We start from the raw sequence: 70,908 nt of genomic DNA on the forward strand, positions 1-70,908 counted from the left end.
TATGGATAAACCTAACAGAAGAAGGTATTAAGAAGAGAGGTGTCAAGAATACACAGAACTATACAAAAAAGATCTTCATGACCCAGATAACCACGATGATGTGATCACTAACCTAGACCCAGACACCCTGAAATGCAGAGTCAAGTGGGCCTTAGGAAACATCAAACAAAGCTAGTGGAGGTGATGCGCTATTTCAAATCCTAAAAGATGGTGCTGTGAAAGTGCTGCACTCAATATGCCAGCAAATTTGGAAAACTCAGCAATGGCCACAGGACTGGAAAAGGTCAGTTTTCATTCCAATCACAAAGAAAGGCAATACCAAAAAGTTAAAACTACCACATAATTGCACTCATCTCAATGCTAGCAAAGTAATGCTCAAAATTCTCCAGGCCAGGCTTTAACAGTACATGAGTCATGAACTTCCAGATGTTCAAGCTGGATTTAGAAAAGGCAGAGGAAACAGAGATTAAATTGCCAACATCTGCTGGATCATCGAAAAAGCAAGAGAGTTCCAGAAGTACTTCTACTTCTGCTTTATTGATTATACCAAAGTCTTTGTATAGATCACAACAAACTGTGGAAAATTCTTAAAGAGATGGGACTACAAGACCACCTTACCTGCCTTCTGAGAAATCTGTATGCAGGTCAAGAAGCAATAGTTACAGCTGGACATGGAACAACAGACAGGTTCCAAATAGGGAAAGGATTATGTCAAGGCTGTATTTTGTCACTTGCTTATTTAACTTCTATGCAGAGTACATCATGAGAAATGCAGGGCTGGATGAAGCACAAGCTGGAATCAAGACTGCCAGGAGAAATATTTCCCGGCATATTATAATCTCAGATGCACATATGACACCACCCTTATGGCAGAAAGCAAAGAAGAACTGAAGAGCCTCTCAATGAAAGTGAAAGAGGAGAGTGAAAAATTGGCTTAAAATTTAGTATTCAGAACACTAAGCTCATGGCATCTGGTCCCATCACTTCATGACAAATAGATGGGAAAACAGTGGAAACAGAGACTATTTTGGGGGGTTCCAAAATCATTGCAGATGGTGATTGCAGCCATGAAATTAAGACGCTTGCTCCTTGGAAAGAAAGTTATGACCAACTTAAACAGCATATTAGAAAGCAGAGACATTATTTTGCCAGCAAAGGTCCATCTAGACAAAGCTATGGTTTTTACAGTAGTCATGTATGGATGTGAGAGTTGGACCATAAAGAAAGCTGAGCACTGAAGAATTGATGCTTTTGAACTGTGGGGCTAGAGAAGACTCTTGAGAGTCCCTTGGACTGCAAGGAGATCCAACCAGTCCATCCTAAAGGAAATCAGTCCTGAATATTCATTGAAAGGACTGATGCTGAAGGTGAAACTCAAATACTTTGGCTACCTGATGCAATGAAATGACTCATTTGAAAAGACCCTGATGCTGGGAAAGATTGAAGGCAGGAGGAGAAAGGGATGACAGAAGATGAGATGGTTGTATGGCATCAACGACTTGATGGACATGAGTTTGAGCAAGCTTCGGGAGGTGGTGATGGACAGGAAAGCCTGGTGTGCTGCAGTCCATGGGGTCACGAAGAGTTGGACACGACTGAGCAACTGAACTGTACTGAACTGAAAAATGCTATGACCTTGAGATTGCCCTTGGTACAACATATGAAGTCATTACATCTTAAATGTTATCCTAAACTTTAGCCTTAAACTATTTGCTCCTTAAACTTTATCTTAAACTTTATGTTCACTTTATACAGGGTGTGCAGGCATGAAGATCTTTGTTTTATTTTCTCTTAAATCACCCAGTGCAGAGTTGTACCCAAAATTTGTATTTAACTATTGTTACTGACATACATATTGGCCTTCATATTGATCATCATTGTGACTGGCCTGGGAAGCCTTTTCTTGATGAGCGTAGACTGGCATGCTGCAGTCCATGGGGGTCACAAAGAGTTGGACATGACTGAGCGATGGAACTGAACTGAACAGAAAATAAAGGACTTAATTGCATATTAGCTTTAGTACAGCCAGCCTTGGCGGCCATTGCCTAGAGGACCTTGTTAAAAAAAGAGGACAATTATGATGCTAAGAGTCCACTCTGACTACATGCACACCTGAACCTGTTGGAGTATAGCTGAGTACTATTCCACTGTGTGTATGTGTTACATCTTCTTTATCCATTACTCTTTTGATGGATATTTATGTTACTGCCATGTGCTGGCTACTGTAAACAGTGATGCAATGAACATTTGGGTTGCATGCATTTTTTTGAATTCTGATTTTCTCTGCATAAATGTGGTAGTTTTAGTTTTTTAAGGAACCTCCAGACTATTCTCCACAGTAGCTGTATCCCAACAGTATAAGAGGGTTCCCTTCTCTCTACAGTCTCTCCAGCATTTATTGTTTATAGATTTTTTTTGATTATGTGATTCTCACCACGTGAGTTGATACCTTATGTTGTTGTTGTTCAATCACTAAGTCGTGTCTGTCCCTTTACAAGGGTATGGAGAGCAGCATGCCACGCTTCCCTGTCCTTCACTATCTCCTGGAGTTTACTCAAATTCATTTCAATTGAATCAGTGATGCTATCCAACCATCTCATCCTCTGCCACCCTCTTCTCCTTTTGCCTTCAGTCTTTCACAGCATCGGGGTCTTTTCTAATGAGTCAGCTCTTCAGTCAGGTGGCCACAGTATTGGAGCTTCAGCATCAGGCCTTCCAGTGAATATTCAGGATTGCTTTCCTTTAGGATTGACTGGTTTCATCTTCTTGCAGTCTAAGGGACTCAAGAGTCTTCTCCAGGACCAAGATTTGAAAGCATCGATTCTTCAGCCCTTAGCCTGCCTTGTGGTCCAGCTCTCATGTCCATGCATGACTGCTAGTACAACCACAGCTTTGACTATACAGACTTTGTCAGCAAAGTGATGTCTCTGCTTTCTAACACACTGTCTAGGCTTGTCATGGCTTTCCTTCCAAGGAGCAAGGGTCTTTTTAATTTCATGGCTGCAGTCACCATTTGTGATTTTGGAGCCCAAGAAAAGAAAGTCTGTCAATGTTTGCAATTTTTCCCCTTCTGTTTTCCACAGAAGTGATGGGACAAGATGCTATGATCTTTGTTTTTGAATGCTGAGGTTTAAGCCAGCTGTTTCACTCTCTTCTTTCACTCTCATCAAGAGGTTCTTTAGTTCTTCTTCACTTTCTGCCATCAGAATGGTCTCATCTGCATATCTGAGGTGGTTGATATTTCTCCCAGCAATGCTGATTCCAGCTTGTGATTCATCTAGGACAGCATTTTGCAAAATGTACTCTGCATATAAGTTAAATAAGCAGGGTGACAATATACAGCCTTATTATACTCCTTTCCCAATTTTGAACCAGTCAGTTGTTCCGTGTCCAGTTTTAACTGCTGCTTCTTTGCCTACATACAGGCTTCTCAAGAAGTAAGACAAGTAAGATGGTCTGGTATTCCCATCTCATTAAGAATTTTTCAGTTTTTTTTTTTTTTTTTTTTTTTTTTTGTGATCTACACAGTGAAAGGATTTAGCATAGTCAATGAATGAGAAGTAGATGATTTTCTGGAACTCCATTGCTTTCTCTATGATCCAATAAATATTGGCAGTTTTATCTCTGGTTCCTCTCCCTCTTCAAAACCCAGCTTGCATGTCTGGAACTTCTTGGCTCAAGTATTGCTGAACCTTAGCTTAAAGGATTTTGAGCATAACCTTGCTAGCATGTGAAATGAGCACAATTTCATGGTAGTTTGAACATTCTTTGGTGTTGCCCATCTTTGGGATTGGAATGAAAACTAACCTTTTCCAGTCCTGTGGCCACTGCTGAGTTTTCAAAATTTGCTGACATATTGTGTGTAGCAGTTTAACAGCATCTATCTTTTAGGATTTTAAATAGCTTAGCTGGAATTCCATCACCTTCACTAGCTTTGTTCATAGTAATTCTTCCTAAGGCCCACTTGACTTCGCATTCCAGGATGTCTGGCTCTACATGAGTGACCCCACCATCGTGGTTATTAAGACTTTTTATGTATAGCTCTATGTATTCTCACCACCTCTTGATATTTTCTGCTTCTGTTAGGTCCTTAAAATTACTGTCCTTTATTATGTTTATCCTTGCTTGAAATATTCCCTTAATATCTCCAATTTTCTTGAAGAGATTTCTGGTCTTTCCCATTCTATTGTTTTTCTCTATTTCTTTGCATTGTTTACTTAAGAAGGCTTTCTTGACTTTCCTTGCTATTCTCTGGAATTCTGTATCCAATGGGGTCTATCTTTCCCTTTCTCCTTTGTCTTTCACTTTTCTTCTTAGTTATTTGTAAAGCCTTCTGAGACAAGCATTTCACCTTCTTTTTTGGGGGGATAGTTTTGGTCAATGCCTACTGTACAGTGTTATGAACCTCCATCCATATTTCTTCAGGCACTCTACAAGATATAATCCCTTGAATCTATTTATCACTTCTACTGTATAATCATAATGGATTTTATTTAGGTCAGAACTGAATGGCCTAGTAGTTCCCCTACTTTCTTCAATTTAAGCCTCATCTTTACAATAAGGAGCTCATGATGTGAGCCACAGTAATCTCCCGGTCTTGTTTTTGCCAACTGTATAGAGCTTCTCCATCATCAGCTGCAAAGAAGATAATCAACCTGATTTTGGTATCGCTTCCTCAAGTAATTTTTTTATAAATTTGTTTATTTATTTTGGCTGCATTGGTTCTTCATGGCTGCACAGGCTTTTCTCTAATTTGTGGCCAGAGGGGGCTATTCTCTAGTTGCTTCTCATTTCATTTTTCTGTTGCTGCAGAGCACGGGCTTAAGGGCACGTGGGCTTCAGTAGTTGCAGCTCCCAGGATGTAGAGCACAGGCTCAACAGTGTGGTGCAGAGGCTTAGTTGCATGTGGGATCCTCCTGGAACAGGGATCGAACTCACGCCTCATGCATTGGCAGGCAGATTCTTTGCCACTGAGCCACCAGGGAAGCCCCTCATAGTTTTGATTTGCATTTCTCTAATAATGAGAGATGTTGAGCATCTTTTCACATGTTTGTTAATCCATCTACGTCTTCTTTGGAGAAATGTTTGTTTAGTTCTTCCTCCCCATTTTTAAATTCTTCCCCCCCCCCATACTGAAATGCATGAGCTGCTTGTATGTTTTGGAGATTTATCCTTTGTCAGTTGCTTCATTTGCAATTTTTTCTCCCGTTTGAGAGTTGTCTTCTCATCTTTTTCATGGTTTCCTTTGCTATGTAAAAGCTTACGTTAACTAGATCACAATTGCTTATTTTCATTACTCTAGGAAGTGTGTCAAAAAAGATATTGCTGTAATTTATGTCAAAGAAAGTCCTGTGTTTTCCTCTAAAAGTTTTAGAGTGTCTGGCCTTATATTTACGTCTTTAATCCATTTTGAGTTTATTTTCATGTATGGTAGAAGGAAGTGTTCTAATTTCATTTACATGTGGCTGTCTAGTTTCCCCAGCACCACTTATTGAAGAGGCTGTCTTTTCTCCATTGTATATTCTTGTCTAACAATCATAGGTCTAACTAGGTGACAACAGTGCATAGAAGCATAGATTAGATGACACAGGTGTGTGGGTTTACCTCCAGGCTTTCTATCCTGTTCCATTGATTTATATTTTTATTTTTGTGCCCATATCCTATTGTCTTGATTACTGTAGTTTTGTTTTATAGTCTGAAGTCTGGGAGCCTGATTCCTCTAGCCCAATTTTTCTTTCTCAAGATTGCTTTCTTTATTCAGGGTCTTTTGTGTTTCCATATAAGTTGTACAGGTTTTTTTTTTTTTTTTTTGGTTCTAATTATCTGGAAAATGCCATTGACAAGTTGATAGAGATTGCACTGACTATGTAGATTGCTTTGGGTAGTATAGTCATTTTCACAATATTGATTCTTTCATCCCAGAGAACATGGAATATATTTCCATGTGTTTGTGTCATCTCTGATGTGTTTCATCAGTATTTTATAGTTTTCTGAGTACAGACCTTTTGCCTCTTTTGGTAGGTTTATTCCCAGGAATTTTATTCATTTGGTTGCAATGGTAATTGGAATTTTTTCCTTGATGTTTCCTTCTGGTCTTTCATTGTTAGTGTAAGAATGGCATCCCCAATGGCTCAGTAGATAAAGAATCTGTCTCCCAATGCAGGAGATGCAGGTTTGAACCCTGGGTCAGGAAGATTCTCTGGAAGAGGAAATGGTAACCCACTCTAGTATGAAGTTGTTGTTCAGTTGTTCAGTAGTGTCCAACTCTTTGCCACCCCATGGACTGCAGACGCCAGGCTTCCCTATCTTTCACTATCTCAAACTCATGTCCATTGAGTTGATGATGCCATCCAACCATCTCATCCTCTATCTTCCCCCTTCTCCTCCTGCCCTCAATCTTTCCCAGCATCTGGGTCTTTTCCAGTGAGTCACCTCTTTGTATCAGCTGGCCAAAAGGACTGAAGCTTCGGCATCAGTCTTTCCAATGAATATTCAGTGTTGATTTCCTTTAAGATTGACTGGTTTGATCTCCCTGGTGTCCAAGGGACTCTCAAGAGTCTTTAGCACAACAGTTAGAAAGCATCAATTCTAAAGTGCTCAGCCTTCTTTATGGTTCAACTATTACATCCATACATGACTACTGGAAAAAACATAGATTTGACTAGACAGATTTTGTTGGCAAAGTGATGATTCTGCTTTTTAGTATGCTGTCTAGGTTAGTCATAGCTTTTCTTCCAAAGAGCAAGTGTATTTTAATTTTGTGGCTGCAGTCACCATTCACAGTGATTTTGGAGCCCAAGAAAGTAAAATCTGTCATTGTTTCCATTTTTCCCCATCTATTTGCCCTGAAGTGGTAGGACCGGATACCATGACCTTAGTTTTCTGAATGTTGAATTTTAAGTCAGTTTTTTCACTCTCGTCTTTCAGTTTCATCAAGGGGCTCTTGGTTACCCTTTGTTCTCTGCCATAAGGGTGGTATCATCTGTATGTTTGAGGTTATTGATATTTCTCCTGGCTATCTTGATTCCAGCTTGTGCTTCATCCAGCCTGGCATTTTGCATGATGTACTCTGCATAGAAGTTAAATAAGCAGTGTGAAAATATACAGTCTTGATGTACTCCTTTCCCAATTTGGAACCAGTTTGTTGTTCCATGTCCAGTTCTAACTGTTGCTTCTTGACCTGCATACGGATTTCTCAGGAGGCAGGTAAGGTGGTCTGGTATTCCCATCTCTGTAAGAATTTTCCATAGTTTGTTGTCATCCAGTCAAAGGCTTTAGCATCGTCAATGAAGCAGAAGTAGATGTCTTTCTGGAATTCCCTTGCTTTTTCTATGATCCAACAGATATTGCTAATCTGATCTCTGGCTCCTCTGCCTTTTCTAAATCAAACTTGTACATCTGGAATTTATCGGCTCAAGTACTGTTGAAATCTAACTTGAAGGATTTTGAGCATTATCTTGTTAGCATGTAAAATGAGTGCAATTGTGCAGTAATTTGAACATTCTTTGTCATTGCCGTTTTTTGGGATTGGAATGAAAACTAACCTTTTCCAGTCCTGTGACCACTGCTGAGTTTTCCATATTTGCTGGTATATTGAGTGCAGCACTTTAATAGAATCATCTTTTAGGATTTGAAATAGCTCAGCTGGGATTCCATCACCTCCACTCGGTTTGTTTGTAGTAGTGCTTCCTAAGGCCCACCTGACTTCACACTCCAGGATGTCTGGCTGTAGGTGAGTGCCTAAACCATTGTGCTTGTCTGGGTCATTAAGACCTTTTTTGTATAGCTCTTCTGTATAGTCTTGCCACCTCTACTTAATCCCTTCTGTACTTAATCCCTTCTGTTTCTGTTAGGTCCCTACCATTTATTTCTTTTGTTGTGCCCATCTTTGCATTAAATATTCCCTTGGTATCTCTAATTTTCTTGAAGTGATCTCTGGTCTTTCCCATTCTAATGTTTTTCTCTGTTTATTTGCATTGTTTACTTAAGGCTTTCTTCTCTTTCCTTGCTATTCTTTGGAACTCTGTATTCAGATGAGTATATCTTTCCTTTTCTCATTTGCTTTGCACTTCTTTTCTCGGCTATTTGTAAGGCCTTCTCAGACAACCATTTTGACTTTTTGCATTTCTACTTCGTGGGGATTGTTTTGATCACCACCTCCTGCACAATGTTACAAACTTCTGTCCATTGTTCTTCAGGTGCTCTGTCTACCAGGTCTAATCCCTTGACTCTATCTGTCACTTCCACTGTATATATATACATATACATACATATGTATACATACATATACATATACGTATATATATAAGGAATTTTATGTAGGTCATACCTGAACGGCCTAGTGGTTTTTCCCTACTTTTTTCCATTTAAATCTGAATTTTGCAATAAGGAGTTCCAAAAAAAACACCCTATGTCCAAGGACAAAGGAGAAGCTGCAACAAGACAGTAGGAGGGGCACAATCACATTTAAAATCAAACCTCATACCTACCAGAGATTTTTGGAGGGCACAAACAAAACCTTGTGGGCACCAGGACCCAGTGAAAGGAGCAGTGGCCCCACAAGAGACTGAGCCAGACCCGCCTCTGAGTGTCTGATGATGTCCTATGGAGCAGTGGCCTGCTGTGGGGACCGGGCAGCAGCAGCCTGGGAGGCCTGGCGTGAGGTGTAAGTCCTCTTAAAGGGGAGTGCATTAGCCTCACTCTAGAGCTACCAGGTGGGTGACCTACAAACTGGAGAGCGATTATACCAAAGAGGTTCTCACACTGTTGCAAAACTTCTAGGCCCCACAACAGACTTCTGGTTTAACTTGGGGATCTGGCAAAGGGACTAAGAATCCCAAGGGAATCTGACTTTGAAAGTTAGTGGGATTTGATTACAGAACTTCCACAAGACTGGGGAGAGAAAGAGACTCTTCTGGGGCACAACAAAACCTTGTGCACATCAGGGCTCAGGAGAAAGGAGCAGTGACCCCACAAGAGACTGAGCCAGACTTGCCTGTGAGTGTTTGGGAGTCTCTGGTGGAGGCATGAGTCAAAAGTGGCCTGCCACAGGGTGAGGGCACTGATGGCGGCAGTCCTGGGGGTGCAGCATGCTGGCATAAATCCTTTTGTTCGAGGTCAAAATTACCACCATACCCGTACCAAAGTTTGGCCTCAGGCCCCACCCCCCATCAGCAGAAAATTGGATTAAAAATTTAATGAGCACGGCCCTACCTACCAGAGCAAGACCCAGTTTTCCTCACAGCCAGTCCCTCCCATCAGGAAGCTTCCACAAGCCTCTCATCCTCAAGATAAGTTTATCCTTCATCAGAGAGCAGAGAGAATGAAAACCACAATCACAGAAAACTAACCAAAATGATCACATGGATCACAGATTTCTGTAACCCAATGAAACTATGAGCCATGCCATGTAGGGCCACCCAAGATGGATGGATCATGGTGGAGAGTTCTGACAAAACGTGGTCCACTGGAGAAGGAAATGGCAAACCACTTCAGCATTCTTGTCTTGAGAACCCCATGAACAGCATGAAAAGGCAAAAAGATAGGACACTGAAAGATGAACCAACCCCCTAGGTTGGTAGATGTCTTCTACTGGAGAAGAGCAGAGAAAGTTCCAGAAGGAATGAAGAGGCCGAACCAAAGTGGAAATGATGCCCAGCTGTAGACGTGTCTTGTGGTGAAAGTAAAGTCCAGTACTGTAAAGAACAATATTACATAGGAACCTGGAATTAAGGTCTATGAATCAAGGTTAATTGGAAGCAGTCAAACAGATGGCAAGAGTGAACATCAACATTTTAGGAATCAGTGAACTAAAATGGACCGGAATGGGCAAATTTAATTCAGATGACCATTATATCTACTACTGGGGGCAAGAATCCCTTAGAAGAAATGGAGTAGCCCTCATAGTCAACAAAAGAGTCTGAAATGCAGTACAATCTCAAAAATGACAGAATGGTCTTGATTCACTTCCAAGGCAAACCATTCAATATCATAGTAATCCAAGTCTATGCCCCAACCACTAATGCTGAAGTTGAACATTTCTATGAAGACCTACAAGACCTTCTAGAACTAACACCTAAAAAGATGTCCTTTTTTTTTGCATAGGAATGTAAAAGTAGGAAGTCAAGAAATACCTGGAGTAACAGGCAAGTTTGACCTTGGAGTACAAGTGAAGCAGGGCAAAGGGTAACAGAGTTTTGCTAAGAGAAGGCACTGGTCATAGCAAACACTACAGTATTCTAGTCTAAAATCTCATAGAGGAGCTTGGTGGGCTATAGTCCAAAGTGTCATGAAGAATGCAAGAGACTTCTGTGCATTAATTCCAAACAAACAAAAGTCCAGGACCAGATTTGCATTAATTCTGTATCCTGTAATTTTACAAATCCATTGATTAGCTCTAGTAGTTTTCGTAGGGCTTCCATGGTGGCTCAGATGGTAAAGAATCCACCTGCAGTGAGGTAGACCTGTGTTCAGTCCCTGGATTGGGAAGATCCTCTAGAGGAGGGCATGGCAACCCACTCCAGTATGCTGGCCTGGAGAATCCCCATGGGCAGAGGAACCTGGCAGGCTGCAGTCCATGGGGTCACAAAGAGATGGATACAACTGATTGACCAAGCACAGTAGTTTTCTGGTGGCATCTTTAGGATTTTCTATGTATAGTATCATGTCATCTGCAGACAGTGACAATTTTACTTCTTTTTCATTTTAGATTCCTTTTATTTCTTTTTCTTATTGCCATGGCTAGGACTTCCAAAACTGCTAGTATGTTGGATAATAGTGGTGGGAATGGACATCTTTGTCTTTTTCCTGATGTAGGAGGAAATGCTTTCAGTTTTTCACCATTCAGAATGATGTTTGCTGTGGGTTTATCAAATATGGCCTTTACTATGTTGAGATATAGATTCCCTCTATGCCTATTTCCTAGAGAGTTTTCATCACAAATGGGTATTGAATTTTGTCAAAAAATTTTTCTGCATCTATTACTCTTCGATTTGTTAATTTGGTATATCATGTTGATTGATTTGCATATATTGAAGAATTCTTGCATCCCTGAGAAAAATCTCACTTGGTTGTGGTATATGATCCTTCTAATGTATTGTTAGATTTTATTTGCTTGTATTTTGTTGAGAACTTTTATGTTTGTGTTCATCAGTGATATTGATCTATAATTTGCTTTTTTTCTTTTTTGATATATTTGTCTGGTTTTGGCATTAGGATGATGGCAACCTCATAGAATGAATTTGGGAGTGTTCCTGCCTCTGCATTTTTGGAGGAAGTGTTTGAGAAGGATAGATTAAGTTACCTCTTCTCTAAATGTTTGATATAATTCACTTGTGAAGCTATCTGGTCCTGGACTTTTATTTGTTTGAAAGTTTTAAAATCACAGTTTCAATTTTATTACTTGTGATTGGTCTGTTCATGATTTCCATTTCTTTCTGGTTCAGTCTTGGAATGTTGTACTTTTCTAAGAATTTGTCCATTCCTTCCATGTTGTCCATTTTATTGGCATATCGTTGCTTGTAAGAAATCTCATTCTTTTACAGAGCTGAGTAGATGCAACCCATTCAATACTTTAGATACATTTTGCAAGGGATAGTTAGGCTCATTTTCTCCAAGGAAGTTGGGAAATGGGCATTATATTCATTGATGATTATTAAGAGAGTCCAAATATGCCACCTCAAGCTATGCCACTTTGGCATATGGATTATTTTGAGCTGATGCCAACTGAGAATCAATAGATGTAGAAAGACACCTTCTCAGTGCTTCCCTTATCTAACTAAAAGCAGAAACTTCTAAGAAATTAGGACTGCCAGAAAGCCCCTCCCTGAGGGAATTTTATGGGCATGGAGATGAAAAGTTAGTGCCCTGATGAGTAACAAACAAACCTTATTAAACGACATTTACCTGCCATACATTTGTTACTCACCTTCCCACAACTTAACACCTTTTGGTAAAATGATATGTAAGCTTCTGAGTCTAACCATTTCTTGGATTTTCACTTCTTGCTGTGAGTCTCCAGAAGCATGTAAAAATATTAACATCAATACAATTTGTATGCCTTTTTCCCTGTTAATCTGTCTTTTGTCATGTTAATTTGCAGTCCTCAGATACTGAATCTAAGAGGGGAGAGGAAAAGTTTTTTCCTTCTTTACAATTACATTTCAGAGGTGAGTTCCAGGTGCTTGGGAAACATTCCTGAGATATGAGACTAGAAAGTTTAGCCACTAAAAAGATTTACATAGATGTAAAAAGGGCAGAGGAAGAAATTATGAAAGAAAAAGAAGGGCGGACATATCCTCTTAATTTACATAGAGAGAATTAAGTTGTTTATTTTTAATTTGTGTTTTCTTTTGTACATCAGGTCTCTGCCTGTTGCCCCCATACCAGCATGATGTGGGATATGTAAGAAGTATTTGTAAAAATGTTGCATCAGCCGAAACATTCATTATTAATGTCCTATTTGTTTGCCTCAGGTTACCGGGAAGAGAAATAAATCACCTTCATGATAAAATAATTGGAAACAATCTCAAAGCTTCAGAGGGGAAAATGTGAAGTCATTAAGAAGAATCGGAAAGTTCTTACATGTCCTGGTAACTTGGTAGGTTTAACTAAAGGCAAGTTGTAGAACAGTATGCATAATACGCCATCATTTAGATAAAAATAATAGACGCTTGAATATGTACCTTTTAAAGAATATACAAGAAATTCAATCTCAAAAATGGAAACTTGGAACTGAGAAAACCTTCAGCTGAGAGAGACTCAAAATTTCATTATCAACCTTTTGGAATTAAGTTTTATACCATTTCCATGGTTTCTGAAAATAAAATTTAAAAAAATATTTAAGTAACATCAGCAACATAAATTCTGAAACATGTCTTAGGTCTACTATTATAAGGTAAGTATCACTGGAAATGACTGAACTCTTTCCCAGAGTAAAACCGATCCAGGTACGTGTTTAAACAAAAGGTCAGTGTCTGCTTTTCCAGATGTTCTTTCTTTTCCTTATATTTATCAGACAACACCATGAATTTGCTTAAAATAAAAGTCAACTCTCCTTTTACTGTCACCACTGATCTCTCAGCCAGCAGGTCTTTCTGAGTTCTTGCGGATCATTTCTCCTCCATGGCACCTTTATAAGACCTGTGCCTCAAGAGGTCACAGAATAGCAGGCATGATTTGTACCATGAGGCCCTCCTTTAACCAAGGAGGGGCCAAAATCTGAGGTCCTCCTGCTCCCCACATGACATGCTGCCCAGGGTCAAGACCTGCGACTTCCTTTTTACTTCAAAGAGACTTCATAGAACCATCTTCTAAACTCCTATTGACATAAAATTGGCATAGTGAAGTGAGTGAAAATCGCTCAGTCATGTCCAACTCTTTGCAACCCCACGTACTATATGGTCCATGAAATTCTCCAGGCCAGAATACTGGAATGGGTAGCGTTTCCCTTCTTCAGGGGATCTTCCCAACACAGGGATAGAACCCAGGTCACCTGCATTGCAGGCGGATTCTTTACCAGCTGAGCTACCAGGGAAGCCCAAGAATACTGAAGTGGGTAGCCTATCCCCTCACGAGATCTTCCAGGGACTCAGGGACCGAATCAGGGTCTCTTGCATTGCAGGTGGATTCTTCACCAGCTGAGCTACCAGGGAAGCCCATAACTGGCAAATAACAATGCAGGAGTGTAGGGTATACAGTGTGTTGATTTGATACATTTATATGAAAGTGAAAGTGAAAGTCACTGTCATGTCTGACTCTTTGCAACCCCATGAACTCTACAGTTAATTGGCATATAACAATGCATGAATGTAGGGTGTATTTGTTGATTTGATACATTTATATATTGCAATATAACTAGCACCATAACATTAATTAACACCTCTTAATTAACACCACTTATCAACATCACATAATCAGCATTGCTTATTTGTAGAAGGAACAATTAAGATCTAATCTCTCAGCAACTTTAGGTTTATAATACAGAATTGGTGACCATAATCACTATACTGTGCAATAGATCTCTAGGACTTATTTATCTACTGGTTACAAGTTTATACCTTAAGCAACCGCTCCCCTCTTCCCTCTCCATAGGACCTGGATCCAGGAAACTGGTACCGCAATCTAGGCAGAACAGAGTTTTCCAATAGGTCACCACTTGTCTGTCCCCCTCCTTATGAGGACATATAGGTTTCTTGTCTGATGGACCCCCCAAGAACTCTTTCTGATGGCCCACATGCCCTGTCCTTGAGAGAGAATGCAGGTAGAAACTGAATAAAGCAGAGGAAGAAGCCCTGGCTTACATTCATCGCTTCCCAGATACAGAGAGTACAAACTGGACAGAGGGTCATAGCGGCTCTCATCTGGGAAGAAAGGTTTCCAGAAATGGGTAACCCCAGATACCTAAACAGAAAAATTTTCTGCATCTAATAAAATCAGCTCTGGGCCATCATGGACTGAAGGGTCGTGTATCAGCTTGCTGTCTTCTCCTTTGTCCCAGGAGACTCTGCACAGCTCCTCTGCTGGGAGCTGGCTGTTGTAGTGAGCCCACAAATCCAACAGAGGAGAGTCCAGACAAGCTCCGTGTTCTCAGGCTGCCTGGACTGGGATGTCCGCTGGGTTGCCATCACTTCCTAAGGTAGCTGAGTCCCAAACAGATGCTACTAGCCGTCATTAAAGAGGCCTGTGTCTTGGGTCCCAGTGGCTCAAAATAACTGAGGGCTTTTAAGCCAGAGGGTCACCCACTGGCACTTTCTGGAATAACTGGCTTTGAGAGCTGGTGACTCCCATCCTGGCAGTGGCAATGTTCCAGATGGTAGAGGCTATGAGCTGGCCTCCTGAAAGAGGATGCATATCATCCAGAGAGGCTAAAGGGGCTCAGAACATGCCACCCCAAAATAGGTTCCTTTGCTCTATTGATGATTTTGAGCTTCTCTCTCTGTTTACACAAGGGAAAGGCTGCCCACTCCAGTGTTCTGGCCTGGAAAGTTCCATGGACTGTATAGTCCATGGGGTCACAAAGAGTCGGGCACGACTGACTGACTTTCACTTCACTCTGCTTATAAGCAGGGCAGAAGTTTCCCATTTTTAAAGAAAACCTCCATTTGTAAAGGTACCCCCCCGCCCCAATATCAGGAAAAAAGGAGAGGGACTCATCAGCTGAGATGGGACTGAGCCAAGTCTGCATAAGAGCCCTTATCTATCATTGGTCACCCCCACACATTTCCTGTGGCTTCCCTGGCAGCTCAGTCGGTAAAGAGTCTGCCCACAATGTGGGCGACCTGGGTTCGATCCCTGCATCGGGAAGATCCCCTGGAGAAGGAAATGGCTACCCACTCCAGTACTCTTGCCTGGAGAATTCCATGGACAGAGGAGCCTGGTGGTCTATATTTCATGGGGTCACAAAGAGTCGGACATGACTAAATGACTAACTTCCTTTCACTTTCATACATTTCCTTAGTTACCTTCCCACAATCCCCTCCTCCAAACCTAGAAGTCCAGATCCCCTTTCCTCAGTCTAGTCACTTCTCCACAGTTTATTGTCCTTTTTTAAAAAATGGTAAATAATCCCAGGGTCTAACCACCAATTTGTGTTTTCAATTCTTTCTAGGAAGTGGCCATACACACAGACTTAGAAACATGTGATAAAAATCAGTCTCTTTTTTTCTATTAACACACTCCGGTATTCTTGGGCTTCCCTTGTGGCTCAGCTGGTAAAGAATCTGCCTGCAATGCAGGAGACCTGGGCTAGATCCCTGGGTTGGGAAGATCCCCTGGAGAAGGGAAAGGCTACCAGCTCCGTATTCTGGCCTGGAGAATTCCATGGACAGTCCATGGGGTCGCAAAGAGTCAGACACGACTGAGCAGCTTTCACTAGTCTGTCTGCTGTCAGTTTAATTCATAGACCTTGGGAAAGCATAAGAGGATGGGTGGAAAATGTTTTTCCCCTCCCCTACAAGGCCCATGATGCACATATAGTAGATGTGAGAAATTCCTTTGTATGGTGCATCTTCAGATGTGGGGCTGTTTGTTATTACAACAAACTCCTGACAGGTACAGCAGGCTGTCTATGGTAACTACAGAGAAAAACTATCGTGTTGGTGGAATGTCTGGAAACCAGACTAAATCAGAACAGTGGCAGCAGTGTTAAGGCTAAAGAATGGACGACCTGTTGGAGAGGGTCAGTGGGCAAGGTGTGGGGGGAAAAGCAAAATGGATATCTCCAGATATTTGAAGGGCTGCATGAGATAGAAGAAAGAGAGGATTACTCTGTTACTTTAAAAGGAAAGCCTGGAACCAAGCCTGGAAGTTGCAGGGCTGCAGATACTTGACCTAAGCCCATTCCCACCTTATTCCCCAAGGAGGACAGCCATACATCTTATTCACTAGGAGGTGGGTGCCTGTCTTGAGGATAACTGTATAAAGGACCCCACTTTGACAAGATGGGTAGAACATCAGGGTCCCATCTGACACCAAGACCCAACAGCTCCATGGAATGACACCCCCAAAGCAATACTGTATGCATTTCAATTTTCCCAATATTACATTCCATAAAATAGCAATTTCAAAGTTTCCAGGAATGCTGACAGTTCTCCCAGTCATTCTGGACATCACGGCAAAGCATACAAATGCCCATCAGCTCCCACAAACCAGAGGGCAACTTGCAGTGCCCCAAAGCCTTAATGCAAGTTCCAGCTGTAATCATGTCAAAGACTCTTCTTGACCAAATTCCAGCCAGGCTCCTCTGAACCCTCATCTCGACAAGGCCCAGACCATGGGCTTCTGTGTTCATCCTGGGCAGTGCCTTTAGCAAAGGGTCATGCTAGGTCAGTGTAGCAAGAGTTGCTTGATGTCTGCTTTTTTATCCCCCACCTTTAGTGTACATGTACATCCTTGACCTGCCTTGAGCAAAAATCCTGTTAGGCAGTGCTGTAGACCATTTGATGGCCTCCCAAAATTCATATATTAAATTTTAACCCCCAAGGTGCTGGTATGAGAAGGTGGGGCCTTTGTGGGAGGCGATTAGGTCAGGAAGGTAGCGCTCTTTTATACTAACTGTATAAAAGAAACCCCAGAGAGTTCCCTGATTCCATGTGGGGACACAGTAAGAAGGCAAGTCCGTGAACCATATCTGTCTCACCAAATCTGTCAGCACTTTTGTCTTACACTTCCAGCCTCCAAAACTATGAGAAATGTCTGTTGTTTATCTCAGTGACTCTGACTGAGAGAGTCAATTCTTAGGTAGGTTGATAAGAAGTCCAGGGTTGCCAAGGAGGAGAAAGGGGTCTGGGGCTCTTGAGGAGGAGAAAATGACAAACTTTTTTTCTATATTGCTTTGTCTTAGTCTATATAACAATGTATCTTGCTCAAGGACATGTTTCTCCTTAACAAGAATCTTCTGACTAATCTTGTTATCTTGTGTTTTAGGTCTGGTAAGTCCTTTCTGTTGTTAGTTCTAATCCTGTTAAGACTCTTTACTGTAATAAAGTATATAGCTCCCTTGATAAGACTAGTGGGGGGGGGCATTCTCTGTCCCCCTCCTGATGTCTATGTCAGGAGCTTTCTTTGTTCCTTTTTATACTTTAATAAAACACAAACGCTCTTGACTGATCAAGCCTGGTCCCTGGTCCCGCTATGGTATCCTATCCTATTCAGTTCAGTTCAGTCACTCAGTCATGTCCAACTCATTGTGACCCCATGGACTGCAGCACGCCAGGCCTCCTTGTCCATCACGAACTCCCAGAGTTTATTCAAACTCATGTCCATCAAGTCGGTGATGTCATACAACCATCTCATCCTCTGTCGTCCCCTTCTTCTCCCGCCTTCAATCTTTCCCAGCATCAGGGTCTTTTCAAATGAGTCAGTTCTTCGCAGCAAGTGATCAAAGTATTGGAGTTTCAGCTTCAGCATCAGTCCTACCAATGAACGCTCAGGATTGATCTCCTTTAGGATGGACTGGTTGGATCTCTTTGCAGTCCAAGGGACTCTCAAGAGTCTTCTCCAACACCACAGTTCAAAAGCATCAACTCTTCAGTGTTCAGGTTTCCTTATAGTCCAACTCTCACATCCATACATGACTATTGGAAAAACCATAGCTTTGACTAGACAGACCTTTGTTGGCAAAGTAATGTCTCTGCTTTCCCCTCAGTCAGTCTCTCCCATCAGGAGGCTTCCATAACCTTCTAATCCTTCTCCATCAGAGGGCAGACAGACTGAAAACTACAATCACAGAAAACTAACCAATCTGATCTCATGGACCACAGCCTTATCTAACTCAATGAAACTATGAGCCATGCCATGCAGGACTACCCAAGACAGATGGGTCACAGTGGAGAGTTCTGACAAAATGTCCACTGGAGAAGGGAATGGCAAACCACTTCAGTATTCTTGCCTTGAGAACCCCATGAACAGTATGGTATCCTATTACAGAGCACTAAACAAAGACAGCTCGTTAAGCAAGACTCCCCCTAGTGGATGGAATTTTCAAATATCGATGTATGGTAACCATCATTCTGGCTTACACATGATATAACTTGAATTTCATGCTGACTAAAATAGCTGGTTCGTGGTCTATCAAATATACCTTGTATATCTTCTTTAATCATTAAAGAAAAATTTGCATTGATAGGATGTAAAGAATGTCTGTTTTAAAGATAAAGATTATGGACATCCTTGGTGGTCCAGTGGTTAAAAATTTACCTTGCAATGCAGGGGACATGGATTTGACCCCATCCAACATGCCCCAGAGCAACTAAGCCTTCATGATGCAACTACTGAGCCCGTGAGCTCCAGAGCCCACATGCCACAGCGAAAGATTCCACATGGATCCCACTTGTCACAACCAAGACCTGATACAGTCAAATAAGTAAATATTTTTTCTAAAAAGATAAAGATTAAATGCCTTCTTTAGGCTGCAATTACTAGTACTCCTTTGATAATAAGACTCCCTTCCCAAGTACAAAGGCCATACTAACTCACCGTGCTGGTCTGGGTTTTGTGGGGGGTTTTTTTTTGCAAGCCTTGAATGAATGTACCTCCTATCTTTTTGATGTTCTTTCTTCTGATAAGATATAAAACTCTGGTGAAAAACATGCTTCTCCAGGGTGGTTCCTCAGAGCTACCTGTGAGACTGTCTCCCAGGCTATCATCCTCAGTTTGGCTGAAATAAAACTTTTCTATTCCTATTCTAGATTATTTCTGTCAACACCCTCTTCCCACTGATGTTCCCTCTTAGTAACTTTCCAACCACTGACCACCCCTCTCCACTCATAGGCCACAAATCCCAGTTGTCTTTGTTGTATTCGGAGTTGAGATCAGTTCAATACCAAGGTCTCTTTCCCATCCCCGTAATAGTACGGGATGAAATCTGTCTTCACCACCTTTAATAGTAATGCTATTGCCTAGAAACGCCTGGGGGTTAGGGAGCACTCCTCTGAGCCTGGCGAGTTTCCCACAGAACCCTGTGTAAATTAGTGTTACAAATGGACCAACCCTTGTGGGTTTTATTATGATTCTGCAAGATGTTCTTCAGCAATAGCTATTAGGAAATTTGAAGAAAAAATAATTTTTTACTTACAGTTCTTGGGACACAGAAGGCATGTCAGTGGTGAGTTAGGTAGTGCACATTCAAGTCCTGGTTGTTTATCTAGTCATGTAGCTGGCAGTGTATTTATTTGAGATAGCCTTCAGAGTGCCCCCTTGAATGGACACCTTAGCAACCAAAGTGTAAGGCAGGCACCTACCTTATAAAAAGAAACTGTTAGAGCTTACACACAATGCTACTTTGAAAGAAAGTGAAAGTCGCTCAGTTGCACCCGACTCTTTGTGACCCCATGGACTATATAGTCCATGGAATTCTCCAGGCCAGAATACTGGAGTGGGTAACCCTTCCCTTCTCCAGGGGATCATCCCAACTCAGGGATCGAACCCAAGTCTCCCCGCATTGCAGGCGGATTCTTTACCAGCTGAGCCACAAGGGAAGCCCTAGAATACTGGAGTGGGTAGCTATCCCTTCTCCAGTGGATCTTCCCAACCCAGGAATAGAACCAGGGTCTCCTGCATTGCAGGCAGATTCTTTACTAACTGAGCTATCAGGGACGCCCCAATTGCCATAAGCTTATTTTGAGCTGAAGTCAGTTGAGATAAAGCAGACACAGGATGAGCTCTCTGCCCTTCATCTATCTGTCTAAAAGCAGACCTAAGACCCTCTTGTGCAGGTATCCCCTGACCTCTGTACCAGAAAAGGGATCACCAAAGAGAGTCAACACTGAGATGAGTCTGCATAAGCAAAACTTGCTATATAACCCATGTGTTTGTGTGGTAGTCGCTCTGACATGTCTGACACTTTGCAACCCCACAGTCTGTCCATGGAATTCTCTAGGCAAGAATACTGGAGTAGGTTGCCATGCCCTTCTCAGGGGATCTTCCTGACCCAAGGATGGAACCAGGGTCTCCTGCATTGCAGGCAGATTCTTTATCATCTGAGCCACCAGGGAAACCCCTATCTATACCTATCATTAATTTCCCCACTTATTTAACCTGCCTACAATTCACCACTATAAGAAGCCCAAGCTCTTTTTTTTGAAAGTCACTCAGTTGTGTCTGACTCTTTGTGACCCCATGGACTGTAGCCTACCAGGTTCCTCTGTCCATGGAATTCTCCAGGCCAGAATACTGGAGTGGGTAGCTGTTCCCTTCACCAGGGGATCTTCCCAACCTAGGGACTGGACTGAGGTCTCCCACATTGCAGGTGGATTCTTCACCACCTGAACCACCACAGAAGCTCCCCCCCCCTTTTTTTTTTTTACTTCTCCACAATTTATCACCTTTGTTAAAATCAATCTTGCCAACTAAAAAATAGCATTTGCCATCTGCCTCTACAAAGATAAATTCACTTGCCAATATAGTCACTGATACACACACACCCCCAAAGGAGTTCAGTGCGGAGATCAGGAATGATGCACTCTGAGCTCTGGGAAAAATGGGCAGAACAGGCCTTTGTACAGTTCAATATTTTCAGCAGAAGATTATGAGCCCAATTCTTTCATCTTATATCTAGAAAAGCATTACAGTCATTAACAGAGACATCTGCTCCTCATGACTAGCAGCAACCTAATGCAAAAATGTGTGCTTGATTGCATGTATATCCTTTCACCAAAATCATATATACACAGACCACCCCCCACCTCTTCCAAGCAGTTCTTCAGAAGTGTCTGAAACACTGTGTCCCAGGCTATAGTCCTCATTTTGTCCCAATGAAACTTAATTCACAAAAGTCACATTGTATATTTTTTTCAGTTAACAAAATAGGCCCTTGAGGGAGGTGGGGGGGGGGGGGGGTTACAGTTCTTGTCTGTGAAGCCCTCAAGCACATAAATTTTTTAAAAATAAATAAAATGTTTATGCTTTTCTTGTTATTCTTTTATTGGTTTAGTTCACATGCCTCTAAAATTAGTAAATGATTTTCTTTCCCTATACTTCAGAAGAATAAATGCTACAAACACATCAAAATCATCATTTGAAAGCTTATATTTCCTTTATACTTAGCTTTGTACATTTCAAAGAAAAAGTCTAACTTTTAATTTTTTGCTTCTGTCCCTCTGACTAAAAGTGGCAAATATAAATGGAAACAAAAACTCTACGTGAAATGATTCAAACTTCACAAAACTAAGTAGAAAAAAGAGCCAGAAATGAAGTTGTCAGTCTGTGTCATTGGGCATGAAGTGAAGTGAGGCTCTGAAGGCCACAGAGCAGGCACACAAATGTTGCGGGAAGAGGGAATCCTTCCAAGGCCTAAAACGGTCTCTTGTCTGACAGTCAGAAACAAATTGTCCAAGGAGACACATGTGCTGACAAAAAAGACTTCATTGGAAAGGAGCACCCAGGGAGAGAATGGTGAGGTAAGAGAACCCAGGAGAACTGCTCTGCCAAGAGGCTCCCAGCCTCAGGTTTTATGGTGATGGGGTTAGCTTTCTGGGGTTTCTCTGGCCAGTCTTCCTGCTTGTGCCCCTATTTGGTCTGACTCAGAGTCCTTGGGAGTGTAAGCGTCTCAGCACAAAGGTTTCTGGAGGGTTGGCAGGACGTGTTACAGGCTGGTATGTACCCCCTCCTTTTGGCAGTAGTTCATTAGTTCTGTGTTCCTTATTTGGGCCTCCTGCTGTGTGATAACTCATGCAAGCAGTCATTGTGCTGCCTGGTCACAGCAGGCGGTTCCAGTCCATGGTTCCCTAACACATGTTCTCCTTAGTTTTAGATTATGTTTTTATGTTTCCCATCCTGCTTTCTCTCGGATCCACGTACTGCAGCCTGAGCTGATTCTCTGCGGCTAGGTTGAGCTCTCCAAACAGGCAGGGTGAGGGAGCCACCCAGCACAGCTTCAGGATGGGCAGGAAACCACTACACCACATGTAGTCCCGAAGAATTCCTCTAGAAACCATTAGGTGGGAAGAACGGCTCTCCCTGGGTCAGACAAGCCCTCATCTAACAGCAGCTTCATTCCAGTGGGACACTGAACATCCAAACAGTAGCCAGACCATATAAAAAGAGAACTCTGACCCACAATGTGCAGCAGTCTTGTCTTAATCTGCTCTGACTGCTATAACAAAATATCGTGACAGGGCCACTCATGAACCACAAACTTTCATTTCTCACAGTTCTGGAGGATGGAAGTCCAAGAGCAGGGTACCAACTGATTTGGTGTCTGGTGAGGGCCTGCTTCCTGGGTTACAGACATCCATCTTCTTGCTACGTCCTTACCTAATAGAAAGGATAAAGGAGCTCTCTGGGAGAAGCAGTCTCTTTTCTAAGTGTACTAATCCCATTCACGAGGGCTCCACCCTCCTGACCTAATCAACCTCCCAAAGGCCCCACCTCTCAGGGGCTACATTTCAACATATGGATTTTAGGGGCACACATTCAGTCTATAGTAAAACTGTCCAGGAAGCCAACAAACCCTCTACATTAATCAGCCCAGAAAGCCAACCTGCTGTCAGTCAGACTTGCCAGGACACTTTGCTTCTAGTCAGTTGCTCCAGTTTCCCAGACCCACAGCCTCTATCAGGGCACACCCAAAACCTTCTCTTTTTCCAAGAGGAAGCTCTTGCACACCACGGACTGACCCTGAATTGCTGCCAAGGGAAGGTGGTCATCTCCCTTGTTGCAGAGAGCTTATGAATAAATTCCCTCTGCTTGTTCTCATTTGGGCTGTTTCCATTTACTTCCTCATTGGAAAGAGAATAAGGAGTCTTGTGGGGCAGAAGCTGCTTCTTGAAGGATGCATGTTCTGTGCTGTTACCTGGATCATTTGAGTCCATGTGTCCTTCTGAGCAGGTGGCATGGTGCTGCAGCCAGTAGTAGAAGCTCATAAAGGACCAACAACCTGCCCCCAGGCTTCCAACAAGCTGTACAGGTGATGCTGGGTCATGGGTCTCACTCTCCCTGTCTCAGATTCGCAACAGTGACCCAAGGGTCTCCAGCTCTGTTGCAGGCTTAACAGTCTTGCTAGTTCTTTAAAAAAACTTTGGTTCTGTAGCACCTGCAACCGCACCTACACCTGTACACAATATTCTTGGTAAAGACATGTGAGCCTGAATCTGATCACTGTTAGTTCTCAACGTTAGTTCTCAACGATTAATTTCTGGCACATTAATGGGGAAATGTACAACAAAATCTGCTACCACAATATTCTTGGTAAAGACATGTGAGCCTGAATCTGATCACTGTTAGTTCTCAATGTTCGTTCTCAACAATTAATTTCTGGCACATTAATGGGGAAATGTACAACAAAATCTGCTACCAACCCAGAAAACCACTCACAGAGAAGAGAAAGAAAAAGAGAAAACATTTTGTTATTGAATTAGAACAAGAACATGATGCTGATTCCGAGCAATAGCTACAAGGATTGCAGAGATGGAAGGGAACCTCTTCTTTTCCCATGGCTAAGTAACTACAACCTATTACTTTCATGTCTTCATGATAATGTTGCTAATTTTCTCCTACAATTATGATCTAAGATGATTTGAAGTTCGATGACAAGGTAGGCCCATATCCTCCCAGGACTCTGGGAAATGATTACATTTCAGAAACGCTCCTAGGTCTGAATCGTTCTTGATATATGAGATGGGCCACAGGCTTATTTAGCCAGGAAAAAAGAGTTAAACACAGTTGAAAAGGTCAGAGAAAGGAATATTTTTACAATCCTGTGAGTCTATTTTCTGAGTTGAAAGAAACTGTAAGCGCAGACCCACCTTACCTGCAGAGCAGCCTCAGGGACTTCAGGGGGGTTCTAACTAACACCCGAGAGCCTGCGGGGCCACAGTCCCCGTGGTCGCGAAGAGTCGGACAGGACTGAGTGACTAACACACACGTCGCCCCATTCAACTAGGTTTCTGGCCCCCACCCCACTCACTGCCCTGAGCCTTGCCCCACCGGACCCTGTCCTGGAGATCTCAGCAGAAACACACACAGATCAGCCAGCCAGGCAGCGTGGGGGTGGGGAGCGGAGCCCCGGGAGACCTGGAGCCTCCGGTCGACCAGAGACCCCCTCCATCTCCGCCAAAGGTGTGCCGGACCCCCGCCGCCCCTTCTGTCTTCACGCCCCTCCCAATATGGGATCCTCTCCCTGCCGCCCCACACGTCTTCCCCTCCGCAGACAAGGCTCCCACCACCGTCTACCTCTCCCGTTCCCGCCTGCCTACCTAACCCCACACCCTGCCCCGCTGCCGCTCCTTCCCTCGCCTCCTCAGCTCCGGCCAGCTCTGTGAGGGCTCCTTACCCGGCAGGAGAATCCTGCCTCCATCGCTAGGCTGCTGACAACCTCTCGCCCACGAAACCTCCCCGCCCCCGACCTGATTCCGGCCCCGCCCCTCGACCTCGGGCTCCTGCTGACGCCACAAAGCCCCGAAGTCCGGCGCCCTCGGATCCCCGCCCGGGTGGTTTCCATCGCCCCAAGCAGGCTTTCCTGGGCCGCGTTTGGAGGCGTGGTTCTGGCGAGGTGCAGCGTGCACCGCTTTACCCCGTGAGTATCACCCCCTTGAGGGAGCAGGCGGGTGGTCACTTTGTGGGTGCTGAGGCTCAGGTCGGGACCCCGTGCACCCTCTGCCCTAGTGGAGTGGCTGACCCAGCTTTGAAGGTGGTTGTAAACTGGAACCAGAGGAGCCCGCTATTTTAGCCCTGCATTTACAGAGCAACGTTCAGGGGTCAAGGAAGGCCCGCCCACCATCACTGGCCCAGAGCCCTTGGGTGGCTTCCCCCAGACCGCCCCACTCTCACCCAGCTTCTGTTGGGTGGGCAGCAGTCCCAACGAAGGGCAGCTGAGAGCAGAGGGAGAGACTCATGCCAAAGCTCTTCCCAGAGGCAAAGTGAACCAATGTCAGGCATTCAGGAATCTGCAGAATCCAGCCGCCATAGTTTCAGACTGCATAGAAGTGAACCTGGACAGTGCTTGCATTAATAATTCAGAAATGATGTTCAAATCCACTCTAACTCAGCCCTAACCACCACCCTGTGAAGTGCATCCAGGAGGACTGGATCTCCACTGCATCAAGTCATTCCAACCCCAGAGTGTGTGTGTGTGTTGAGATGCTGGTGCACATGTGTAGGTGCCGCTGCATGTGCCTTTGTGTGTCTAAACACGCATGCACATGTACATGTGTGTTCCTGTGCATGTGAGCGTGTGTGCATGTGATGGCCCGCCTTTATCTTTTCTGCACCTCGTCAAGGAAAATCAGAGCTGGATGGCAGAGGGGTAAAAACAGGTTCTATTTGGGACTATTGAAATAAGAAGAAAGATATTAGCATAGAAACCGGGGTTCCATAGAAACTGGGGCTCTATAGAAACTGGAGTTCTATATAGAACTAGACCTTCTATATAGGATTGTGAAGTTCAGTTCTGAATACACATGGGCCAGTGGGGATTTTTAAGGAGTAGGGTAGAGTCAGTTACAAGAAGTTACTAAGAGGAAACATCTGAGTAGCAGGGAGTGGGGGCCGGGGTGGGGGGGGGGGGTCTGGTTAAACCCACCTAGCGGGATTTCTGCTAAACTTGAACAAAGGAGAGATAAACATGTAAGTCCAAGGCTTCGTTAGAAAATTCTGGAGCCTGAGCAAGAGTTGGTTAAAGAGAGAAAATTTGTCAACCCTGCTCCCTAATGAAATTTTTCCTCTTAAACTCCCTACTTCCTCTGTTCTGCGGGGTTCTGTTAAAGAGAAGCCTATGATGCTTGTTAAAAGAGTAAACTAGACTATTCAAGACTATTGCAATGTCATCTCTGAATGCAGCTGAGACAGGTGCAGATCTGTAGCTAAGGAGCAGAGTGATGGCGGTCAGTGATGGAAAATCTCCAAGAGGTGCCATGAGGAGGGGGCTTATTGCTAAACAGGCCTAACAGGATTCTTGCTCAAGGAGGGTCAAGGACATCAATTCATTAAAGGTGGGGGATGAGGAACTAGATCACATATCACAGCGGGAATACTGTGAAACTGGGTGGGGCCAGCCAAAGACAAGCCTACAGCTCAGAGGAAGCTGGCTGGGGTTTGCTGAAGGAGAGGGTCTTTGTCAGCTTCCAGACAGACATTTGTGCCCGTTACTGAAGGTGAGTCAGGGTACCCTAAAACCCCAGGTTCAGACTCCCATCTTCAAAAGGAGCCCAGGAGAGTGCTATTGAAGAGCTCAGGGCTCCAGGGAGAGGATGTGGCAGGACACTCCATTTCTTCCCCAGGCGCCATGGATGCTGTGGAACTTGCCAGAAAGCTGCAGGAGGAGGCCACGTGCTCCATCTGTCTTGACTACTTCACAGACCCCGTGATGACCACCTGTGGTCACAATTTCTGCCGAGAGTGCATCCAGCTGACCTGGGAGAAGGCCAAAGGCCAGAAAAAGAGGAGAAAGCGGAAGGGCACCTTCCCCTGCCCTGAGTGCCGCGAGCTGTCTCCCCAGAGGAACCTGCGGCCCAACCGTCTGCTGACCAAGGTGGCCGAGATGGTGCGGCAGCACCCCAGCCTGCAGAGCAGGGACCTGTGCCAGGCGCACCAAGAGCTGCTCAAACTCTTCTGTGAGGATGACCAGAGGCCCATCTGCATCATCTGCAGGGAGTCCCAGGAACACCGGCCCCACACGGTGGTCCCTATCGAGGAGGCCGTGCAAGAGTACAAGGTGGGTCCTGGCTGGGGGCCAGGACAGGCGACAAGGGTGCCCAAGTGTGTGCATGTGTCACGGAGCGTATGAAGCAGAGAGCGGCTGCTGGAACAAACAGCCCCATGTGCAGGACCTCACAGCGGGTGCTCCCTTACTCCACAACAAAGCAGGCTGCGGGCCATGCCGTCTCGTGGCTCCTCTGTGGTTATGCAGGAGTCCAGACTGACCAAGTCCCCAACCAGGCCCATCCACATTCCCTGGTCCTTGTGCAGCCATCTGGGGGGGCAAACCAGGCCACCCCCTGATAGGCAGGGGGAGGGGAGCCTTTTCCTTCCATCCACCTGAGGCTCTGTAGCTGGGGACCCATGAATTAGAATGAGCAAAGACAAACGGAAGAGAAAGGCAAACCATTTACTAACATATGCCTGCTATGCCAGTCACTTGGGAGAAACTGCAGCAACAGTACAAAAAAAAATAAAGTCAGTTAGAACTTGGGCTTATATAGCATCTTAACAAAGAACAGTACATTTGGAGAAAAGCAACAGGACAAAGGTAAAAGTTTCAGGCTCCCAAGGGTGGCAGACTGTGGGAAATCGTCTCAGTAACAGAATTCCACAGACTAGGTGGCTTATAAGCAGCAATTTATTGCTCACAGTGGGAGGCGGATGTCAGAGATGAGCACAGTCAGGTGAGTCCCTTTCTGGTCCACACATGGCCAGCGTCTTGCTGTCCTCTCTTTTGGGTCTCTTTTATAATGGCACTAATCCCATTCACATGGGTCCTACTGTCATGACCTCATCGGCTCCCAAAGGCCCCACCTCAGCCGTCACATTGGGAGTTAGGGCTTCCATATATGAATTTGGATGTCGGCGGGACACAAACATTCAGATCATAACAGAAATATATATATACAGGGAGAAAGTAAAGGAAGATGGGGGTTTTTTGTGTAGGTTCATCTTGACACCAACTTTCCATCTTCTTCATGGGCAACTGTCCCCAGTAAGATGCTTCTGGTCAGATAATGGGAGCCCCTGGAAGGCATCTTTCTGCATCTATTGATTCTTAATTGCCTCCAGCTCAAAACAATCCTTCTGCCAAAGGGACAGATTTGGGGGTAGCATATTTCCATCCCTTGCACCCCATTGGGATGGTTCAGGGTGGATGCAGCTTCAGAGGGCACTGTCTGGATGTGGGGCATGCAGGGGGCCCACTGACCCCAAATCCCATGGTTTGGGTGCACCACAGTTGAAGCTGGAGGAGGACATGGAGTACCTTCGAGAGGAGATGATGAAGACTGGAGAGCTGCAGGCCAAGGAGGAACAGACCTTGGCCGAGTGGCAGGTAGGTGCCGAGGCCACCACACCCGGCAGCCGAGCATGGTGGGGAAAGCCCAGCTGGGTCCTCACAGGCCTCCTGACCTGTGAAGCCCCTTGAGGGGGGAAATCACTGTCCTGTGTGGATGAGAACACAGGACCCCAGAAGGGCAATGATTTTCCCAGAATTCCTGCCAAATCAGGACTGAGAATGGTGCCCTCAGCACAGGCTGGTCGTTTCAAAGATGCAGGGAGCAAGGGCACACAGGCGCTTGGATGTTGCCATTTGGGGCTTAGAGTAAAATTATGCCCCAGTGACATTCAGGGGGGCCTCTGTGTGATCCCTGACTCCCAGCCCTGCCTGGTTGGCTGGTTTTCTGTGGGTCACTGGGATCCAGGGGAGATGTGCCACTGTTGCCAGAGCAGCCCTTCCAAGCTGGTGTGTGGGGTTGGTGGGTGGGTTCTGAAAGCAGGCACTAGGGGTGGTAGGTCCCTGGCTGGCCCCCACACAGGAGAAGGTGAAGGAGCGGAGGGAGCGCATCATGGCCGAGTTTGAGAAGATGGGCCTCCTCCTGATGGAGGAGAAGCAGCGCCTGCTCCAGGCCCTGAAGAAGGAGGAGGAGGAGACAGTGGCCGAGCTGCAGAAGAGCACAGCCTCTCTGAAGCAGCAGAGTCACTCCTTAGAGAGGCTGCTCCTGCAGCTGGAGGACAGGAATGAGCGCACTCCGCTCCAGATGCTGCAGGTGAGGCGGCATGCCTGTGTACCTGGCTGGGGGTGCTGGACAGGGGCTTGAGCTCCGGCTCAGGTGCAGTCAGGGTGGGCTGACCTGTGGCAACAGATTCAGGCCAACAGGGAAAGCTCTGTCTCAATCAGCTCAGGCTGTGTAACAAACACCACAGGCCGGGGGGGGGGTTAAACAACACACATTTCTTTCTCACACTCCTGAAGGCTGGAAGTCTGAGCTCAAGTTGTGGGCACAGTTGGTTTCTCCTGAGACCTCTCCTTGGCTTATAAGCCATATTCTCCCCGGGTCCTCACAGAGTCATTCCTCTGTATACAGTCTATGCCCTGATAGCCTCCTTTTATAAAGACATTGTCAGACTGGATTACAGCCCACCCAAACGATCTGATTTTATCTTAATCACATCCTTTTTTTTTTTTTTTTTTTTTTAGTGACAGGTTGGAGCCTGGATTCTTTATTTTTTTTTTCCATTTATTTTTATTAGTTGGAGGCTAATTACATCATTACAGTAGTTTTTGTTATACATTGAAATGAATTAGCCATGGATTTACATGTATTCCCCATCCCAGTCCCCCCTCCCACCTCCCTCTCCACTCGATCCCTCTGGGTCTTCCCAGTGCACCAGGCCCTAGCACTTGTCTCACTGAGGTACTCCAGGGTTTGAACTCCACAACAGATGAATCTGGGGAGGGAGCCAATTCAGCCCACCACAGGCTTCAGTCCTGCTGGGCTGTGTTCATCCCCTTCATAGCCCCGGGATGTGGCTTGAGGGCAGCTGCTGTCCACACAATGATGCAGGGCCTGGGCATATTGGCCCCAGAGAGGCGCCGGTGACGTCACAGGCAAGAGCAAGTCACACGATCGCACGGGCCAGCTGTGGACGTGGGGGAGGGTGCAGCTGGCCTAGCAGGGACGGGCCTGCACACGGAGGCCCGGAAAGGGGCAGTTTATATTGGCTGAAAAGTGGGTAACTGGTTCAAGTGTGCACAGCGAGGGACTCCACAGCAAAAAAAAACACATTTCACATTGCGAGTCACTCTACACGTACTCACAGGAATGTGTTTATACAACTGAAGCAAATGCCACATGCAGAGTATCTAGATCTCCCAGTATGCCTGCGTCAGTCACTTTTATGCCTGTTATCCCAGCATCCTGTGGGTTCTGTTGCCAATAAGTGTCTGGTGCTGACAACAGATTATACACTCTCTCTACCTTTAGGGGAATACTTTGCCTTTTATCAAAATGTAATCTGTTTGCAACCCACTAAACTGACTCCTGACCCACTCAAGGCCCGAGGCCCACAGAGGCCTTCATGGTGTGTCATGAGCTGGACAGCTTCCCTGTGTCCTCATTCATGGTGATGGGGAAGAGGAGGCCTGGGCAAGTCAGATAAATGACACTGTGCATAGCCGAGACGGGATTACTCTATAGAAACTGGAAATGCGGCCATGGCAACACAGAAAGCCCTTCTAGCTCTTCTGGCCAAATGTCAACACGGGGTGCTTGGGAACACCACAGACCCTGCCAGTCTCTCTGCTTTCTTCCATGTCTTTTGAAGGATATGAAAAGCCTCCTCAGCAGGTGAGTACCACCTGCGGTGGGGGGTGGTGATGGGCGCAGAGAGGACTGGAAGTGTGGCCAGAGGGAACAGTGAGACCTGTATCCACTGGAGGAAGAACAGCCTGACTGTGCAGTACCCAGAGGCTACCTCCATCATACTGAAGACCATTTGTAGGGTCCCAGGGCAGATAGAGGTCCTCAAGAGTTTCCAAGGTAAGTGGGGGCCCAGGGGCTCTTGGCAATGCCTCACCCTGCTCTCAGCCACTCAAGGCAAGAGCCACCAATAGGAGAGGGGTTCCCCAAATGGTACCCCAGCCCCATCTCCTTGGCACCGCCAATATCCACAATTGGGATATAATAGGATCATGCAGTTAACTCCAGCTTCACAGCTGAACTCAGCCAAAGGGAGGCCTGGGTGGGGGTTAGGATGAACGGTCCCTGCTAGGGCCTTGCCCTCCCCACACTGACCCTGAAATGTTCCCCTCTCCCCTCCACCCCGGGCCTGTCTCCAGAGGATGTGGTACCCGACCCCTCCACGGCATACCCCTACCTCTTCTTGTACGAGAGCCGCCAGAGGTGCTACCTGAGCACCCCGATGGATGGCGCACCCCATGGCAAGGACAGGTTCCTCGCCTATCCTTGTGCGGTTGGCCAAGAGACCTTCTCCTCGGGGAGGCACTACTGGGAGGTGGGCATGAACCTCACCGGTGATGCCCTGTGGGCCCTGGGCGTGTGCAGGGACAACGTGAGCCGGAGGAACAGGGTCCCCAAGTCCCCAGAAAATGGGTTCTGGGTGGTGCAGCTATGCAAGGGAAAGAGGTACGCACCTGCCACGTTTCCCCCAACTTCCGTCACACTGACCGAGCCTCCGAGCCACATGGGCATCTTCCTGGATTTTGAAGCTGGAGAGGTGTCCTTCTACAATGTGAACAATGGGTCCCACCTGCATACCTACTCTCAGCCTGCCTTCCCTGGCCCCCTGCAGCCCTTCTTCTGCCTTGGGGCCCCCAAATCAGGCCAGATGGTCATCTCTACAGTGACTCTGTGGGTGAAGGGATAGGGGCGCAGGCTGGTGGAGCCTGGGCAACCCTCCTTTCTCCAGAAGGTGAGGTTGGTCCCACTCAGCAAGGCCCACCTGCCCAGCTTATCGCAAATGAGGCATTTGCAAGCCATCGGCTGTGCAGGCTGGTTTTACAAAGTGGAAATAGAACCATGATTAAAGCAGTTAATCATTAAGAGTCGATACTTACAGATGCTTCACACAGAAAACTTTCATAGTGGGTCAGTTTCTAAACACATACATGTATATGTACAAGGCACAGTGTGGTGTAGTTTTCTTTAGCCATGTCCCCTTCTCTCCACTTAGAGATGTTGCCATTCACTGGTGGCTCAGTGGTTCGGTTTTTATATGTAGAGCCAAGGCCTCAAGTGTCTACCTTCTTTGTCCTCAGCAAATTCCATATCTGGGTCCTTCACAGAAGGGAGATGAAAAAGTGAAGGGACTTTTCAAGCTGAATTCCAACAAGCCTCAGAGCTGCCCACCTTTGCTGGGCAAAATTCAGAGTAGGATCAGACAGGGTCCCTTTTGTTAACTCACTCTCCACCGCCCATCCTACCCCCGACCCCCATGACTGCAGACGCATTAACAACCGGGGAACCCCAGAACTCTGGCCAATGTACTCTGACCCCGAACAAGGCCAACAGTCCCAGTGGACCGAGCCCCGACACCTTAAGTTCTGATCGTTCCCAGCCCGGGGACCTGCGAGGAGCCAGGAGCGCCCAGGGGACCACTTGGGGCTCCCCAGCACAACCTCGGCTTCCCCTTGTCCTCGCCGCCTCTGCGCATCGCGGAGCGGCCCCGGCCCCGGCCCCTAAACCTCACGTTCCCCGAAGTCCAAGGGAGACAGCAGGTACCGCAGAGCCGCAGCAGCCCACAGACAGCCACGAACTCGCGCGCAGGTGGCGGCGGCGACGCAAGGTCAGTGGGTGAGCAGCCTCCAGTTGGGTGCCGCTGGAGGCCGCGTGACAGACCACGGCCAATCCGGAGCTACAGTGGGTGGTTCCAGAAGGGAAAAAAGCTGCTTCCTGCTTCCGCTGCTGCTGAGCTTCCCTTCCTGCCTGCAAACGGGATCCGTAAGCCCTACCTTCCTGGAGCCGCCGCAGTCCCAGAGCCGCACGCTCCGTATCCTCGGAATCGAGAGGCCTCGGACCCCGGAGACCCTACGCCCCGAAGCTCCCCGAATCCCCTGGTGCCCTGCTCCGCGCGCGTGTCCCCGCCCCCTCCCCAGAGTCCCGGCAGCGGCCGCCCAACCCGGCGGAGAACGCGGCCCTCGTCCATTCCACTGGGGCCATGGCCGCACCCGACCTGTCGACCAACCTCCAAGAGGAGGCCACCTGCGCCATCTGCCTCGACTACTTCACGGATCCAGTGATGACCGACTGCGGCCACAACTTCTGCCGCGAGTGCATCCGGCGCTGCTGGGGTCAGCCCGAGGGCCCGTACGCCTGCCCCGAGTGCCGCGAGCTGTTCCCGCAGAGGAACCTGCGACCCAACCGCCCGCTCGCCAAGATGGCCGAGATGGCGCGGCGCCTGCACCCACCGTCGCCGGTTCCGCAGGGGGTGTGCGCAGCGCACCGCGAGCCGCTGGCCGCCTTCTGCGGCGACGAGCTGCGCCTTCTGTGCGCGGCCTGCGAGCGTTCAGGGGAACACTGGGCGCACCGCGTGCGCCCGCTGCAGGACGCGGCCGAAGACCTTAAGGTGTGGGCAAGTCCCGGGCAGAGCACGGCTTGGCAGGGGATCGCCGCGGCGCGGGTGGGGGGCCCGAGCCTGGAGGGGGCTCGTCTTGCCCGATGTCGGGGGCTCAGGTTCTCGCCTGCCCCGGGTCTCGGGGGTGTGTAAGGGGGTGCAGCCTGTTCCAAACCAGCATCCTAGGGGGTTGGGGCACCGCCCACCAGTGAGGGGCTGGCCTGGGAACCTGGGCGGGGAGGGGACGAGCTTTCTGAAGTCTAGCTCCCAAAGAGGCGGTGGGAGGGCTGTCCGGGGTGGGGACTGGGCAGTTTTGACTGACCATTGGCAGAGACGGAGCCGAGAGTAGGAGAAAGTGGGAAGGGAACCTGAGAGGTGGCTGGTCCCAGATGGACGTGCATGAGTTCTCAGAGGTCTGTGGGCAGAATAGGGCTGTGGGGCCCACGTCAGTGCTGAAGTTCTGATTAGGCCGGATGGGAAGGCAAGCCAGGGAGCTGCTATAGAGCCCCAGTCTGGGAACAACGTAGGATGGAGCCAGAGCCCACCAGTGTTTCCCGTTTGGATACTCTGCCAGTAGACAAGGCAGAGATTCCCTGTTTCTCTGTTATGGAAATGTATTTCTTAAAATCCAAACTAACACAGCACTCTATACTGAGAGCCTCAGGACAAACATTTACCTGGCCAACTGCCTGCTCCCTCCCTGGTCTGTGGGCGAGTTTGCTTCTGAAACCCAAAGCATAAAGTCTGTGGGTGATCTCTTTCAAACTTTTTGACTGTGATTTTCATTTCTCTTTATGGCCAGTACTGTCTGCTGCTGAGGTGCCTCAAGTACACAGTTTAGTCAGCGTTAGGATTGCTATTCTATCATTATCATAGAATAAGCCTCTGGGACAACAGAATAAACCTATACCCAACCCACGTCACTGGACTTGCCCTAACACGTTCTTGTGGTTTTTTCCCTCACTTTGAGGTGTAATGTGCATACTTGAACACCCACTCCTTATGTCAGTCTGGCAGATTTGCGCTCCTGTCGCTGAGGCTCCTGGTCAGGGTGTGGATAGTGATCGGAAGAGAAGAGAATGACCAGTAGCTCTCTAGAGGCATCTTCCAACTGACCTGATAAAGTCTCCCATGGTAGCACTTAACCCTCCCTCTCCCAGGGGAGGGAAAGCCTTTAACATATGATGTTCTGTAACTCAGGCTTGCAAATTAGAGTGACAGAAGAGATCAACAGGTGAGAAGGTAGACTCACCTCGGTGTCAGCAGCTTGCCTCTGGGTGATGAGTGCCCCCCACTTCCTGATAAAGGGGAGGCACCTTTCTCTTGGAAAATGCTGAAAGGAGAGCAGAGAGCGCTGCTGTTGCTGTCCTCTCAGCTCTCAGTAATGTAGGTACCATAGCGTCATGACCCAGCCCCCTTCACTGTCTGGTGCTTGCTTTTAGTGCTGGGGAGGATGCCCATCAGAGGGCCCTGGCTGCTATCTGCACAGCCCAGAAGCGCTGACTCTACAAAGCGCAGCCTCTCGGGGCCCTGGTGTGTCTAGAACATGGACAGAACAGTGGAAACCCCACAAGCGCCGCTGTGGTCACTCTTGTGATAGTCCTTTAGGCCTTCTGGCTTTACCAGCTGCTGAATGTGTCATAAACAGGGTTGAAGGCAATGTCAGGCATAGGCCTGAAATCAGGACCAAGGAACCGGATACAAATGTAAGCCTGTCCTGCCATGTGTTCTAGTTAGCTGAAATCCAGCAAGCCCAGACCAGGCAGAGAGAAGTGACGGAGTTTGGAAGAAAGAAGGTGGTGATGCAGTGGAAACTGGCTTGTGGGAAAGTTGCCCTGAGATGAGGGAGGCACGGGAACCACAGAAGAAAGGAAATTCAGCCAAGGGGCAGTAGCAGGAGAGCCATGCTTGTGAGGACAGTGGTGGAAGGGCCACACCAGTCAGAGAGCATCTCCTGGCAAATTTGAGTTTGGGACTTACTATGTCCCAGACCCATTTTTCTGCTACTGGTCCCTGCCAGCTGAGTTCAGGCTTAGCAGGAGTTGAGCAGGTGGGAGCATGTATAAGAGCCAGCCTGGAGGCCTGGCCTGGCTCAGGTCACTCTGGCCTCACCTCCCTGCAGATCAAGCTGGAGAAATCCCTGGAGCACCTGCGGAAGCAAATGGAGGATGCGCTACTGTTCCAGGCCCAAGCGGAGGAGACCTGCTCCCTGTGGCAGGCAGGTGGCCAGGCGCCCAGTGTGGGCAGGGATGGGGGGCAGGAGGGACCACAGGACCCTGCTGTTCATATTCAGCCTCATGCTGCTCCTGAGGCAGCACTCTTGCTCCAGACCCCATGGATACCCCGTGTAAACTCAGTGGGTTTGGCACTCGGGAGTGGGTGTCGGGGAGGGCCAGGCACGGGGGCTCCCGGGTGGCGGGTTTGAGGCGTGGGGAGGGATGGGTGTGGGGGTGATCCCAGATCGTGGCTCTGAGGGTTGGGGAAATGGGAATTGGGAATGCGTTGGGTGGTAAAGTTGGGGTTTGTTGGGTGCCCCTGGTGGTGCAGTGCTTTGGGGTCAGGAAGGAGTGGGTGTGGGGGACCCCAGATGGATTAATGAGGCTCCAGGTCCCAGGCCCTCAGGCATCCTCCCCGGCCCCCGCAGAAGATGGTGGAGACGCAGCGGCAGAACGTCCTGACAGAGTTTGAGAGGCTGCGCCGTCTGCTGGTGGAGGAGGAGCAGCTGCTGCTGCAGAGGCTGGAGGAGGAGGAGCTGGAGGTGCTGCCCCCCTTGAGGGAGAGCGCGGCCCGCCTCGGTCAGCAGAGCGCCCAGCTGGCTGAGCTGATCGCCGAGCTGGAGGGCCGCTGCCAGCTGCCTGCACTGGGGCTGCTGCAGGTGAGCTGGCACCCCTCCTGGGCGTGGGCCTGTGGGGGTCTCGGGAAGGCCAGGCGTGGGAATGGAGAGAAAAGCTGGGGAAGCGTTGTGCAGAGAAAGCCGACTACCTTAATGCTTGCCTGGACCTCCCAGGTCAATAGCTGGTCACCTTCCTGTGAAACATGGAGAGTAGACCCCAATGCTGAGCTGCGTGAACTATTAGTGCCTGTCCTGGGAGCCCTCCTGGAGACTGGCCAGGCCACAGGGTAGCATTCTAGGATCGAGAGCCACTGGGTCACCACCCAGCTCTCTGAAGGTTGGGGCCCACTGGGCTGAGAGGAAAAGCCTGCAGGTCTCCCACAGTGATTCCTGCATGGGCCCAGTGCTGCCCCTGAGAATCTGCTGGACTCCTGGCCCCAGCACTTTGTGCCCTCAGGTGGGAGTGAGGACACTGCATGTGCAGTCCAGGGGGCTTCCTGCAGGAGGTGACCCTCCTTGGAGCTTCAGAGCTGAGTGAAGCTTTAAGGACCAGCTTCAGGCTGCCAGCCTATGGCTAAAACATTCTTTTGGCCTTTGCTGAGCCAACAGTGGTTTTTCAGCCTGGGAAGCAGGAGGAATCTGGGCAAGTGTGTGGTAGGGGTTGAGGGAAATCAGCAGAGGTGAGTTAAATGGGGGCTAGGGATGATAGGGAGCAGCCCTCGAAGGTGAGTGAATGGTGCTGGAAAAGCTGTGGGAAGCAGAGGTTCTAGAGGGAGGGCAGATTGGTCCAGAAAGATGAGAACCGCAGATTTATATGAAATGCAGTGTGGGGTCTCAGTTGAGATCTCTCGGTGAGGGGTTGACCTCAGCTGGCCTGGCTGCATTTCCTGTCCTTCACTCCTTGCTGCCTTTTCCTTACTGCCCTATCTGCCCTCCACTGCTCACCACTACTCCCCTACCTTCCCAAGTGCTCATAGCTCCTGGCCTTGGCCATCCTCTCAGTTCCCTGTTCACCTGGCTGACTGCAGAAAAGATGCCCCCCATTCTCCCCCCGCACCAACCTTTGCCTGTGCTGGGGGAAGAGCAGCCCTGGGTAGCACCATGTTTGCTGAGGCATGTGGGGGAGGTCAGGTGGGCTGACCCTTGGCCCACAGTGTTGGTCAGGAGACCTGCTGCAGGGAGTGCCTTGGATCTGGGGGGACACAATCATTTTATGATCCTTGAGTAAACTGTTCTTACGCATCATCACCAGAGAGAGGAGCATCCAGGCAGAGAGGCCTTACCAGGAAGGCCAGCTGTGAGTGGGGACCTGAGGCATTGCAGCCGGTGCAGGCCAGGCGGGAGCGCCTGTAGGACAGGGGGGCAGAGACCACAGACACCAGACCACCAGCTGCCTCGGGCCTGGGGGGCAGGAAGTGCTCGGCTGATAGAGGCATGGCTCCGGGCTAAGGTGGAGACAGCCTTCAACCTCTGGAGGGGTGCCTAGGGCTCTGTGGGTAAGTGGGCTGGCAGCCAGATCCGCTGTGCCCTCCAGGCATGTGAAGGGGCTGCAGCTGGGTCTGCAGGGCTGGGTGCGCCCAGAGCTTCTCTCCGGTGACCTCATGCCTGACTCAGGACAGCTCCAGAGTGGTTTCCCACCACATAAGTGTGTGTGTGTGTCCATGCCCGTCCAGGAGGTTTGGGGGCACTCTGGTGTAGGGCAGGCCCGAGACCAGGAGACGTGCTGACGCTGTGTGTCTCTCCCACAGGATATCAGGGACACCCTGCGCAGGTAGGAGCTTCGGCCTCTCCCCAGGGAAGGGGGGCAGGGTTCAGGTGGGCCCTCCGCAGGGGTGACATCTGCACTGCTCCTCCAGAGTCCAGGACGTGAAGCTGCAGCCTCCTGAGGTGGTACCTATGGAGATGAGGACTGTGTGCAGGGTCCCTGGGCTGGTGGAGGCCTTGCGGAGGTTCCGAGGTGAGTGCCGTGCACAGGCCGGGGGGTCCGGCCTGCTGTCTCCAGACCAGAGACGGCGCCAGTCCTGAGCTGCTGCTGCTGGTCGGGGGTAGAACAGCAGCAAGCTCCCAGTCGCTGGATGAGAAACTAGGAGCGATCGAGGCCCTTGGGCAGATAAGATAGCAAGTCAGGTCCAGACTTTGCACTGATGCATTTAGGAAGAGCAGAAATACAGAGCACCTGTGTGGACCCTAGGCTTGGGGAGCCTGCTGCCCTGGAATACACACACTTCCCTCTGGGGATAGAAAGCACTCAGGATTTCTTTCTGTCCTCTAAAGGAGGGTGAATCACAAGGAAGCATGAACTAATTTCTAGAATGTTCCAAGATACAACTCTTAAGTGGCTGGGTAATCTTTTTGAGCGGGAAGGGGTGTGGTCAGTCACAAGCTGTGACTGCAAGGGTGTAGGGATCTGAAGCAGACAGCTGGGAGGGTTGACCCGTGCTCTGTCTGCAGGGGACATGACCTTGGATCCTGACACGGCCAACCCGGAGCTGGTGCTGTCTGAGGACAGGAGGAGCGTGCGGCGCGGGGACCTGCGGCAGGCCCTGCCCGACAGCCCCGAGCGGTTCGACCCTGGGCCTTGTGTGCTGGGCCGGGAGCCCCTGACCTCGGGCCGCCACTACTGGGAAGTGGAGGTGGGGGAGCGGGCCAGCTGGGCCCTGGGTGTCTGCAGAGAGAACGCCAACCGCAAGGAGAAGGGCGAGCTGTTCGCTGGCAATGGCTTCTGGATCCTGGTGTTCCTGGGAAGCTACTACAACTCCTCCGAGCGAGCTTTTGCCCCTCTCCGAGACCCACCCCGGCGCGTGGGCATCTTTCTGGACTACGAGGCTGGACACCTGTCCTTCTACAGTGCCAGTGATGGGTCACTCTTGTATACCTTTCCTGAGACGCCCTTCTCGGGGACCCTGCGGGCCCTCTTCTCTCCTCTCTCCAGCAGCCTGACCCCTATGACCATCTGCAGGCTGAAAGGCGGGCCCGGGGACGGACTTGCTCCCCAGTGAGCAGGCCTCTCGCAGCCCCTTGTCCTGCCTTCTGAGTCTGCGAGATGCTTGGAAAACCCAAGGGGAGGCTGCTTGTCTTCTGAGCTATGGAAAGCACCCATAGGACCACTCAGATCGAGAAGCAAACTGAACTCTGTCACTGCCACTCCCAGGAAGCCATGGATGAGTGTGTGCAGGCTGGGCTTTCCTCGCCCCAGGACCCCACAAGGTCATCAGGTGCTGAGACCCCATTCACCAGTGCATCACACCCACAGTCCTTTGCGGAGCCTGGGGCCTCAGCAGCCCGCCCTGCCCAGCCTCAGTCTCGGGTAAGAGATGAGAGCCTGTAGAATTTACTCAGGCTGCAGTGTGAGCCCCCCAGGCCCTGGGGCCACCCCTTGAGAAAGCTACTATCTTGTGAGACTGCTGGCCATGAGGTGGTTCAAAGCCCACCAGCCTGACTCGGGGTCTGGTCCAAACTGCTGGGGAAGTCTGTGGTTGTCTCTGATTGTTTGGGGGTGCAGCAGAGTCCTCAGGTGAGAGGTGATGTGGAAAGTGAGTCACCGAATAAAGGGGTTGATTAAGACACACAGACGTCCTCAAATCGCCCTGAGCGTGGCCCACCCAGGGCTTCTGGGAAAAGGTCCTTCCCTGGTCCCAGGCGCAGAGGTTCAGTTCTGGGAGCTCTGAGTGCATGGAAGTGAGTGTGAAGCTCAGAAGGGACACAGCTTCAGTTTCCACCCGAGTGGCACTGAGGAGAGCGGGCTGGCCTTGCCCTCTCAGGCATGTCTCCAGTGACCCGTGGGGCTATCCCGGAACTCAGCCCAGAGTGTCACTCCTGCCTGGGGCAGGGGGTGAGGCCACAGACAGCCCTGGCTTACAGAATCCAGGGTTCGTTTTTGCTTTAAGTTTTGACACTTCTTCACCCTTCTCAAGAAGGTGTGATGCAATGTCTCTGCACCCCTAGATTTTGATTAATTTTAAGGGCCATTCTCATAGTAAATAAACTAACAGTTGTCCTTTAGGTTGGAAAGTGGGGAAATCTTCCAGAGGGCCCACCCTCGGGGAGGGGATGCAGAAGCAGGATGCTCACTGGCCAAGTCAGGGATGTAGCTGCTGTCCGCACAAGCACAGCAACTCCCAGATACCATCTCCATGTTCTTTGACTCAGCACGTGTGTTCATTTCCTGCGGATACTGTGGGGATTTTTTCCTTTTTACAGATAACCTGATAAATATTTCCTATGTTCCACTGTGTTCAATAGCCAGTCCTTTTTCATTTACTTATTTATTTACTCATTCTCCCATTGGGCTTTTTTGTTGTTGTGACTATATATACCACTTTTGAGTATCTTTTAACGGCAGTTCCTTCCAATTACATACAACAGGGGGAAGTGTTTTCCCAGTTGAGTCACGGGTCTGGCCATTTTTTTTTTTCCAGTAGAAAATTATTCCCATATGATATCCCAGTAATCATAAGTAACTGGGCCCACTGCTTCATTTCCTCCTGGAAATCTGAGCATACTATTTGGTTCCTGCCTGGAGAAAGATTCAGATTTTAAGGTTTGGGACTTCAGCAATGGCTTTTGGAAACCTAGTCTGTGGGAGTCTCGTGGGTTTAATGAATGAGCATAGAACTGCTGCGAGGACACCAAGATACTTCTGGCTTCAGCTTTTGAACAAAGCTGAACACAAGTGTGGGGGAGGAAAAATCATTTCCCCCCAACCCTTCTGAGTTCTTGGTTGAGACCTTTAAATAAAAATAACAGAAAAACAAAAGTTTATTGACGTGAATGCCTCAGGTATACATAGAAGAAGCCCCAGGAAAATGAGTGACTTAGAACAGCAGCTTAGATCTCTGGCTTAGATACCGTCTTCAACAAAGAACAATGTTTATGGAGAAATGACAAGACAGGGAAAGCAGCCTTAGGCTTCCAAGGGTGGCAGAACATGCAGGTAAACTGATGGTAGCTAAGGCCAGTTAGTATGGTTTGTTATATGTAGATCCCCATCCCCTCAATCTCTAAACTGATAGGATCTAGAGTCTCCACATCTTTCTTGTGGGGGGGGGGAACAGAGATAACTCTGAAAATGTATGTCCTGCTTTTAGACAGAAGGGGAAAGGCAGGGACCTTATATTTGCTTCTTAAATACCTCCAGCTCACAATAATTGTTACCAAGCCAAACGGGTTGGCTTGCCAGCGAGCAGTAAAGCCAGCGCACTAGCCCCGGGCAGTGCAGGGGAAATGCAGTATTTACCGTAAAGGCACCAACAGCAGGAGGGCAGGGCGCTCTAAAACCCCAGACCCCCTGAAAGGTTTCAACCAGGCAGTCTTAAAGGCCAGGTGAGGGAGGGGGGAGCTCAAGGTATGCCATCAGCTCATGCACACGGTTCTCTGGTTGATGGTGAAAGAGCAGAGTGGCTGATATTAACCAACCTTAGGCTCCAGAAGGTCTCGGGGCCCAGATCATCAAGTAGTTTCTTCCATTTGATGGTTTTAGCATCTGTAAAAACAATTCAGGGATTGTGCATCAGATACTGTTATTTGTGTACTCCAGAGAGGAACTGTAGCAGAGGACATGGGGGGAAAGGAGGAAAGGTCTGTCCCGAGAAAGCCCCATAGGGTCTGCTTGATTACATAATCTATGGCAAATGAATGGTTTTGGGGTGACATTCTGCTACCCTCCACCAGTTGATAGGAAAAAGAAAATGAGCTTCACTGACACCTATTGGCAAACAGACTGATCTTCAGCTTTACAAATATCCCTGCATCCCAGGGGTGCCACCCAGTGTTCGAGGCTCAGACCACAAAGAACATGCGGGCTCGTGGACATGACCTGAAATCTTGTGAGTGAGGGGTAACACCAACGGATCCTACAGTGGGTGAGCCCCTGCACTAGCAGTACATGTCTACATTGGCACTAGTCAGTGCTAGCCCTTGGTGATTCCCACGTGAGCAATAAATGGTTTACACCAGCAGTTGATCTCCTATACTAGGAGTAGCTGAGGTAAGGCTCTCAGTTGGTGAGCTCTTACTTGGGTAGTCAGTGAGCATTCTGGAGGAAATAAGGCTGGATGAGTGTGGAGTAAGCCAGGGCAGGTAGCATGTGTCAGCCATTCATGGGGCTTCAAAACAACCATAAGGATTGCCTTGTCAGCTGCTAAGTCGTGTCCAACTCTTGTGATCCAGTGAACTGTAGCCTGCCAGGCTCCTCTGTCCATGAGATTTCCCAGGCGAGACTATTGGAGAGGGTTGCCACTTCCTTCTCCGGGGGATTCTCCTGACCCAGGGATCAAACCTGTGTCTCCTGCATTGGCAGGTAGATTCTTTACCAATGAGCCACCAAGGAATCCCAAATATTGCCTACCGAGTTTTAAAATGCCCAGACCCCTCCTCCCACGTGACTCAGCAGAACTATGGGGAAACAGGAAAAAAGTGAAGATAAGCATTTTGGGTTGGAAGTAAAAGTATTTGTCTGTTGTGTCTGACTCTTTACTACCCCATAAACTATAGCTCACCAGGCTCCTCTGTCCATGGAATTCTGCAGGCAAGAATACTGGAATGGGTTGCCATTTCCTTCTCCAGGAGATCTTCCCCACCCAGGCAGGGATCGAACCCAGGTCAGGTCAGTGCTGAAATGCAAATATTCAGGATGGCGTGATGGAGAACCTCAGAATTTGGAGGGAGGAGCTACTACAATACTAAAGGCATTAGTAAGTAGTCATGTATGGATGTGAGAGTTGGACCATAAAGAAAGCTGAGTGCCGAAACATTGATGCTTTTGAACTGTGGTGTTGGAGAAGACTTAAGAGTCCCTTGGACAGCAAGAGATCAAATCAGTCAATCCTAAAGGATCAGTCCTGAATATTCATTGGAAGGACTGATGCTGAAGCTGAAACTCCAATACTTTGGCCACCTGATGCCAAGAACTGACTTATTGGAAAAGACCCTGATGCTGGGAAAGATTGAAGGCAGGAAAAGGGGACGACAGAGGATGAGATGGTTGGATGGCATCGCCAACTTGATGGACTTGAGTTTGAGCAAGCTCTGGGAGTTGGTGATGGACAGGGAAGCCTGGGGTGCTGCAGTCCATGGGGTCACAAAGAGTCAGACACGACTGAACAACTGAACACCAACCATAGTTGCTTTACACTGCCATTACCAGTTTCTGTTGTACTGCAAAGGGAATCAGCCATACGTATACGTATCTTCCCTCTTGGATTTCCATCCCACTTAGGTCACCTCAGCACTGAGTATAGCTCCCTATGCTATACAGTCGGTTCTCATTAGTTACCTGTTTTATACATAATACTGTAAATATGTCAATCCCAATGTCCCAGTTCATCCTATTCCACCTTTTCTCCTTGGTATCCATGGGTTTGTTCTCTACATCCGTGTCTCTCTGCTTTTCAGATAAGCTCATTGATACCATTTTCTGAGATTCCACATATATGCATTAATAGACAGTATTTGTTTTTCTCTTTCTTCCTTGCTTCACTCTGTATGACAGACTCTAAGTCCATTGACATCCCCGAAAATGACAGTTTCTTTCCCTTTTATGGCTGAAATATGGTCAAAGGAATATTTAAGACAAAAACAGCCCCCCTCAGTCTATATGGGTAGTCAGTCTCTGTAGGTCCCTTTTACTTTGTCACCTATACATCCCATGGGCAGGTAATGTGTCCACAAAGCCGGATTAAAAGACAAAGGGTCCTTTTTCACTTGTTTCCTCCACATTTACTCGAGTCTCAGAGGAAGTCTTTGTGGTACCATCCCATTTCAGGCCTGAGACAACGGGGTAAGAGAGCTAGGTCTTAAAACAGCTGGGATTTTAAATAACTACTGAGGCCTAATTGTTACACCCTCAGCTTCACTCATAAATGTGTATGCATGCATGCTAAATTGCTTCAGTTGTGTCTTACTCTGCGTGACCCTATGGACTGTTGGCTGCCAGGCTCCTCTGTCCATGGGATTCTCCAGGCAAGAGTACTGGAGTGGGTTGCTATTCCCTTCATCCGGGAATCTTCCCAGCCCAGGGAACGAATTGGACTTCCTTACATCTCCTGCATTGGCAGGTGGGTTTTACCACTAATTCTACCTGGGAAGTCCCTCCTAAAAGTGCAGTTCAGTGATTTTCATTAACTTGCCGTGGAGCTGTGCACATTGTGTCACTCTTGGCTCATGTTGGAATGGTTCCTGGAACGGATCCTGGTCGGCGACCTGCAGGGTGAGGCCTCCCACCCCGCACCTGTGTCTTTGGCCGCCTACAGAAGCTGTGCCCCCAGTATACACTCGTCCTGAGGACTACTGCCCAGCCGGCGGTCCCGAGAGCACCGCAGGTAGTATCCACACCACCTGCACCCAGGCGCCTGGAGCTGCGAGGGTCTAGGACTGACCAGTCCTATCTGTGCAGCGTGCTACTGCTGGATTCCTGACGCCGGCTGCCTCTCGCACCCAGCCGGAATCCCGGGAATCTCCATGCACCACTTGCCCACTCCGTGCGCCTTCCTGTTCGAGACCCCCAGCCCGCGTTCCTTTCGCACCTAGCACTCCTCCACATCTACCCCATGCCCCGCCACGCTCCCCCTTTCGTGCCCCGCACCTCTTTCCAGTGCCCTGAGACCTCCGCCTCTCCTTGCCCCGCCCCCACCGCAGTCCCGCGTGCCACACCCCCAGGCCCCCACATCTCCCGTGTCTCAGCTCACGCCTCCTGATGGAGATGGTACAGAGCACCTGCGAGCCCATCTGACCTCCTGCCCCTTGACCCTCTGTCCCATCCCTTCCGGGTTACCTGCCCTGGACCCTGCCAAGCCCAAATCTTCCTGACACTAGTTTTTTATACACTTATTAAGGTATAATTTTCACACCATAAAATTCGGCTGCTTCAAACGTGCAATTCAATGATTTCTAATAAATCCATCACCAAAATCCACTATTAGAGCATTTTTATCGCCTCAAAGAGACGCCTCCTACCTATTTCTAGTCTGTGTATTATATAACTGATTTTCAAATGTCAAACCAACATTACATTCCTGGGATAAGTCCCATCTGATTCTTTTCAATGTTACTGAATTCCATTTGCTAATGTTTTATTCAGGATTTTTACACTGATACTTAAGAGGATAGTGGCCTGTAGGTTTCTTGTGGTGTCTTTGTTCCCTACATTGTTTTCTGAAACAGTTTGTGAATGATTGCTGTTGTTTCTTTGTTCAGTGTTTTGTAGATTCTTCAATGAAGATTCTAGGCTTCTCTTTGTGGGAAAATTTTAATTACTATTTTATTTGTCTTTCCTGGTGGCTCAGACGGTAAAGTGTCTGCTTACAATGCCAGATACCCGGGTTCAATCCATGGGTTGGGAAGATCCTCTGGAGAAGGAAATGGCAACCCGCTCGAGTACTCTTGCCTGGAAAATCCCATGGACGGAGGAGCCTGGTAGGCTACAGTCCTTGGGGTCGCAAAGAGTCGGACACGACTGAGCAACTTCACTTTCACTTTCATTTTATTTCTTAGGGAAGCGCTCAGATTTTTCATTCCTTAAATGATTTTTGTCTTTCTGGGAATTTGCCTGTTTCATCTCAGTTGTCTAATTTCCTGACATAAAGTTGTTCAGAGAATTCCCTTATTATCACTTAATTATTAAAAAGTTGGTAATAATGTTTCCCCTTTCATTTTGGCAATTTGTGCCTTTTTTCCTCAGTCAGTAAAACTAACATTTTGTTTAAAATCTTTTTTATTTTTTCAAAGAACAACTTTTGATTTTATTTGATATTTTCTATTTTTTCTTTGTTTTTATTTCAATGATTTCCACCATCATCTTTGTTATTTCCTTCTTTTTGCTTGCTTTGGGTTCAGTTTATTCTTCTTTTTCTATTTTTCTTGAAGTTGAAGGTTCAGTTCAGTTCAGTCACTCAGTCTTGTCCTACTCATTGCAACCCGGCAAACTGCACACCAGCCTTCCCTGTCCATCACCAACTCCCAGAGCTTCCTCAAACCCACGTCCATCAAGTCAGTGATGCCATCCAACCATCTCATCCTCTGTTGTCCTCTTCTCCTCCTGCATTCAATCTTTCCCAGCATCAGTGTCTTTCCCAGTTAGTCAGTTCTTCACATCAGGTGGCCAAAGTATTGGAGTTTCAACTTTAGCATCAGTCCTTCCGATGAATATTCAGGACTGATTTCTTTTAGGATTGACTGGTTTGGTCTCCTTGCACTCCAAGGGACTCTCAAGAGTCTTCTCCAGCATCACGGTTCAAAAGCATCAATTTTTCCATGCTCAGCTTTCTTTATGGTCCAACTCTGACATCCATACATGACTACTGGAAAAACTATAGCTTTGTCGGCAAAGTGATGTCTTGCTTTTTAATATGCTGTCTGTGTTGGTCATAACTTATCTTCCAAAGAGCAAATATCTTTTAACTTCATGGCTGCAGTCACCATCTGCAGTGATTTTGGAGCCCCCCAAATTAAAGTCTCTCACTGTTTCCATTGTTTCCCCATCTGTTTGCCATGAAGTGATGGGACCGGATGCCATGATCTTAGTTTTCTGATTGTTGAGTTTTAAGCCAACTTTTTCACTCTCCTCTTTCACTTTCATCAAGAAGCTTTTTAGTTCCTCTTTGCTTTCTGCCATAAGGATTGTGTCATCTGCATATCTGAGGTTATTGATATTTCTCCTGGCAATCTTGATTCCAGCTTGTGCTTCCTCCAGCCCAGCATTTCTCATGACGTACTCTGCATTTAAGTTAAATAAGCCGGGTGGCCATATATAGTTTTGATGTACTCCTTTTCCTATTTGGCACCAGTCTGTTGTTCCACATCCAGTTCTAACTGTTGCTTCTTGACCTGTATACAGGTTTCTCAAGAGGCAGGTCAGGTGGTCTGGTATTCCCATCTCTTTCAGAATTTTCCACAGTTTATTGTGATCCACACAGTCAAAGGCTTTGGTGTAGTCAATAAAGCAGAAGTAGATGTTTTTCTGAAGGAGAGACAGTGAGAGAGAAATAGATACAGAGATAGACAGAGATACAGAGAGAAAGAGAAACAGTGAGAAACACACACACACATACAGGGAAAGAGAGAGAGAGAGGAGAGACAGAGACATAGGAAGACACTGGCAGGCCTGGGAGACCACAGGGATGCCTGGGAGGTCATGGAATGACTTGGGCAGACAGAGGATGATATGGAAGGACACCAGATGGTAACCCATGTGCATTAATGGGGATGCTGTTGGACAACTGTGACATCAATCATTTAAAAAATCCCATTGGGGTAACCCAGAGAGAGATCTTAACAGCCCCCAATGCTGAGACAAACTTCCCCAAACAGACCATTTCTCCCCCACCTGGAGCTCTGCCCCACTGTCCCTCTTGATGTTCTTATTATGAAATTCAAGTTTGGCTGCTCATTGTTCAAGAATCCAATACTGAGAAACAAGCGTTGGGTAAAAAGAAATGTAGCTTTATTGAGGAACCTGGCAATCTTGGGGTGAAGGTGGACTTATGTCTCAAAAAATCAACTCTTCATTGTCAATCAGTGGGCAAGAGCTTTTAAGGGGAAATTTCAGGAATTTACATGCAAAGGGGGTAGAGACCAGCACGCTCAGCTTAAGCAATTATCTTGAAATTGGTCATGCAGTGGTCTGGCCAGTGTCACCTGGTTATTTTAAGTATAGTAAATCTTCAGCTCCAAAGTTGGTTTGTTTCCATTTCCTTGAGGCCAGTTCTTAGAACTGTGCAAGATGAGAGAGGCTTACGTCTTGGCTGTAATCTGGTCATCATGTAATTAACTTCTCTGCCTGGTGAAGGTTATGTTATCAGCAAAACAGTTCACAGAATATGACTCAGAATGTTCTCTATAGCCCTTGAGGAGGAATTAAGGGTCCTTGACTTTATTTTTATGGCCAAACTATTACTATTTGGTCTTGCTGGACTATTTTTCTTTGTTTCTGCATTTTCTCACTTCTCTGATTAAATTTATTCTTTGGAACTCAGGAAGGCCTAGGAAGCTAAAGGTTTTCTACAAATGGGAGACAGGCAGGGGACATGACTAGGAGTGGGGTCCATCCCGGAAAGGCCCCATAGGGCCCTGCTCAGTTACACTCTCAGGCCCCGAGCATGTGACCTGCATGGAACGTCTGTCTACACCTGGACTTCTTAAGAGAAGCAGTGAGGGCATGTGGGGACCAGCTGAACATCCACCTGTTCTGGAATCCTCATTTCATCCTGGCCCAGCATTAGGGCCAGAGCCCACGCTCATCCACTCTAAAGCCCCATATGCTCTCATTTGCCTGAGTCTCCACTGGGATTTCCCAGTGATTCAGATTTCCTGAATGCCCATCCCCATCAACTTGATAAGATCCATGTTCTACTATCTAGACCCCAAATTTCTCCCCAAAAGTCTCCTTTCCTCCTTCGGGAGTGGAACCGTACTCCTGTTAGATTTCTAGCAATGGTTATTTGTCTGTTTTCCCTTACCATTCTCAATGCTGCTTCCCACATTCTCCCTTGCCTCCTCCATCCAAAATCCTTCTCCCTAGGGTTCAGGTTGTGGGGACAGAGCTCTCCCACGTTGCATCTCTATTATGACCAAACAACAAATCCCTGGCTGGCCAATTAGCCTATTCCAACACTCATCATTAAAACAATTCACATGAAAAAAAAAACCCACATATTTCTAGACTTACAAAGAAGTTACAAAATAGCACCAAGAATATGCATAGGGCAATGCATTGCATAAACACATTAAAAGGCTCAAACCAGAAAATTAACATTCATACAAAACTATTCAATAACCATAGCACAATCCCCAGATCCTACTCAAACTCTACCAACTGTTCCACTTTTAGCCTTTTCTGATTATTTTGCTAATTTTTAAATTATAGAAAGCATTCTGTTGTTCATCTCTGGACAACGTTGGATGGACAATGGATTGCGCTCAATTTTAGCAATTATGAACAATGCTGTTAAGAATATTCTTGTCCTGAACATATGGGCATATATTCTCTAGAATGGGCATATATTCTCTAGAATATGCCTAGAAATAAAATTCATGGGTCATGGGTGTAACTGAACATTTAACTTTACAACGAACTGCCATGCAGTCCTCAAAGTGATTTGCCATTTTGTATACTCATGAGCAATCCCCTGAATCATGTCACCAGTTCCTGACATCCTCATCACCAGTTCTAATGCATTTTACATCCATCCATTCATCCCTCCACCATCTTCATTTTTCTTTTCTTGGCCAGTGCAAGTCCTTCACTTGTGGATCATTGTAACCCTTCTCTAGCAACCATCCTCAGTGATGGCCCTTAGGAGCAAATCAAAAACTGAAAAGCCTTAGGGAATCTAAAAGGGAGGCTGTGCAGTCCTGCTGGGCTTTTATCCCAGTTCAGTGCAGTCACTCAGTCGTGTCCAACTCTGTGCGACCCCATGGACTGCAGCACGTCAGGCTTCACTGTCCATCACCAACTCCCAGAGCTTACTCAAATTCATGTCCATCGAGTCAGTGATGCCATAAAACCATCTCATCCTCTGTTGTCTCCTTCTCCTCCCGCCTTCAATCTTTCGCAGCATCAGGGTCTTTTCTAGTAAGTCAATTCTTTGCATCAGGTGGTCAAAGTATTAGAGTTTCAGCTTCAGTCCTTCCAGTGAATATTCAGGACTGATTTCCTTTAGGATAGACTGGTTGGATCTCCTTACAGTCCAAGGGATTCTCAAGAGTCTTCTCCAACACCACAGTTCAAAAGCATCAGTTCTTCGGTGCTCAGCTTTCTTCACAGTCCAACTCTCACATTCATACATGACTACTGGAAAAACCATAGCTTTGACTAAACGGACCTTTGTTGGCAAAAAGAAAAAAAAAAAAGCCTTTGCTTTTTAATATGCTGTCTAGGTTGGTCATACTTCTCCTTCCAAGGAGCAAGCGTCTTTTAATTTCATGGCTGCGGTCACCATCTGCAGTGATTTTGGAGCCCCCCAAAATAAAGTCTCTCAGTTTCTTTCCATTGTTTCCCCATCTGTTTGCCATGAAGTGATGGGACCAGATACCGTGATCTTGGTATTCTGAATGTTGAGCTTTAAGCCAACTTTTTCACCCTCCTCTTTCACTTTCATCAAGAGGCTTTTTAGTTCTTCTTCGCTTTCTGCCATAAGGATTGTGTCATCTGCATATCTGAGGTTATTGATATTTCTCCCAGCAATCTTGATTCCAGCTTGTGCTTCCTTCAGCCCAGCATTTCTCATGATGTACTCTGCGTATAAGTTAAATAAGCAAGGTGACAATATGTAGCCTTGATGTACTCCTTTTCCTATTTGGCACCAGTCTGTTGTTCCATGTTCAGTTCTAACTGTTGCTTCTTGACCTGCATACAGATTTCTCAGGAGGCAGGTCAGGTGGTCTGGTATTTCCATCTCTTTCAGAATTTTCCAGTTTATTGTGATCCACACAGTCAAAGGCTGTGGGTAGTCAATAAAGCCAAAGTAGATGTTTTTTCTGGAACTCTCTTGCTTTTTTAATGGTCCAATGGATGTTGGCAATTTGATCTCTGGTTCCTCTGCCTTTTCTAAACCCAGCTTGAACATCTGGAAATTCACAGTTCATACTGTTGAAGCCTGGCTTGGAGAATTTTGAGCATTACTTTGCTAGCATGTGAGATGAGTGCAATCGTGTGGTAGTTTGAGCATTCTTTGGCATTGCCTTTCTTTAGGATTGGAATGAAAACTGACCTTTTCCAGTCCTGTGGCCACTGCTGAGTTTTCCAAATTTGCTGCCATATTGAGTGCAGCACTTTCACAACATCATCTTTTAGGATTTGAAATAGCTCAACTGGAATTCCATCACTCCCACTAGCTTTGTTCATAGAGATGCTTCCTAAGGCCCACTTGACTTCACATTCTAGGATGTTTGGCTCTGGGCAAGTGATCACACCATCGTGATTATCTGGGTAGTGAAGATTTTTTTGTATAGTTCTTCTGTGTATTCTTGCCACCTCTTCTTAATATCTTCTGCTTCTGTTAGGTCCATACCATTTTTGTCCTTTATTGTGCCCATCTTTGCATGAAATGTTCCCTTTGTATCTCTAACTTTCTTGAAGAGATCTCTAGTTTTTCCCATTCTATTGTTTTCCTCTATTCCTTTGCATTGATCGCTGAGGAAGGCTTTCTTATCTCTCCTTGCTCGTCGTTGGAACCCTGCATTCAAATGGGTATATCTTTCCTTTTCTCCTTTGTCTTTAGCTTCTCTTCTTTTGTCAGCTATTTGTAAGGCCTCCTCAGACAATCATTTTGCCTTTTTGAATTTTTTTTCTTGGGGATGGTCTTGATCACTGCCTCCTGTACAATGTCATGAACCTCTGTCCATAGTTCTTCAGGCACTCTGTCTATCAGATCTAATCCCTGAATCTATTTGTCACTCCCACTGTATAATCATAAAGGATTTGATTTATGTCATCCTTCTCCATCAGAGGGCAGACAGAATGGAAACCACAATCACAGAAAACTAACCACACTGATCACATGGACCACAGCCTTGTCTAGCTCAAGGACACTAAGCCATGTAGGGCCACCCAAGTTTTATCCCACTCATCCTCACTATGCTTATTCCTCTCTGCACAGCTCTGACTTCTGTGTCACCCCACCCTCGGCAGTAGACAATCTTCTCTGCAAATCGTTTTCTTTGCTTATTTCCTTCATCCTTGCAGCCTTCATCTCTCATCACAGTGGATCATTCCTTTTTTGGCAACAAATGTGCTTTAATACCTCTTGCCTTAAATTTAAACCAAACCAAGTCAAAGCAAAAAAGTCTCTTTGATTTCTCATTCTCCAATTTTTAACTCAGTCTAATAGAAAAAATTCTGAAAAATTCCTACACAGTTTTGTAGGAATGTAGTGTAGCTGGCAGCATCTCCCTTCATTAGTCACACCATTTGTTTCAATGTCATTTTTCTGTCCTTTACTCCACTTCTCAGCTGGCCACTCCCTCAACATACTTTATTTCTCGGTTTTGATGGTTAAGTATTTTTGGGTGCCTCCCACAACTCTGTTCATTTTTTAACTACTTTTCTGGAGTCATCCAGAGTGGTTTCCAGACTCTCAAATACTGGAGTTCTCCAAGACTGGATCTTGGCTCTTCTTTGTCCTATATCTTTCTCTCTCTCTCTTTTTTTTTTAAATAAGTCTTACTCCTTTTTAAAATAAATTTTTAGACATTCTTTCAAGAATAATTTTAGGCTCAACAGATATATGGAGCAGATAGTTCAGTGGCTTCCCAAGTATTATTCCCTTTCATCTTTTTAAAGCTCAGATTTATGCAGTGGACTCCAATATGTATCTTCAGTCCAAATTTCTGCCGGGAGCTCCAGATTGGTACATCTAAAGATTTTGGGGGGGTTTTTTGGATGTCACTAATTGGATGTCCAGTTGAAAATATTTCCATCTTAAGGTCCAAGACAATTTTCACTTCTTTGGCCTAAATCTGTCTTGTTTCTCCCCAGTCCTTTCTGTGTTCAGGACACTGAGCCGCTGTAGCCTAGTTACTCAGGCAGCGGAAGATCGTCTTGGATTCCTCCCATTTCCTTTACCTCTCCTCAATTCTGTCGTTTGTAGTTCCAGGACCCATCTTATGTCTGTTCCACTGTATCCATCAGTGTCTCTCCACTGCTTAAAACCCCTCAGTCATTTTCCACTGTGCTTCACACGGATCTGGACTCCTGACAATGGTGTTCTAGGCTCTGCATGACAGGGAGGCATTCATCTTGAGTCTCAGCTCTGTCGGTGTCTCACTCCACTCCCAGCTCTCACTCCCCACATCTCTATGCTCTTCCCCCTGTGGGGCAGGGTCCACTCCTGCTTCCCACACAGCTGTGGTCTCCCCATCACCCGGCCCTCTGTTGAGACAGTGCCATCTTCCAGCAGGGCCCAGTGATCCTTTGTGACCAACTTCATTAGTGTATCCATTTTGATTCTATAATATTTACCCCTTTTATTCTAAGTTCAAAAATTTCACTGGCTGATCGTTTGCATGCCCACCTAGATTCTATGCCCTATGAAGACAGAAGGAAGTCATTTTACTCACTACTGCCTGGTTGCTGGCACATGAGGTGCACATGAATGCATGATCTCTCTATCTTTTCCTTCTTCAACCAGTAGCTGTGTGGGATGAGGTCTCCCCACTGCCCACTAGTCCTCTCGCTTGTCCCATCTCACGCCCTGCCAGTTTTGCCTCTCCTGGTCCAGGGGGTTCCCCTTCCACAGGCAGACTCCCCCTCTCCATCCCACACCTCCTACCCACGGAGGTAGTTCCTGAGGCAGAAAGTCACTGTGCACTGTCTGAGAAAACTGCCTCCCTGGCATCTCCCACAGTTAAGACTGTCACTACCATAACCTCTCCCAGAGCCTCAGAAGATGAAAGAGAAGGAGCTAAGGGCTCTTGGGGCAGCTCAAACTTGACTTTTCCAAGAGTGTGGTCACCATTCACTTGCATTTAACACAGCATTTCTGCACCTGGTAATAGAAAGTAATACACATATGCATACTCACACATACATTCACATGTGTATACACATACGCACACACACACATGAAGACATAAACACGCACAGACAACAGACATCTATACATGCATAAACACAGGCATACATGTACACACACATACACAGAAATGTCCACACATCCTCATGCACAATGCATTCAGACATGCACACACACATGGATGCAAACACATGCACACACAAGCATGTAGACATAGATGCTTACACACATGGATGGATACACATGCACACACTTAGGCACATACATACACATGCACTTAGGCGCATACATGCACACACACATGGGAAACGGTCTCAAAATGCAGGCTGAAGCCATAAATAATCTTGATTTGCCTCATGGTAGCCTTTGTTCACCACCTTTCACCATCTTCTTGAGTAACTCTAAATTTCCCACACTTATTTCTATCATAAATAAGTGTGTGAGAGAGAAAAGCTAGAGTCCATATGTCATAGAAGGATGAGCCTTTCTGCCCTTTCCTATTTTCCTGAGACAAGTCCCCCTGCCCTTTTACCCCTGCTCCATGAAAGGAGGTTAGTGCTTCTGGCTCCCTTTGCTTGGGGGAGTGGGTCAGGGATAGGACCTGAAATGGCCTGGGAAGCAGAGCCTCAAAGCCTCCAAAAATGGCCCTCACCATAGATAAGCTTTTCCTCTCTATAGCTTGTAATAAAACAAAAAGATGTGAAACTATGGGGTTCAGCTTATCAAATAGAGCCAAAGCTCATTTGGCTTTGAGATTAAGAGAAACTAAGTCAAAACAGGGCTTACCAAGCTCTTCGTAACATCTCTCTGTAACAGAAAAACAAATGCATGTTTTTAGCACCTAATAAAACAGTAGCAGAGGTCATCTTATTCCTTGGGAAAACTGCAAGCGCATAGCCTGTTGACCGAAGAATTCTCTCCAACATAATGCAGACTTTCTGACCAGCCAAGGGATGGCCTCTACTCTGTTCTCAGAATAGGGGCCTGACATCTACGAGTAAGTTCCCAGCTCCTGAAATGACCCAAAAGGCAGGAGATGGAGTGAACCAATGCATAGAATAAATATTGATGCTAATCCTAACAATAAGCACAAACTCCTTCCATATGCCAGATATACAGCTGTGTTTGATCCCTTCAACAGGGTTTCAAAATGGTATCACCACCCAAACTGATGAACAGTCATGTTCAAGCTCAGCTATGTCTTGTTTCCAGAGGGAGACCCACCAGCCTTCCTGAAATCACCTGGTGAAGAATAACCCTCGATCTTTCAGAGACAAAGCCTTCACTGTTCACATGGTAACTGAGCAATCCCAGAACTGGGGCACCAGAGGTCATTCCATTTCTACTGCATTTGAGGACACCCAAAGGAAAGCTTTAGCACAGGGCTTTACGTGAGTGCCCCTCGCTTGCACCCCCTTGGGGGATGGTCCATGCACACTGTGAAATGTAGCCTGCCCATTCCTCCTGGCTCGCCATCCCTGCTCCTCTGTCCCACGTACTCCCTCTCCTACCAGCCATTGTTGATACCTTTCCCCTTGATGATGCCATAAGACACAGATGATTCCATCCGTTGCAAGTCCCACTGCAACCAGGATCAGAGCCACAACCATTTTCCATGCCACTGTCTGGAATTCTGTGTGGGGAGTTGAAGGCATTTCCAAGAAGTCAAGGATATTAGGGTGAAAGAGCCTCTGTGTCCTCAGGATAGAGATGATACAGGGTTCATGGTTCAAGGGGAATGAGGTTTATAAGTATTTGTTACATCATTCTGAAATGTTTTGCATCTATTCTGAAATGCTTAGGAGAATTAAATATGTGCATTTGTGTAGAGACAGCTGGATAGATGCACAGGAGAGAGATAATAGAAAAAGAAAGAAATGGTTAAAATGGCATAAAAGTTAAACATTTGGTAAATCTGGATAAAAACTGCACAGAATTCTGTGTATTATTCTTGAAAATTTCTGTAAATTTGAAATTATTTAAAAATACAAAAAGTATGCACACTTTAACTTGAGAGGCATTGAGATGTCTTTCAATGGGTGATTGGGTAAATAAACTGTGCTACCAGCTGAATTCTACCAAAAATTTAGAGAAGAGCTAACTTCTATCCTACTCAAACTCTTCCAGGAAATTGCAGAGGAAGGTAAATTGCCAAACTCATTCTATGAGGCCACCATCACCCTAATACCAAAATCATACAAAGATGCCACAAAAAAACCAAAACTACAGTCCGATATCACTGATGAACATAGATGCAAAAATCCTTAACAAAGTTCTAGCAAATAGAATCCAACAACGTATTAAAAAGATCATACATCATGACCAAGTGGGCTTTATCCCAGGGATGCAAGGATTCTTCAATATTCACAGGTCAATCAATGTGATACACCCCATTAACAAATTAAAAGATAAAAACCATATGATTATCTCAATAGATGCAAAGAAAGTCTTTGACAAAATTCAACATACATTTATGACAAAAATCCTCCAGAAATCAGGCATAGAAGGAACATACCTCAACATAATAAAAGCCATATATGATAAACCCACAGCAAATATTATCCTCAATGGTGAAAAATTGAAGGCATTTCCCCTAAAGTCAGGAATCAAACAAGGGTGCCCACTCTCACCACTACTATTCAACATAGTTTTGGAAGTTTTAGCAACAGCAATCAGAGAAGAAAAAGAAAGAAAAGGAATCCAGATTGGAAAAGAAGAAGTAAAACTCCGTTTGCAGATGACATGATCCTCTACATAGAAAACCCTAAAGACTCCACCAGAAAATTACTAGAGCTAATCAATAAATATAGTAAAGTTGCAGGATGTAAAATTAACACACAGAAATTCCTTGCATTCCTATACACTATGAGAAAACAGAGAAATTAAATTAATTAAATTCACCATTGCAATGAAAAGAATAAAATACTTAGGAATAAACCTACCTAAAGAAACAAAAGACATATATATAAAAAACTATAAAACACTGATGAAAGAAATCAAAGATGACAAATAGACGGAGAAATATACCATGTTCATGGATCAGAAGAATCAATATAGTGAAAATGACTATACTACCCAAAGCAATCTATAGATTCAATGGAATCCCTATCAATCTACCAACAGTATTTTTCAGAGAATTAGAACAAATAATTTCACAATTTGTATGGAAATACAAAAAATCTTGAATAGCCAAAGCAATCTTGAGAAAGAAGAATGGAACTGGAGGGATCAACCTGCCTGACTTCAGACTATACTACAAAGCCATAATCATCAAGACAGTATGGTACTGGCACAAAGACAGAAATATAGATCAATGGAACAAAATAGAAAGCCCAGAGATAAATCCACACACCTATGGACACCTTATCTTTGACAAAGGAGGCAAGAATATACAGTGGAGAAAAGACAATCTCTTTAACAAGTGGTGCCGGGAAAACTGGTCAACCACTTGTAGAAGAATGAAACTAGATCACTTCTAACACCATACACAAAAATAAACCCAAAAAGGATTAAAGTTCTACATGTAAGACCAGAAACTATAAAACTCCTAGAGGAAAACATAGGCAAAACACTCTCTGATGTAAATCATAGCAGGATCCTCTATGACCCACCTCCCAGAGTAATGGAAATAAAAGCAAAAATAAATGGGACCTAATGAAACTTAAAAGCTTTTGCACAACAAAGGAAACTATAAGCAATGTGAAAAGACAGCCTTCAGAATGGGAGAAAATAATAGCAAACAAAGCAATGGACAAAGAATTAATCTCAAAAATATACAAGCAGCTCCTGCAGCTCAATTCCAGAAAAATAAAAGACCGGATCAAAAAATGGGCCAAAGAACTTACAGACATTTCTCCAAAGAAGACATACAGATGGCTAACAAACACATGAAAAGATGCTCAACATCATTCATTATCAGAGAAATGCAAATCAAAACCACAATGAGGTACCATCTCATGCTGGTCAAAATGGCTGCTATCAAAAAGTCTACAAACAATAAATGCCTGAGAGGGTGTGGAGAAAAGGGAACCCTCTTACACTGTTGGTGGGAATGCAAACTAGTACAGCCACTATGGAGAACAGTTTGGAGATTCCTTAAAAAACTGGAAATAGAACTGCCATATGACCCAGCAATCCCACTGCTGGGCATACACACCAAGGAAACCAGAAATGAAAGAGACACATGTACCCTGAGGTTCATCGCAGCACTGTTTGTAACAGCTGGGACATGGAAGAAACCTAGATGTCCATCAGCAGGCAAATGGATAAGGAAGCTGTGGTATATATACACAATGGAATATTACTCAGTCATTAAAAAGAATACATTTGAATCAGTTCTAATGAGATGGATGAAACTGGAGCCTATTCTACAGAGTGAAGTAAATCAGAAAGAAAAACACCAATACAGTATATTAATGCATATATATGGAATTAGAAAGATGGTAATGATGACCCTATATGCGAGACAGCAAAAGAGACACAGATGTATAGAACAGTCTTTTGGACTGTGTGGGAGAAGGCAAGGGTGGATGATTTGAGAGAATAGCATTGAAACATGTATATTATCATATGTGAAACAGATTGCCAGTCCAGGTTTGATGCATGAGACAGGGTGCTCAGGGCTGGTGCACTGGGATGACCCTGAAAGATGGGATGGGGAGGGAGGTGGAAGTGGGGGGTTCAGGATGGGGAACACATGTATACCCATGGCTGATTCATGTTAACATATGGCAAAAACCACTACAATATTGTGAAGTAATTAGCCACCAATTAAAATAAATAAATTTTTCTAAAAAGTCTCCAACACCACAGTTCAAAAGCATCCAAAAAATAAAAATAAAAATAAAAAATGGGCTTAATTGGGGTCAACAAAGAATTCCAATTTGGGGTCCTCAGCCATCGCAAAACATGTATTAATCCCTTGCAACAAGAAGGGGAGAATTCTCTAGGGGAGAAACATATATTGAGAGGGCTATAGCAAACAAGCTATTCATAGAAGAACTGAGAGTTCAAAGTACAGTGGCTTTTCATTGGCTGAGTTGTGACTGTGTCTCATTGGCTGAACCCTTGCCAGTCAAGAAAAGCAAGTCTTTCTTCTTCTGTTGGACTCTGCTATCATCATAGGCCATGAGAACTCCCCCATCTGGCATTTCAATTCTATTTTAACTGAAGTTTATTTTCATTAATTTTTACAAAAATAACACCACCAAATGTAGTGAGGACAAACAGAAACTGAATACCACAGGCACTGCTGGTCGGAATATAAACTAGTGCAGCCACTCTGGAACACACTGGGCAGTTTCTTATAAAACCAAACACACACTATTACAAAACCCAGCATTTGCACTCTTGGATATTATCTCAGAGAAACGAAAACTTATCTTCACACAAACACTGCACAGGAAGGAGATAAGCTCAAGATGGCAGAGCAGAAGGGCATGTACTCATTCCTTCCTCAGTTCAGTTGCTCAGTCATGTCTGACTCTTTGTGATGCCATGGACTGCAGCACACCAGGCTTCCCTGTCCATCACCAACTCCCAGAGCTTGCTCAAACTCATATCTGTTGAGTCAGTGATGCCATACAACCATTTCATCCTCTGCTGTCCCCTTCTCCTCCTGCCTTCAATCTTTCCAGCATCAGGGTCTTTTCCAATGAGTCGGTTCTTCGCATCAAGTGGCCAAAGTATTGGAGCTTCAGCTTCAGCATCAGTCCTCCCAATGAATATTCAAGACTGATTTCCTTTAGGATTGACAGGTTTGATCTCCTTGCAGTCCAACAGACTCTCAAGAGTCTTCTCCAACACCACAGTTCCAAAGCATCAGTTCTTCAGTGCTCAGCTCTCTTTATGGTTTAACTCTCACATCTGTACATGACTACTGGAAAAATCATAGCTCTGACAATTTGGACAGCTCCAACATCCTTTTTTAGAAAATACCAAAATAACTGCTGAACAAACATTGACCAAAAAACTGCAGGACCTCACCAAAAAAGGAATCTTACATTAAAAAAAAAATGATGAGGAAACCACAAGATGGTTGTTGTTGTTGTTCAGTTGCTCAGTCGTGTCTGACTCTTTGCAACTCCATGGATTACAGCATGCCAGGCTTCTCTATTCTTCATCATCTCCTGGAATTTGCTCAAACGCATATCCATTGAGTTGATGATGCCATCTAACCATCTCATCCTCTATTGCTCCCTTCTCCTCCTGCCCTCAATCTCTCATATCAGGATCTTTTCCAATGAGTTGGCTCTTTGCATCAGGTGGCCAACGTATTGGAGTTTTAGCTTTAGCATCAGTCCTTCCAATGAATATTCAGGGTTGATTTCTTTTAGGATTGACTGGTTTGATCTCCTTGTTGTCCAAGGGATTCTCGAGTCTTCTCCAGCACTACAGTTCAAAAACATGAATTCTTTGGCACTCAGCCTTCTTTATGGTCCAACTCTCACATCTAGACATGACTACTGGAATATGGACCTTTGTCAGCAAAGTGATGTCTCTGTTTTCTAATATGCAGTCTAGGTTTGTCATAGCTTTTCTTCCAAGGAGCAAGCATCTTTTAATTTCATGGCTGCAGTCAGCATTTGCAGTGATTTTGGAGACCAAGAAAATAAAATCTTATCAGAGCTGCTAAAAAGATAAGCAAGGTTTTGCAGAATATAGTGGTGGAGAATTATTCATTCTAAACATATTAGTGGTAGAATTTGCTTTAAAAAGAGTCTTCTGAGTTCACATAAATTATTCATGTAACACGGCATTGCCATCTGTCTTAAGTCAATACATTTGTGGGTCATTTCCCCCCAGTTTCTGTGTTGTACTGATATTTTTGGTTTTTTGCTGCCAGTTTCTTTACTATTCCTGTTGACTATTCAGCCCTTCAGGAATCACTAAATTCTTTTAGAACTATGATTCTTTTCATTCCTTTAACCATATATCCTCTGGACTTCCTGATGTTCATAAAAGTTCTCAGTTTCTGTACTTATGAAAGTATTTTCATTTTGTGTTTATTCATTAATGATATTTCATTAGGTTTACATGTATAGCTAGTTTGCCCTCTTTTTTTTCTTTGTTTTCTGAATCTGAGAATTATTTTCACTTTGAGAAAATTTAGAATTCATTATCTTATTCGTGCTTGCTTTAAAAAAAATCTCTGTTCTCCCTTTAGTTATCACTTGTATGTAACTGTATTTATATTTTTTAGTCTCTTGTTTCTTTGCTGCAGTTTGGCTAGGTTTGTGCACCTTAATTTTGTAGTTCACTAATTCTTTTTTTAGCCCAGTCTAATTTAATGTTTAATTCACACCACACTTTTAGTTTTAATTTCAGCTATTATGGCTTTCTATTTTAGAATTACTTATTGGCTATTTCCAAAATTGTCTTCTCAGATTCATAGTATCTTCCTGTCTGTACATGATTTTTACTTATCTTTTGTTCTACTTTTTATGTATTGGCACAACTTATAGTCCCAGCATCAGGAGTGCACCGATCTGTGGTTTCTGCCCTTTACCCAGTGGCCACCTTCCTTTGGTGCCTCACGATTTTAGATTGGATGCTCCTGTTTGTCTGGTCTTGGTTTGTGGCTGCCTAACCCTCTGCAGACAGGGCAAAACTGAGTGTTACCATTTCAGTGGAAGATCTCTGTCTCACTGCGCACTTGCCCTGCCTCAAGTTGTGACCATTGTTGAAACACAGATGTCCAGATGCTGTGTTCAGCCCTGGTCTCCTCTGTCTTTGCTTCTGCCCTGGGAATCCCCTGACTTCCTTGGGAACTGTGATAGAGTGGGCCTGCTGTAATTTGCTTCAGGATTTCAGTTTTCTGAATCAGAAGGAGTTTTCAGGATATCTATCACCTGATCAATCAATCTAATCTATTGATAAATACATCTAGTCTATCTGTAATCTTTCTACCATCTATCATATCTACCTATCTTTCATCTATCTATATATCTCTAATATCATCTCATTCATCTACCACTCATTCATCTATCCTCCATCTATCTAGTCAATGTACATATGTATCCATCTATCTATAGCTTTATTTTTCTATTTATCTATAATTTCATTAAAATCATCTACATATGATAGATTAATTATCATCTATATATCTATCTACTTAATATACTAACCCATGAATCAATATAATCTATCTATTGCTAGATCTATCTAATCTTGTTGTTGTTCAGTTGCCAAGTTGTGTCCAACTCTTTGTGACCCCATGGACTGCAGCACACCAGGCCTCCCTATATCACACCATCCATCTCCTGGAGTTTGCCCAAGTTCATGTCCATTGAATTGTAATGCCGTCCAACCATCTCATCCTCTGTCACCCTCTTCTCCTTCTGCCTTCAATCTTTACCAGCATCAGGTTCTTTTCCAATGAGTTAGATCTTTGCATCAGGTGGCCAAAGTATTCAGCATCAGTCCTTCCAATGAGTATTCAGGGTTGATTTTCCTTTAGGATTGTCTGGTTTGATCCCCTTCTGTCCAAGGGACTCTCAAGAGTCTTCTCCAGCAACACAGTTTGAAAGGATCAATTCTTCAGCACTCTGCCTTCTTTATGGTCCAACTCTCACCTCTGTACATGACTACTGGAAAGACCATAGCCTTGACTATACAGACCTTTGTTGGCAAAGTGATGTCTCTGCTTTTTAATACACTGTCTAGGTTTGTCATAGCTTTCCTGCCAAGAAGCAATTTGTCTTCTAATTTCATGGTGGCAATCACCATCTGCTAGCTAGCTATCATATCTGTTGACCAAGCTGCCCAAGGGGTCAGCAACCTTACATGCACAGGAGCATGGGAAAACCTGTATTGAAGGTACACTGACTCATGGCTGCAGAGAGTGGTGTCTTAGAAGAAACCCCCAAGAGTGTGTATTCTGAATGCTATTTTTTTCCAAGGTACCATCTGGTAACAACAGTTTGTATAGTGTGAGCATATGAAAAGTTAAGTTCTCATTTAAAATTTTGCATTCTGCAGTTAATATCACCCCCATTTTAGTGAAGAGAACCTGAATATGACCAGAATGGATTATTTTCCCCAGTGTTTGCCTGAGAATTCCAAGAGTTGGGGGAACAAAGGGACATCCTTTCCTGCTAGCTTCATGCCTCAATCATCATTTCAGCTTTCCATTTAATGCAGAAATTATTTAGGATGGTTTCTAAGAGTTCCAGGTGGTTATCTATAATTTGTTTATCCTTTCACCAACAGTCAGCAATATCATTTTAAAGTGGTCAGAAAATATGGCCTGTATCATTTCTGCTATGAGGGGTTTGTGACCCAAAGGCTTCTCATTTTTGAGGATGGCATCTAGGTATCTAAAAATAATAGGGCTTCTCCATTTCATGAATACAAAATACCACTTATCTTTGTATCTTTCTAACTCATAAATATTTCCAGTTGTGATATCAAAAATTCCACAAATTTAAGTATTTTTATACATCTGATCTATGGCTTCTAAACATAGTGTATTAAAATCTTCTACCATGATTACCAATGCATCGTATGAAGTTATGATACATCACATATATATGAGTAATTTGCTTGCAATAGTACTTAACTATATGAGATGCTGTAAAGGTGTAAATCACCATCTTTAAGGTTATTTGCTATCACTTATCAACATTTTGGTCCACCGGTGCCCAGATAATGTTATATTGATTCTTACTGAAAAGTTAGAAGACAAGAATAGCAGGGAAATTGAGGAGGCTGGACTCTGCAGAGACCACATATTTCTCATTGGGGAAGTCAGGAGACCTCTCTGACCACACATATACAGAACAGACTCCTTGAAGGCCAAAGGGGAGTCACATCCAGGTGCCTTTTTGGTAGAATTCATTTTGGCTAAGCAGTGTGTACACACATGGGAAGATACCGAGATATGGACTGTGAACCAGGCAAATCATAATGATTGGCCAGAGGAAAGCTGGAAGAAACACCCCAAAAAAGTAATTCAAACTACCACGCGAGCATGACTCAGCAACTCAGGGACTCTCCTGTTGAGTCTGCCCATGTGTCTATCCACACGTACTGTACTCTTTTCCCTTCTAATACTTCTTGTTTCACTACTTTCTGTCTTTGTGGAAATTCTTTTCTGCAAAGCTGAATGACCAGGGGCCTTGTCACTGACCAGTGGTCTACTGGTTAGGATCTGGTGCTATCACTGCTGTGACCCAGCCCAGTCTCTGGTTGGGAACCCAGGCCCCACTCCAAGTCACTGCAGGCTGAGGCCACTTGAGATCACAACTAACATTTCTACAGCATCAGACTTTACTTTCACCGCCAGATACATCACAACTGAGTGTCCTTTTGGTTTTGGCCCATGTATAGCTCTTCATCCTGTTCATGACGCCAATTGTCTTGCTGCTCACTGTCCGCTGAACCCAGGGTAGGCAAGGCTCAAGCTAAGAGGCTGGAACCAGACGTGAGGAGCTGTAGGAACTGCAGAAACGTTTATTCTCTCCTGGCTGGTACAGCAGCCGTAGCATAGCCTAACACAACACAACCTCTCTCCTGGCTGATGCAGCAGCCATATCACAACTCTCTCCTCTGTGGCTGACCCAAAGGACACAGCCATGACACAATAGTAAATGCTGCTGCTTGTCCAGGTGAAGCTTATATATGCGAACCGCACACATCCTGTGACAAATGAGCACCTCGTAAGGCTCATGTGCAGGGATACACATGATCTCAGCTGTTACATAGACGTTATTTACAAAACATGGGGTAAGAGAGCCTGAACACACTGTCTTGCCCAATTTGCTGTCTCTCACAGCCCAGCTGCTTCCTTCTTTCTGGAGCTGTTAGTAATTGCCCTCTGCTCTTCCCCAGGAGCATATTGGACACCTTCTGACCTGGGGGCTTATCTTCCAGTGTCAAATCTTTTTGCCTTTTCATACTGTCCATGGGGTTCTCCAGGCAAGAATATTAGGTAGGTTGCTGGTTCTTCCTCCAGTGGAGCATGTTTTCTTAGAACTCTTCACTGTGACCCGCCCATCTTGGGTGGCCATATAGCTTTATTGAGTTAAGAAAGCCCCTTCCCCACAACAAGGCTGTGATCCACAAAAGGGAAGATCCTATATGTAAGAAGCCCTAAAGAGTCCACCAAAAAACCTGTTAGAGCTAATACATGAATTCAGCAAAGTATCAGTATACAAAATCAACACACAAAAATCAGTTGCAGTAACAATGAAAAGAAAATAATGGAAACATTCAATTTACAGTGGCATCAAAAAGAATAAAACACTTAGGTATAAACTTTATAAGGGTTTCCCTGGTGGCTCAGCTGGTAAAGAATCTGCCTGCAATGCGGGAGACCTGGGTTTGATCCCTGGGTTGGGAAGATCCCCTGAAGAATGGAAAGGCTGCCCACTCCAGTATTCTGGCCTGGAGAATTCCATGGACTGTATGTATAGTCCATGGGGTCACAAAGAGTCGGACACTACTGAGTGACTTTCACTTTCACTTTCATAAACTTTACAAAGGAGGTGGAAGACTTTACAGTGAAAACTCAAAAATCTTGTTGAAATAAATTAAAGAAGACAGAAATAAACGGAAACATATCCCATGTTCATTGATTGAAAGATCTAATATTTTTAAAATGTCAATAATACCCAAAGCAATCCACAGATCCTATTGAATCCCTATCAGTATTCTAATGACATTTTTTTTTTTTTGCAAAAAATAGAAAAACCTATCCTAAAATCCAGCGACATCTTAAAGGACCCCAATAGGTAAAGCAATCTGGAAAAAGAACAAAACTAGAGGACTCACATTTCCTGGTTTCTAAACTTCCTGAAAATCTACAGTAATCAGAACAGTATAGTACTTGCATAAAGGCAGACGCACCAACGGAAAAGACTAGAGGTCCCAGAAACAGACTCTTGCATATATAGTCAAATGATTTTTGACCCCAAGACCATTCAATGGGGAAAGAACAGACTTTTCAACAATGATGCTGGGAAAACTGGATATCCTCATGGAAACGAATGAAGTAGGACCCTTACTTAACACCATAAACAAAAATTAACTCAAAATGGACCTAAGACTGAAGGATAAAACTTGAAACTATTAAACTCTTAGGAGAAAATATTTAGGGTAAAATTGCCTGTCATTGAACTTGGTAATGATTTACTGAATATGGTACAAAAGGTGTAAGCAACAAAAGATGACATAGACAAATTGGACTTTATGAAAAACCTTAAAGATTTGTGCATCAAATGGCAATATCAACAAAGTAAACTGGCAACTCATAAAAGGAAGAGAATATTTGCAAATCATATATCTAAAGAATTAATAGCCAAAATATATTAAAAACTCCTAAAACTCAACAACAGTACAAACATGGGCAAAGGACTTGCATAGATATTTATCCAAATAAGATATTTAAACAGCCAACAAATTCATGGAAAGGTTCTCAATATCACTGATCACTGCAGCTGCTGCTGCTAAGTCACTTCAGTCGTGTCCGACTCTGTGCGACCCCATAGACGGCAGCCCACCAGGCTCCCCCGTCCCTGGGATTCTCCAGGCAAGAACACTGGAGTGGGTTGCCATTTCCTTCTCCAAGTGCATGAAAGTGAAAAGTGAAAGTGAAGTCGCTCAGTCCTGTCCGACTGTTAGCGACCCCATGGACGGCAGCCCACCAGGCTCCTCTGCAAATCAAAGCTACGAGATACCACCTCATACCCATTAGAATGACTTACTATTGAAAACAAAAAACAAAACAAACAAACAAGAAACAGAAAACAACAGAGGTTGACGAGGATGTAAAGAAGCTGAAAAATTCTCCGGTGTTTGAAGGAAGGTAAAATGGTACAGCCAATGTAGAAAATCAAGGGAAGTTCCTCAAAAAATTAAAAATGTAATAACCATATGACTTGGAAATTCTTCTTCTGGATATGTAATCAAAAAGATTGAAACCAAGGTCTGGAAGAGGTAGTACACCCATGTTCATAGCAGCAGCATCCGCACTAGCTGAATCATGGAAGCAACTGAAGTGTACATTGATGGATGCATAGATCAGTGAAATGTGATATGCACACGCAGTGGAGTATCATTCACCCTTTGAAAGCAAAGAAATTCTGCAGTATGCTATAACATGGATGAATCTTGAGGACATCATGCTAAGTGACTAAGCCTGTTACAAAAGGACAGATAATGTATGATTCCACTTACATGGAATATACGGGACTTCCCTGGTGGCTCAGACTGTAAAGTGTCTGCCTACAATGTGGGAGACCCAGGTTCGATCCCTGGGTCAGGAAGATCCTCTGGAGAAGGAAATGGCAACCCGCTCCAGTACTCTTGCCTGGAAAATCCCATGGACGGAGGAGCCTGGTAGTCTACAGTCCATGGGGTCGCAAAGAGTAGGACACGACTGAGCGACTAAACTTTCACTTTCACTTTCCACTTACATGAGGCGTCTAGAGGAGTCAAGGGCCTTCCCAAGCGGCTCAGTGCAGGAGATGCGGGTTCAATCCCTGGGTCAGGAAGATACTCTGGAGAAGGACGTAGCAACCCACTCCAGTATTCTTGCCTGGGAAGTCCCATGGATAAAGAAGCCTGGCAGGGTTACAGTCCATGGGATCACAAGAGTCAGACATGACTTCAGTAACCAAATGACAGCAACAAAGAATAGTCAAATTCATAGATATAGAAAGTAGAATGGCAGGCGCCAGGGACTGAGAAGAGGGAAGACTGAGGAGTTAGTGATTAATGGTTATAGACTTTCAGTTTTATGAGATGAAAAGAGTTCAGGGGATGAATGGTGGTGATGAATGTAAACCTTACAAATCTATAACTACTGAACTATATTCTTAAAATACTTAAAATGATAAATTTTTATTACTACAAAAATAAAGTTGAAGGAAAATTTTCCATCAAGCCACAAAATGACATGGAGGATACTTAAATTATTACTAAGTGAAAAAGCCAATCTGAAAAGTCTATATACCATATTATTCCAACTATTTGATATTCTGGAAAAGGCAAAACTACGGAGATAGTAAAAAGAATAAAAATCCTTTCAGTGGTTTCCAGGAGTTGAGAGAGAAGGAGGGATAATAGGGAGAGCACAGAGGATTTTTCTGGCAGCGGTACTGCTCCATGTGACAGGAGACTGGTATGACGAGACGTGGGTGCGGGCCAGCGTAGGGCCGGGCTGGGGGGCAAGGGAGGACCGCGATGGGAAGAGCTGAGGCAGCAGCCGCTCTGGCCGCACCAGAACCCTGCCATTCCGAGACAGCACGAGGCCTGTGCCCACCTTGGCTCCCGTCCCACCTTGCCAGGTGAGCCAGTGAGGGGGTGGGGTGGGGGAAGCAGCCCACGGTCAGTTTTCCTCTGAACATTTCCTGGGTGCGTGTCCATGTCCGAAGCAACCCTGACACAGAAAACAGCACACCCACCCGTGAGAGCATGGAGCTGCCTCCACACCGCGCGGGCTCAGAGCTCTCGTCCTCACGCTGCCTTTGCCGGCCCGTAGCCCAGGACAGCCCTGCCCGCCCCCGAACACCAGGAAGGCGGCAGGGCCCTCAGCCTCTCCCCAGAACGAAACAGTGAGACAGAGGACAGCTCATCGGTGCTGCTTTTATTGCTGCGTGTGCATATGCAGGGCGTCCTGAGAGACGGAGGCGCGCGCCGAGGGCGGCGATTCAGCGCACGCGGGCCGGGCTGTGTTTCTTGTAGAGCAGTGCCCGCCTCTTCTCGCGCTCTCGCACAAACACGCGCAGACCCGTGGTTGGGAAGGCCACGGCCGCGGGCTGGGAGCTGGCTGGGCCCTCCTCCGTCAGCCACGGGCTGTGCAGGCAGCTGGACGCACACGGCCGGACCCTGGAGACACGGAAGGGCGGCGTTTACCGCGCTCCCCGCCGCCACGGGCAGGTCAGCGCACAGGGGCATGGGCCGGGCCGAGTTGGTGGAGGTGCTTACCAGGGGTGCACACACAGTGTGCTTCGGAGGAAGGCCACAGCGCCCCCAGACAGGCCGGCATAGCAGCGGCTCAGCTGGATGAGCCCCTTGCGCAGGCCCTTCTGCGTGTCTCGCGTTCCCTCACCGCTCACCGGGTACTCAGCGCTCAACCTGTGTGCGTGGTGGTCACGTGGCTGATGTTACCCTCAGTGGACCGGAGTACCAGAGACCTGGGGTCACCATCAACAGACTTCCTTCCCGCCCGCCCACCCCGCAGAGCACGCTCGGAGACTCACATGATGAAGGCTGTAACACCTATGGCCCAGATGTCAGTCTGCGGGACAGCACCCTGGCCCTCCAGGAGCTCCGGAGCTGGGGACGGCACAGGTGGGGGTCACAGGCTGTTTGCGGTGGAGGGGGCAGGGGGACAGAACTGGGGCTTGCTCCCGGCACCCCCCTCCCCCAGATCAGGCCTGGTGTCTGCGCCCTGCGCACCCATGGTCTCCATGTAGTCCTTGAATCTCTCTGAGGGCAGGACCCTCTCCTGGGCCAAGCTCTGGGCGTTTCCGAAGTCGATGACCTTGAGCAGGTTATACTCTGTGACAATCATGTTCTCCGACCTGAGGTCTAGATGCAGGATACCCTGGGCATGCAGGTACTGGGTGGCACTTAGTATCTGCCACAGATAGTCCTTCACCTCTGATTCCGAGTAGGAGACCCTGGGGGCAGAGGGCCAGTTAGGGGGCGCACGGGGAGGGGCACCCAGGCTCTGTCCACAGTCAGCCCCAGGGTGATCAGGAGGCACCAGCCTTCCCTGTGGGCTTGGGAAGGAGGTCCCAGATCTACTGAGTGACTCTGGTGGGCTGACAGGCGGAGGCCGGGCAAGGAGGTGGGCGAGGAGGCAAACCACAGTGCTCCAGCCAGGTCCTGAGCCTGGAATCCAGGCCAGGGCGCCCCTCACCTCTCAGCCAGACAGGGGAGCAGCTCAGGCCCGGAGCACAGCTCCAGGATGAGGACCAGGTGCCTTGGGCTGAGGTAGGCAGCCTGCAGCTGCGCCAGGTGTGGGTGGCGTAGGCCCTTGAGGGCCTCGTACTCCCGCAGCACGGCAGTCCTGTCCGCGGGATGGTAGGGCACGATCTTGGCAGCCAGCACGCGCCCACTGGCCTTCTCCCGGCACTGCCGCACCACGCTGAAGCGGCCCCTGGTGGGGAGCGCAGGCCAGGCTGGTGACTCAGGCCAGACCCCGCCCTCCCTCCCAGTCTAGAGAAGCGTGCACAGCAGGGAGGTCCGGGAGAGGGTGGCAGACGCTGAGGCGATGTGGACACAAGTGATCAAAGGGGCAAACACATGGGGCTGGGGTAGGAGCAGGAAGAGCCAGCCCGGTGGAGGAGGCCTTGCCCCCACCGCCTGCCCTCCCGGAGGCCCTGCACCTTCTCATCTGCGTCTGGAAGGCGAAGGTCTGCATGCTGGGGAGGGGCCGGGCTGGCCCCGCAGCACCGCTCTCCTCTTCAGAGTCTATAGGAAGAGGACAGCCCTGCATAGCCATCTCCCCATGACTGGGGGCGGGCAACCCTGCACTGCCATTTCCCCCAACCTCTTCTCCCATCACCCTTTCCCATCCCAACAGGAAGACCCTCTTTGAACCCCCAACACTGCCCTCTCATGCCTCAGGCCGTTGTGGGTGAGGGGCTTAGTGGGCAGAACGAACCACCCCAAGTGAGTGTGTGACCGGCTGCAGTGGCGGGCGCATTCCCACAGAGGCCTGCCCAGGGGCTCACCCAGGCGGCTGGGCCCTCCCAGGAGGACCTGCTCCGAGGGGCTGCTGTAGGGGCCCATGCCCGCCTTGCTGACGCAGGCCGTCCGGAAGGTGTACGCCCCACCCCGGGAAAGCTTGCCGGTGAGGTAGCAGCAGTCAAAGACGTCCGAGGCCAGCGTGTTCCAGCTGCCGCCTGGGCCACACAGGAGCGAGTAAGAGGCAGCCCAGCCGCGGCCACCCACTGCCTGTCAGGGTGGAGAGGCCCAAGAGGGGCGCAGAGCGGCCAGGCGGGTCCCCAGCCCCCTGCCCCCACCCACAGCGACTCTGGGACCCCCAGGAGTGGCAGGTTCAGGAGGGCCCCACGTCTCCCCCAGGAGCGGCAGGTTCGGGAGGGCCCCACGTCTCCCCCAGGA

At 46.4% G+C, this 70,908-nt stretch overlaps 2 protein-coding genes and 2 long non-coding RNA genes across 7 annotated transcripts; 2 read left to right on the forward strand and 2 right to left on the reverse strand.

The window, feature by feature from the left end:
- Nucleotides 1-21,361: 21,361 nt before the first annotated feature.
- Nucleotides 21,362-24,840, reverse strand: LOC110137982 (uncharacterized). The gene is made up of 3 exons (XR_011485404.1): nt 24,770-24,840; nt 23,291-23,548; nt 21,362-22,752 (listed from the first exon to the last, which is right to left on the reverse strand). It is a non-coding gene; the product is annotated as an uncharacterized lncRNA (long non-coding RNA).
- A 60-nt stretch (nt 24,841-24,900) lies between these two features.
- Nucleotides 24,901-31,982, forward strand: TRIM17 (tripartite motif containing 17). Of its 4 annotated transcripts, none has more exons than XM_020894704.2 (7): nt 24,901-25,012; nt 26,715-27,148; nt 28,376-28,471; nt 28,956-29,186; nt 30,745-30,767; nt 30,859-30,959; nt 31,259-31,982. In XM_020894704.2, exons 2-7 carry the CDS (start codon nt 26,720-26,722, stop codon nt 31,804-31,806), a joined length of 1,428 nt encoding a protein of 475 aa, XP_020750363.2. In that variant the 5' UTR covers nt 24,901-25,012; nt 26,715-26,719; the 3' UTR covers nt 31,807-31,982. The 4 variants fall into 4 exon arrangements, with proteins under 4 accessions (XP_020750363.2, XP_020750365.2, XP_070316919.1 ...); XM_020894706.2 differs by having other exon boundaries at nt 28,959-29,186; XM_070460818.1 differs by lacking the exon at nt 24,901-25,012 and adding an exon at nt 25,948-26,061.
- A 10-nt stretch (nt 31,983-31,992) lies between these two features.
- Nucleotides 31,993-32,795, reverse strand: LOC139032803 (uncharacterized). Its single transcript, XR_011485418.1, has 2 exons — nt 32,661-32,795; nt 31,993-32,216 (listed from the first exon to the last, which is right to left on the reverse strand). It is a non-coding gene; the product is annotated as an uncharacterized lncRNA (long non-coding RNA).
- Nucleotides 32,796-33,096: 301 nt separating this feature from the next.
- On the forward strand, nt 33,097-39,893 carry TRIM11 (tripartite motif containing 11). Its single transcript, XM_020894707.2, has 6 exons — nt 33,097-33,504; nt 35,615-35,710; nt 36,137-36,367; nt 38,074-38,096; nt 38,182-38,282; nt 38,777-39,893. The coding sequence occupies exons 1-6, from the start codon at nt 33,097-33,099 to the stop codon at nt 39,322-39,324; spliced, it is 1,407 nt and encodes a 468-aa protein (XP_020750366.1). The 3' UTR covers nt 39,325-39,893.
- Nucleotides 39,894-70,908: the final 31,015 nt, after the last annotated feature.

Source organism: Odocoileus virginianus, chromosome 3, assembly GCF_023699985.2.
Source record: "Odocoileus virginianus isolate 20LAN1187 ecotype Illinois chromosome 3, Ovbor_1.2, whole genome shotgun sequence".
In the NCBI taxonomy this organism is placed as follows: Eukaryota; Metazoa; Chordata; class Mammalia; order Artiodactyla; family Cervidae; genus Odocoileus; species Odocoileus virginianus.

Coding starts and splice junctions, on each gene's coding strand:
- TRIM11 (XM_020894707.2), top strand. CDS start 33,097: ATGGCCGCACCCGACCTGTCGACCAACCTCCAAGAGGAGGCCACCTGC. Junction 38,097..38,181: donor ATCAGGGACACCCTGCGCAG/GTAGGAGCTTCG, acceptor CTGCTCCTCCAG/AGTCCAGGACGTGAAGCTGC. Junction 38,283..38,776: donor GGCCTTGCGGAGGTTCCGAG/GTGAGTGCCGTG, acceptor CTCTGTCTGCAG/GGGACATGACCTTGGATCCT.
- TRIM17 (XM_020894704.2), top strand. CDS start 26,720: ATGGATGCTGTGGAACTTGCCAGAAAGCTGCAGGAGGAGGCCACGTGC. Junction 30,768..30,858: donor ATGAAAAGCCTCCTCAGCAG/GTGAGTACCACC, acceptor TATCCACTGGAG/GAAGAACAGCCTGACTGTGC. Junction 30,960..31,258: donor GGTCCTCAAGAGTTTCCAAG/GTAAGTGGGGGC, acceptor GCCTGTCTCCAG/AGGATGTGGTACCCGACCCC.